The following is a 72,089-nucleotide window of genomic DNA, read 5'->3' on the forward strand; positions in this document are numbered from 1 at the left end:
GAGTCTTACTTAAGTCCTGTGGAGAAGGGTGGTTCTTTGCAGTGAGCCCTTGTCCAGGACACAAAATGGTGGGGAGGAGTCCTTTAATCACCAGTTTTTCAGGAGCGCACAAACTTTTCAGCTATAATTCAACATTGTCAAATCCCTTGCCTTAGCCAACAGTGTGTGCAAACTGCTCCACACCTGCCCTCTGTGTCTAAGATTTACTCTCTCTTGAGAAGTTGAACTAGAAACGGTTTGGATTTGAAGGCACCAGTCACAACTGAGGACAGGAATGAGATGTCCTGGTGAAAACAGGGTCATGAAATGAGATCTGTAATAGAATGGTGAGAACTCATCCCTCCCCCACAGCTCCCTTCCATATGTCATCTGAAAACCTATAAAATGGTTTCTAACTGACCCAGGAGCATAGGCCTACAAATACTGCCGTTTACAGAGCCCTTGATGAATTTACTGGAATCATTACCTACCAATTTGTAAAGATCAGTATTTTTTAAGCCCCATTCATGCACAAAGTATATGCAATCAGCATATTTATATCTCACTTAAAAAAGATTTATTTCAAAAAGAGAGGATTCACATGCCAGTGGAGGGAGAGGTAGAGGGAGAGAGAGAGAGAGAGAGAGAGAGAGAGAGAGAGAGAGAGGATCTCCAGCAGACTCCACGTTGAGCATGAAGCCAGGGGCAGGGCTCGATCGCATGACCCTGAGCTCATCACCTGAGCTGAAATCAAGAGAAGGTTGCTTAACTGACTGAGCACCCCCAGGCATCCCAGTTAGTAAAATTCTGAGGCTGATTCTGCAGGAAAGTTCCAAAAACACAGCTGTAAGCAGGCTGAGAGGATAATAGTCCAGTTTGGAGACGGAAGATGGACTGTTGAAGGAGAGACAAATTCAAGAAAATTGCGAACCTGCTGGAATACCGGGTGTGTCTGAAGGCTTGATTGGAGGTTAAGAATTCTCTTGAAAAGATTGGAGAAGAGTTAATGAGGAGATATTTAAGTAAACATTTGATTGTATCGCATAATGAGTCTGATCTTATAATCCAGTTCTACACTAAATGCTTTGGAATTTATTGGAGAAAACAATTCTGCCTGTGGAACAATTTGCAAAGAGAATGTAACCATTCATGCAATCACTTATTCAACAAATTCTGGTTAGGGTCTAACATGTAACAGGTGTTATGGAAGGTGCCGGGGATACAGCAGAGGACAACACAGACAAAAATCCATCATTCCCTATGGAGCTACATTCCAGTGTGGGAGAAGGAAGAAAATTAACACAATGAATAAACAGAGTTGTGATGGATGATGAGAAATGCTAAGAAGAAAAATAAAGCATCATTTAGGATCTGGAAGTGGCAAAACAGTGTGAAGCAGGGGAGGCAAGAAGGGGACTCAGTGGAGCAGCCATTGATGGATACGGGAACCTGCTCGGCTGAAAAGGGAATTCATTGTTTGAGAAGAGCCTGCCAATTGCAGAACTATCAATCACGCTGTTCCATGGATGATTCCAGCCACTTGTTCTGCGATCTGAGAAAGCCTAGCAGTCCTATAATTGATTGAATGGCAGTCTTTTCATCATCCTAGATGATCGATAAACATCAACTCCAGACATTTATTTGACTCTTTCTTAGAAACAAGCCTTTTGGGTAGGTCTCAGATCATAGAATCAACTTGGATGTATTTGATTGAAGCATTATCTTGAATTGGTCATAGTTTGGTATGAAGATTTTTCAAACAGACTTTGTAGTCAACAGAGAGGAATTTTATTTTTTCCTTTTTTTATAAATTTATTTTTTATTGGTGTTCAATTTGCCAACATATAGAATAACACCCAGTGCTCATCCCATCAAGTGCCCCCCTCAGTGCCCGTCACCCAGTCACCCCCAACCCCCGCCCACCCCCCTTCCACCACCCCTAGTTCGTTTCCCAGAGTTAGGAGTCTCTCATGTTCTGTCAGAGAGGAATTTAAAGCCTAGCTCTGCTGTTTATGCTCTTAGTGATTCTGGACGAGGATCATGGACTGGGTTCCCCAAGTTGCAGAACCTGATGTTGAGTTTGGCAGGCAGGATGTTTAGTAAGGAGTACCCTAGGGATCAATATCTGGGGAAGGGAGGGACAAGTCAAGCTTTAGTTGGGACTCCAGCCATTCCCACGGGGAGCCTGGGCATGGGGAAAACCCTTTAGAAATGTCCAAGATTAGGTCAAGGTAGGTATTTTTTTTTAAGATTTTATTTATTCATGAGACACACACACACACACACACAGAGGCAGAGACACAGGCAGAGGGAGAAGCAGGCTCTATGCAGGGAGCCCGACGTGGGACTTGATCCCAGGTCTCCAGGATCAGGCCCTGGGCTGCAGGCGGCGCTAAACCGCTGAGCCACCCGGGCTGCCCCCAAGGTAGGTATTTGGTATGTAATTTCTTTCATTTATTTCAAAGGAGATTTATCGACCACAAAAATTCCATTTGATTGATAGAATATGGATTATGTTATCATACAGATATAACCTCACTGACATGGATTGAATGATTCTGAGCACAAAGATAGCACAAATAAGAAAATAACCTTCTACAGAAGGGGAGATTTTCTACCTGGGAATTTTATTTCAAGATGAGAAACTTAGCCGCAGGCTAGCATTTAAAGGCTACCCTGAGTGCATTTAGATATTTGAAACTATTTTTAGTCCACATTGTCACCCTGACAATGTTCTGCTATTTTGAGGTCATAGGAAAATTGGAAACCATCCTGGTTGCATTTTAGCTTGCAGCTTATAGAATACCCATTTCTAGATCAAGGCTTTCTAGTCAACATCCAGTTTTAAAATATGGCTTTGGTTTTAGAGGAGGACAAGCTGTAACTACATTAATTATTCAGTCTGTCAAATTATAAAAATGATATTTTCTTCATTTTTTTCTTCCATGACTCTTAAGTTGATAGAAGACTAATCTTTCAAAGAAATGAACTCTAATCTGCAGTTGTTTTTGTAGATTTACAGAAATGAAAACTTCTCAACTCCATATATCAAGAATTGACAAAATGAGGGGCACCTGGGTGGCTCAGTCCATTAAGTGTCTGCCTTCGGCTCAAGTCATGATCCCAGGGTCCTGGGATCAAGTCCCACATCGGACTCCCTGCGGGGGAGTCTGCTTATCTCTCTGCACCCCCCTTCCTTCATCCCCCTCCCCCCTGCTCCTGCTCTCTCTCTCTCTTACTCTCACTTGCTCTCTGTCAAATAAATAAAATCTTTAAAAAACTGACAAAATTAAACCTATGTACTAATATTAATTGATAAACTCCTACATCTTCTACACCGCTTTGAGTACCATTCACTTTGATGAAATTCGCCTTAAAAATAACAGTTTGGGACACCTGAATGGCTTAGCAGTTGAATGCCTGCCTTTGGCTCAGGGTGTGATCCTGGGTCCCACATGGAGTCCCACATCGGCCTCCCTGCAGGGAGCCTGCTTCTCCCTCTGCCTGTGTCTTTGCCTCTCTCTGTGTCTCTCATGAATAAATAAATTTTAAAAATCTTAAAAAAATTTCGTATAAAAAAAATAATGTAGTTTCTGCCCTTTTGTTGCTTATTACCTATTCAAGACCCAAAGAATCTGAGGAGTATAATTCAAAGCTGATACATAATGACCAGGGTTTTATGTTGCAAACTGAAACTTTCACTTAAGTGGAAGGTAAATGTATGGCAAGGCTTACCTATAAGCTCACAGAACTGACAGGATGGCTGAAGAACCAGGCTCCAAAGATGCAAACACAAGAATGCTTGTATAAGAACAAAATACTAGCTTTCTTCACTGCTGGTGAACTCAGCTGTTTGTGCCAGAGGCTTCCATAGCTGTACATCTAATTATTCATCTCTTTACCTTTGTGACACTCTCTCAAAATTCAGGCTCCCTCACCACAAAGTTAATTTGTGTTGGGTTGTTGGCCAGTGGCAGAGAAAGGGAGAATCTCCTTTTTTCGGACTTTCCAGTGGGAGTCTGGGACTTGTCCTTCACAAAGATTCCCATTAGGGAGGATTAAAGAGATTAGGGTGCTGGGAAGTCAAAAAATGACACATTTGCTACAATATGAACACTTTGGAGTTTGTTGAAGTCCAGTGGACAAGGGCAGATAAAGATGGAATAGTCAGAGAAGAGCTTTGTGGAGAATGAATGAACTAAGATGCATTGGCCCAGTGTTAGACAGACATCACCTGGGCAGATAGAGGTTTTTTATTTTCTTTTTTATTTTTTTTAAATCTTAATTTTTTTAATGTTTATTTATTTATGATAATCACAGAGAGAGAGAGAGGCAGAGACACAGGCAGAGGGAGAAGCAGGCTCCATGCATCGGGAGCCCGATGTGGGACTCCATCCCAGGTCTCCAGGATCGCGCCCTGGGCCAAAGGCAGGTGCCAAACCGCTGCGCCACCCAGGGATCCCGGTTTTTTATTTTCTAAAGGAGAAATCTGAGGCCCAGAGAGAGAGTTTGTTACCTAAAACTGATCAGTCAGCAGTAGGATCAGAATCAGAGGGGACGTCTGGGTGGCTCAGTGGTTGAGCGCCTGACTTTGGCCCAGGGCGTGGTCCTGGAGACCCGGAATCGAGTCCCGTGTCAGGCTTCCTACATGGGGTCCGCTTCTCCCTCTGCCTGTGTCTGTGCCCCTCTATTTCTCTCTCTCTCTCTCTCTCTCTCTCTGTCTCTCATGAATAAATAAATAAAATCTTAAAAAAAAAAAAAAGAATCAGAACCCGGCAACTTGGGTCCCAGGCAGAGCTCAGTCTACTAAATATATTCAGTCTGTCACATTCTCGCCACACTGAAGGCCATCGCATTGCTTTGTTTAGGCCCTCACTTGGGCTGTTGCCTTGGCCTCCTGAGCTCTCTGCCCACCTTGGGCCATTCCAGCTTTCTCCTGATGTCAGATTTATCTTTCAAAGTGGAAGAACTACAGTGATTTCTCAGATGAGTGAAGTTTAGACCCCTGAGCCTAATTTCTGAGGCCCCTTGGGCCTGGTTACCTGCAACTCCCCAATTTGACTCTGAGCATCAAGTCCTCATTGGGCTCCTTTCATTATTTGTAGTTGTATATGCTCTGCCCCCTTCCTGTAATTCCCCCATCCCTTTCTTTCCTGCAAACTCCTTTACATTTCAAATCAACTCAACTATAATTTTCCCAAAGAAGATGTTGCTGGAATCTCAGAAAAGCATTGCCATGTCCTTTGCTGTGGTCCTGTAGCATCCTCATACACACAGCCATTGCATCCCCAACTGAGTGGATTTGTTTAAATGTTTGTCTTCCTCTCAATATTGAAAATGTCTAGGATACATCTTGTATCCTCATGGCCAAGTCAATTTTTGAAAAATGCTAGATATTCAGTGAGAAATTCTGTGCAAGAAATTTTGTCAATCCACCTTGTATAACTTCTCAAAGCTTATTCTATGGGCCCAGGAGCATAAACTGGGAGAACATTTTCTGTGTTTTGACCTAAATCTCTCCTGCAGTGATTAAAGACCATTTATACTTTGGCGTTCTAAAACTCACTTGTAACATCTTTAGCCTTTTTACAAATCAAAGAGTAAAGGTTTCTACAAATATAACTTTGTCATCATTTTCATTTTGAGAATGGACCCAATTTTGTACATTTTTATGAAAAGATGGTTTTCCAAACTGAATTGATGCAGTAATCTATTAAGATTCTGAACCATAGGGGCAGGCTGGGTGGTTCAGCGGTTTAGTGCCACCGTCAGCTCAGGGCATGATCCTGGAGACCAGGGATCGAGTCCCATATCAGGTTCCTTGCACGGAGCCTGCTTCGCCCTCTGCCTGTGTCTCTGCCTCTCTCTCTGTCTCTGTGTCTCTCATGGATAAATAAATAAAAATCTAAAAAAAATAGATTCTGAACCATATCATGGAAAGTAGTTTTTTTTTTTAAGATTTATTTATTCAAGCAGCGGGGAGGGGGTGGCAGCACAGAGGGAGAGGGAAAGAATCTCCAGCAGACTCCTGTTGAGCAAGGAGCCTGATGGGGAAGGCTTGAACCCATGACCCTGAGATCATGACCTGAGCCAAAACTAAGAGTTAGATGCTTAACTGACTGAGTCACCCTGGTGCTTATTTTATTTTTAAAATAAAACTTGCACTCCTTAAAACTAACTAGTGTAAGAATTTGGAGGTTTTAATATAAATTCTAGAGGCTCGGGGCCCCATTCCAATTCTAATCTATTAGTGTTCTCTGTGCTAAACCAAGTTTTATATGGTAACTGTTCGAGAGTTGTCAGTAAGAACTATACCATTTTATCTTCTTTCTTCATTTCTTTACTTCTTAACATAACTTAAGGAAATAAATAAGAGATGAAGAAAAAAGGGAGAGGAAGAGTAAAGAACAGTGGGAAATTACTCTGGCAGAGTGAGCACCTGGGATAATTCAGTGTCTCAGCCAGAATATGCAGATTTCAGCAGGATATAGACTTGGAAAAATAAAGATTTTATGGGAGAAATGCCCAGATTCTTGAAGAGCAAAACTGAACTCTTACTTTCTAGCCTTGTAATAAGTGGCATATGTTGCCCCATCAGAATCTAGGTTATAAAATGACTAAGACCAGTTACAACACTAAATACCACAATGCCATGAAAACCACATTGACAGGTTTATGAGAGCTTTTAAAGGACAGCTGTGCCTCCCTGCCACCTTTCCATGGAATGCAAATCAATAGAAAATGACATTTCAGCATTGCACTCTAGTGAATATTAAATATCAAATGCTTCGCGATGCTGGCAGTAAGTGGGCTACATTGATTTTTTTTTACCCCCCGACTCCACTGGCATCCTGCTAATGAAGCCTGCCGCTGTGGGCTTTTACTGTATATGCTAATATGCACCATGGGAAGAATGCATCATATCAGAACCCTCAGCCCCATGAGAGCAGTTTGTGGATAAAGAACATTTGCTCTTAGAACCACAGCTCATATTAAAACATCTAATTTAGGAAAGTATCGAGCCTGCCACAAATTCATATCTTATCAATGTGAGTTTGCATCTTTGGAGGTCTACATTATGTCAAGATCTATGTTCCTTATAGAGACCTAAATTGTATCAATAAGAGATCTTGAAGGGAGACTTTGCCACCAGGTTGCAAACTATTGTGTAAAGCCCTGTTTCTCAAACTTGGCTGCACATTGGAATCACCTGGGGAGTTTATAAAAAGGGATGGCTGACTGGACCCAACCCTCAGTGATTCTGATTTAATGGTATGGATTGTGGTTTTAGCATCCAGATTTTTCACTGCTTTCTGAGTGATTCTAATGGGCAGTCAGGGTTGAATACTACTGATGTAAATACGTGCTGCAGTTCACACTCATTCTTCCACTGAATTGTCACTGATTGGGATTATATTTGTTTCTGCCCTGGTTCACTCACACTCACATTCTTGTGCCTGATGTGCTTTCCCAGCTTCTAGTAATGATTGTGTTTGGGGGTAGGAGTACGGTGCACATTACCAGAATTCGGGAAGGAGATGGTCACTTACAGTATTTGGTTTTGTTCATACTTAACTCACTGCTATTCTTCTGCATAAGAAGAATAAAATGAGCATAGCATTTTTCAGATAATGTTGGCAACAGATGGTCATCTCCTTGGACTCTTTATTGCTATAAACCTAAAATTGATTGTCAGCTTGAACCCATAAGTAGACTCGTTATTTAGCATAAATGGTTTGGGAGAGCATAAAGTGTTTGATCTGCTTCCTGCAGTTCACAATGTGGGTGCTCAGCAGACCACGGGCGAAGATGGCCTTGAAGGGTAGAAAGATGCTTTCTACCTATTTCCAGTACTGTCTGGCCTGCTTTTTCCAGAATCAAAATATATGCTGACCTAGATGAGGGCCAAAGAAAGTCACAACTGAATCAAATGATTCTTCCAACACCAAATGGGTTGGGGTAGGGTGCGGGTGGGGAAAGAATGCAGCAGTCTAGGGACACTCCTTGTACTGCACAAACCCACCATGCTGCTGGAGCCATTGTGAGCCATGGGTGGAGGATGGCAGTGGAAGGCTAGGGTCCTCCAAGGACACTCCTTAGGCCTTCTTGAGCATATCAGGTCCTTCTTGATGCTTCTCATGCACTCATCCTGTTTCCTTTCCCATCTCCTCTCATTTACAAATTGGCTCCCTGTGCTTTTACTTGGCCCCATTTTCCACGCTATCCCCTCTGCTTAAGGAAATCAGCTTGGCCCTTTAAGACTTGGAAATGTAGCAGTTTGGTTTTAATGGATGTAGACAGCATCTGATCTACCCAGTTACTGCTTGTTCTGCCCAAAAGGGTAGTGGTGAGACTTTGCTTTGATCCCAATAATGGGTTTGGAACAGTGAAAGGCTTCCACTCTGTTTCTTATTCTTAAAATGTGTCTAAAATTATTTATGTCTCAACTTGTAGGAGACAATTTCCTTTCAAATATTCCCAACTGGGCCACAAAAGAAATTTGTCTTCCTTATGTACTTTGACTTTGACCTGATTTCTGACAAAATAGTATCTTCTTATATTAAGAGAGTTTCTCCCCTTCTACTGACCTGGTGATGTTATAAACCTTCTTGGATTAACATTAATAAAGGGCATCCTGCCGAGATTGCTTCACTCTGGCCCTATATCCAGCATGTCTAAAGAGGCAGAGGAATCTCAGTTCACCCCACTATACTACATTATCAGCATAGGCCAATATTTCTTAGCACTGATGTTTACTTAAAGGTGGAGAGTTCAGGCAGAAAAAGAGGATGATAAAGTACAACTTTCTACTATTCAAAACAATTATTATCTATCTACCCAGTAAATATAAGTGCATAAAGCCAAAGACTCACTTGCAATTTTAACAAGACTGGTTGGTTCCACGACTACCTCCCTACCTATGCTTTTATGGCTAATAATGATGATAAGTCTCTCTTGGTACACTTTTGTAGGAAATAAAAAGCCAGTAATTACCCTGTCAACACACAGAGTAAAGGGATTATCACTTAGCATAGGGTCTTCTGTCGAATTGCCGTTCAAGAAATACTTGTTGAATGTATTAAAATCAGACTATTTTGCTGAAGTAATTATGACTTCAGTTTTATTCAGTCCTGAAAGTACTACATCCAATGAACAGAGTCAGATACTGAGGATATTGACAAGTTGAAGACATTCATGACCCACCTTCATGTAATTAAACCACAGAATGAATTGCTTAGAATCTCACATGTGTATAGAATGTGAAAAGTGGAGAAAATACTGCATGTATTAAAGCTATTCAGAGTGAAAGACATGAATAATCTTGCTCAAAATAGAAAAATTATGGGGAAAACCCATTGACTTAAAAGAAGGCAGTTGTCATTTTTCTTAGCTATATTACATACAGTATATACTAAAGCCTTCTGTATGGAAAAGAAATAGATGTAAGACTGTTAGTGATTTTCTAGGGTTAGTAGATAATGAAAAAAATAGAAGAGTAGAGCACATACCAAGCCATCCATATATGAACAGGAAGCCTCAATTTGTAAGTCAGTCTTAAGGAAAAGAGGTTTGACTGAGCTTACTCCTTCTCAAAATGACTCAGGGAACAGGTAGTTCTGTAACCAACATCTGCTGCTACAACCCCTGCTTTATATGTTATTTGCAACACATAGCCAGATATAACCTTTTTTTTTTTTTTAAAAAAAGTGTTTCAATTTACCTTTGTTGAAATCAAGGAAATTGCCAAAAGGAAATCAATCTGATTTGTGATTGCTGCAACTCACCATATCAACATAAATCATACCCCCAGCACACAGATAATTTAGGCTGAAATATGAGCAAAAACTATTAAGGATGCTGTTTTATAAACAACAGAAACTTATTTCCCACAGTTCTGGAGACTAGGAAGTAAAAGTCAAAGCGCTGGCAGATTCCATGTCTAGTGAGGGCCACTTCTGGGTGGTAGATGGCTGTCTTCTTACTGTAACCTTACATGTCAGAAGGGGTAAAGGAGCTCTCTAAAGTCTCTTTTATGAGGGTACCAATTCCATTCATGAGGGTTCCACCTTATGAACTCATCACCTCCCAAAAGCCCCACCTCCTAATACTATCACATTGAGCTTTAGGATCTAACATGGGAATTTTGAGTGGACACAAGTATTTAATCTATAGCAGATGCCCTGACATAGATTATTGACCATTAAGAATCGCTGGTTTCTCAACTTATGTTCTACTGGAGGAGTCAGTTCCAATAAACAATTGGTGCTGGATTTCAAAGTTGGCCGATTTGTTCAGCCTCAGTTGAGGAGTTACATTATATAAAAAATAATTTTCAGAAAACAAGTCTTTAAATTATCTTCTCCTCTCAATTACATCATGGGAATTAAATCTTTAGGAGCCATGAATCTAGAGAAGGTGGTTCCTGACTTACTAATTTTGGGGTGTTGGTGGGGAGTGAGCTGCAGGGAACATATGGAGAAAGGAGTATTTTGGGGAACTTGCCATGCCCAGGGTGATGTTAGCTAGTAGTGTGATGAATGTGTCAAACATAAATGGTCAGATGAAGCATGCATAGAGAAAAGTCACTGTCAAACCCAGGAAATCTGGGAGCATATATCTCAAGAGAAACAGACAAAAAAAAAAAAAGATAAAATGAAACACAATGAGGTTGTTAAACAAGAGAGGTTAAAAAAAAAAAGAAAGAAAGGAGAGATGGGAGAGAGGTGGGATCAGATAAGAAAATAGTTTATTCATTTTTTCCTTGAATTGCAGCCCTGTGTCAAGCTCCATATTAGATGTTCAGTGAAGTTAATGGACTCAAAGTTATGGTCTCTGTCCACAAATCTTTGGGTGAGTCTTTTATTTGGGATCTGGCTTAGATCATCTCTTAAATGCCAGCTTCAGCAATGTATTAAGGTCACAAGGCCTGTTTCTTTCAAGACACACAGTGCCTATAGGTCACCATCCAAGTATTCTTTAAAGGTGACTTGATAGCAGTGGTTGTATTAGTGACATTGTTTCTGGAGTCATTAGTCTTCTCTTTTGTTGTAAGTGTTTATTTTTATACCCCTTGAGGACTCATCAGGTAAGGAATTAGAAGAAAATATTTTTTTCTCCAGTACGGTACAGCACTAGTGGGAATTCTCATACAGCTCTAAGATAGTCTTGCAAAAAGAATCTCCTTAGTTGGAAAAAAAATTGTACCAAATAAGAGAAAATATACATACATTCAAGATTAGAGCTTTCAGATCTTTCTGGAAAGTTTGATCCTCTTGAGGTCCCACTGCTGCTGACTTGAGTAATTCTAGGAAGTTGGGAGGCTAGTCAGAGACATGTAGTAAAAAACAAATAGTGCACTTTACAGTCTTGCCCTTTCTTCCATTCTTTTATTTTTTTTCTTCTCCAAGCAAATCAGAATGGTACTCTGTATAAAAATAAATTAGCATGTCGAAGAGTAGTTCTTGGAAAAATTCAGTAAATCCAGAGAATTGGTGGTGTTATCTAGGCAGTTGGCCAGTCACCCTTATGTTATCTAGACTTACATTGCATGCAGTAATAACACCAGATGGCCCATTTTCCCATCTGTCTAGAGCCACTCAAATTCTTTCCAAAGAGAAACATTTGGGGATTCCCAAGCTTGATATGCCAAATGACAAAATGTGAAATGCAAATGGAAAACAGGAAGAAAGAAAAGTTCCCGTAAGGGTGCATTTTTTTTAAGTCATCAAAAATTAATGAGAGTTTGCATTGTGAGTTAACTGCTAGCATGCATTTGGTTATCAGTGACTATTGACCCATCCTCATTCTATTCACTATGTGCTCCTCAGTTTCATAGTGAGTGTCGATCCCTGTCTTACCACAGCTTCACTCAGCTGCACACACTGAAGATGCTCAAACTCTACGCTCAGTCACTTCTAGCTTCTGATCTTGATTAGCTCTTGACCAAAGCTGGTGACATATTACCTCTTTAATCCTTGTATCTGATGTGTCAAGTGGGCCCTAAGCCGCAGGCTCCCTACATTGGAGTTTCCCATGCATAGAGTAGCTTCTCTTCTGGTTTTCTATTTTGCATGCTAGCTTTATTTTGTTTTGTTTTTGTTTTTTTAAATAAGGTTAGTTTGCCTTTTTTCAGTTAAGCTCTAATGAACCTTGGCTCTAACCTTTCACAGCTGTTCAGCTCTCTGCTCCGCTTTCCACCCTGCTTACCTCAGTCATTAGGGAAGGGATGCTCAGGCCATTCTGGACTCCTGTAGTTCTTTTGCAATGTCCCATGGGTGTTAGTTTATAAACAGCAGACTTCTGGTGGGCAAATCTGAAGAAGCACTGACGTAGAAGCTCTTCACGGGATTGCCAAATGAATGGATAGCGCCTTTATCATCCCACCCTCTGTTTCTAAAGCACACAGGGCAGTATACAGGATTGAAGATTTTCTTCATTGTGTACACTATGCTGCGTTTCCCTTTTTGCTGCTTCTTCCTGCCTCTGCTTAACTGTGTAAGGATGCATTCTGGAATTTTACTCCTAGACTTCTACACTATTCTCCTGATTCTCCAATTTTGGCTCATTTCTTCTGGAACAGCACTTCAAGAATTAAAACAACTAGTAGTGACCTCCTGTTTGGCAAGCCCTACTTCCTCCTCTTATTCTTCTCCTCAAAGGTAGCCTCCTTCATAGGATCCCTGGTCAGCAACCTGTGGGCACAGACACGATTGTACTGGTTGAAGAAAAATTAACATTGAATGGAGCAAGCTAAATGGAAAAAATTGTAAAAAGTTAAGGGTTAAGCCACCATTAATTTCCCCAAAGTGTTCTAGAGTCTATAATTCTAAGTACAAAACTGTATTCTTGGGGCACCCGAGTAGCTCAGCCGGTTAAGCATCTGACTCTTGATTTCGGCCTAGGTCATGATCTCAGGGTCCTGGGATCGAGTCCTATGTCTGGCTCTGTACTTAGTGGGGAGTTGACTTGAGGATTTTCTTTCCTTCTCCCTCTGCCTGCTCACACACTCTTTCTGAAATAAATAAAATCTTAAAAAATATACTGTATCCTATCTGTGGCAGTTATTAGTGAATATTTTAAAGCCTACATTCTGCTAATGGTAGCTCTCTTTGCATAGCTTAAACTATTTCCTTACAAGAACCTTTGGGTAAATGAAAATGTTAGGCTCCTAAAAGGTGAGAAAAGCTTCCCTCAGTGGTCAAAATGAACATAATTTAATAAGGAAACAGTTTTCATAGGCTTGGAGAGGTCTAGTGAACCAGCAAACAATCATAAAGTCTCCAAATTCTAATCTCAGTTGAGAGACATTACCACTTGGGCCTGAGATAGCACACAGAAGAAATGGTATTAGGAGAGTCTGGTAAGACCTGGCCATGCAGACTAGAGGTGGCTGGAGATGATCTGTGGCCTTAGAGGGATGCAGCTGCAGCCCAAACCCTGATGAAGTAAAGAAGAATCTGGGGATGGGAAGGAAAATAAATATTCCATCTTTCCTTCCTTTGGTCTCAGGCTGGTTCCCCTCACTGGTCAAAATCAATACAGGACAATGACGCTCTCAAGACACAGTCCATAGAGGTCAGCCTCCCAGGGCACAGAACAGGGCCGAAAGGTAGAAGGATTAGAGTGCGTGCATTTTTAAAAACTAATCTTGACTTACCTTATACTATTCACACTAGTACTTTCAGATTTCAATAAATATTGGTTAATTGGTTAAAATCCATCTCTCTTTCTCAATTCCCATTGCTATTTCTCTATTTCAGGCTCTTATTACTTCATTGGGATAGTCATCTAACTTATTCACCTCATTAACTGCCTCTGGCCCAGTTCTAATCATGCCCCTCCCTTGCTGTGAGTGTGTCCTCATTGCCTACTCTCTAATGGCCCAAATCATACAGACTTCCTATGAACTGTATGCTATGTTTTATATCCAGAGACTGTGTGTCTAGAGAGAATATTTTATTGAATAGAACTAATCCATGCATATTGTAATCCTTTAGTGAGGGAGCCATATTTTCTGCAGGAAGGAGATTTCCCTTAAACAACATCCGGTAGGCTTCTGGGTGGTGTAAAATCATTTGGATCACTTCTCCTCCAAGCTTCTTGGTTCAGTGGGAAATATATTCTATTAGAACCACTCACTCATTCATTCACCCATTTGTTCATTCATTCAATAAGGATTCATCCAATACTATTTGTCAGATATTGCTAAGTACTAAGTGTATAAATTGCCTATCAACTAGCTTATCCTGCAGCAAGAGTTAGAGTTTAGTGAATCAATGGCTGCAGCACAGGGTACTGGGTGCTAAGGAAGGCTTATCCTCAGGGTGAATATTAGTGCATGAAAATGGCTGTTCCACTTGAAAAGGGGAAAGCATAGAGATGTAAAGATGCCCAACCTCATATTTAAAAAATAAGTACACTGAAAATCAACTGCTGCAGAAGAACTTGATAATGTATATGATTCAGGGTGATAGAGTATGCCACAATGAGGAATCACAGGTGTTTAGCATAGATACAGAGAGCAAAGATCAAATATAACAAGCCCACAGCTAATATTACACTCAATGGTGAAAACCTGAAAGCTTTTCCTCTAAGATCAGGAACAAGACAGGGAAGTTTATTCTCATTACTTTCATTTGACATTATACTGGAAGTCCTGGGCAGAGCAATTAGACAAGAAAAATAAATGAAACCTATCTAAATCAGAAATGAAGTAAAATTGTGTCTTTTTGCAGATGATATTTATAGAAACTCTAAGGACTCCACCAAAAACCTGTTAGAACTAATAAATGAATTCAGTACTGTTGTAGGATACAAAATCTGCATACAAAAATTAGTTGTGTTTCTATACACTAATTTCTCTATTAGAGAAATGAGGAAAAACAATCCTACTTACAATATCATGAAAAATATTTCAGAACAACATGATACATCACATTAATAAAAAAGGGTAAAAATTATATTATCGTTTCAATAGTTGCAGAAAAAGCATTTGCAAAGTGCAACATGCATTCATAATAAAAACCAACAAAGTAGGTTTAGAGGGAACATATCTCAATGTAATAAAGGCCATGTAGGAAAAGCCCACAACTAATATCATCTTCAATGGAGGAAAAACTGAGAGCATTTCTTCTACGGTCAGGAACAAGACAGGGACATCCACTTTCACCACTGTTATTCATAGTACTAGAAGTCCTAGCCGTGACAATCAGAAAACAAAAAGAAAGAAAAGGCATCTGAATCAGCAAGGAAGAAGTCCAAAGATTCACTATTTATAGATGACATTATGCTATGCATAGAAAATCTCAGAAACTCCACCAAAAAGCTGCTAGAACTGATAAATTCAGTAAAGTCATAGAATACAAAATCAATATACAAAACTTTGTTGCATTTCTATACACCAATAATGAAGCAGCAGAAAGAGAAATTAAGGAATCAATCCCATTTACATTTGTACCAGAAACAATAAGATACCTAGGAATAAACCTAACCAGAGAGGTGAAAGACCTGCAATCAAAATATTATAAAGCACTGATGAAAGAAATGAAGATGACACAAAGAAATGAAAAGACATTCTGTGCTCATAGATTGGAAGAACAAATATTGTTAAAATGTCTATACTATCCAGAGCAATATACACATTTAATACAATTGCTATCAAAATACCAACAACATTTTTCACAGAACTGGAACAAACAATCCTAAAATTTGTATGGAACCATAAAAGACCTTGAATAGCTAAAGCAACCTTGAAGAAAGAAAAGCAAAGCTGAAGCCATCATCACAATTCAAGATTTCAAGTTATATTACAGAGCTGTAGTTATCAAAGCAGTATGGTACTGGCACAAAAATAGACACATAAATCAATGGAACAGAATAGAACCCATAAATGAACCCACAACTGTATGGTTGATTAATCTTTGGCAGAGCAAGAAAGAGTATCCATGGGAGAATGACTATCTTTTCAACAAATGGTATTGGAAAAACTGGACAGCAACATGCAAAAGAATGAAACTGGACCACTTTCTTACACAAATCACAAAAATAAATTCAAAGTGGATGAAAGACCTAAATATGAGACCTAAAACCATAAAAATCTTAGAAAAGAACACTGGCGGTAACATTGACCATAGCAACTTCTTTCTAGGTATGTTTCCTGAGGCAAGAGAAACAAAAACAAAAATAAACTATTGAGATTACATCAAAATAAAAAGCTTCTGCACAGCAAAGGAAATAATCAACAAAACTGAAAGGCAAACTACAGAATGGGAGAAGATATTTGCAAATGACATATCTAATAAAGGGTTAGTATCCAGAATATATAAAGAACTACAAAGATTAACACCTAAAAAGCAAATAATCCAATTAAAAATGGGCATAAGACATGAATAGACCCTTTTCCATAGATAATATCCAGATGGCCAACAGACACATGAAAAAATACTCAGCTTCACTGATTAGAGAAATGCAAATCAGGAGCAAATGAGATATCACCTCACATGTGTCAGAATGGCTAAAATCAATAGCACAAGAAACAGCAGATATTCACAGGATGTAGAGAAAAGGGAACCCTTTTGCACTGTTGATGGCAATGCAAACTGGTGTAGCCATTCTGGAAAAGTGTATGGAAGTTCCTCAAAAAAGTTAAAAGTCGAACTGCCCTACAATCTAGCAATTGATACTACTAGATATTTACCCCAAAGTGTATAAAGATACTAACTCAAAGGTATACATGTATCCTGATATTTATAGCAGGATTATCAATAATAGCTAAATTATTAAAACAGCCCAAGTATCCATCGACTGATGAATAGATAAAGATGTGGTAAAAATATACAATGGGATATTATTCAGCCATAAGAAGTAAAGAAATCTTGCCATTTGTAATGACATAGATCAAGCTAGAGAGTATTGTGCTCAGCAAAATAAGTCAGTCAGGGAAAGACAAATACCATATTATTTCACTCATGTGAAATTTAAGAAACAAAAGAGCAAAAGAAAAAAGAGAAGCAAACCAAGAAACAGACTCTTAACTGCAGAGAACAAACTGATGGTTACCAGAGAGGAAGTGGATGGGGGACTGGGTTAAATAGGTGATGAGGATTAAGAAAAAAAAAAATATATATATATATATATATTTAGGAATAAATTTAAGCATTAAAAGATCTGCACATTGAAAACTATAGGACATTGATGAAAAAAACTGAAGCCACAAATAAATGGAAAGATATTTCAAGCTGATGGTTTGGAAGAATATTGTTAAAATTTCTATACTGCCCAAAGCCATGTACATATTCAATATGATCCCTATCAAAGTTCCAAAGGAATTCATCACAGAAATAGGAAAAAACAATCCTAAAATTCTTATGGAATCACAAGAGAGCCAATATAGTGAAAGCAATTTTGAAAAAGAAGAACAAAGCTGGATGCCTCACACTTCTAATTTCAAACTATATTACAAAGCTACAGTAATTAAAGAAGTATGGCTTTGGTATAAAAATAGGCACACAGATCAATGGAACTGAATAGAGAGTGCAGAAATAAACCCTCATATATGGTCAATTAACATAACAAAAAAGCCCAGAATATACATTGGGGAAATGAAAGTCTCTTCAATAAATAATGTTGGGAAAACTTGATAGTTGCATGTGGAAGAATGAAACAGTATGCCATCTCACACAATACACAGAAATCAACTCAAAATGAAGTAAAAAACTTTAGATTTGAAACTGTAAAATCCCTAGAAAAGAACATAGGAGTAAGTGCCATGACATGGGTCTTGGCAATGTTTTTTTGTTTGTTTGTTTTTATGTTTGTTGTTGATTTTTTTTGGATTTGACACCAAAAGCAAAGGCATCAGAGGCAAAAACAGATAAGTGGGACCACATCAAACTAAAAGGCTTCTGCTCAGCAAAGGAAACCATTAACAAAATCAAAATACAGACTTACAAAATGAGAAAATGTTTGCATGTCATATATCTGATAAAAGGTTAATATCCAAAACATATGCAGCACAAAAAATAATCCAATCAAAATGGGCAGAGGAACCGAAAAACATTTTTCCATAGAAAACTTACAAATGGCCAATAGGTGCATGAAGAGGTGCTCAACCTCACCTTTGATGTTACCCTTTAACATCATTAATCATCAGGGAAATGCAGATCAAAACCACAATGAGATATCACCTCACCCTTGTTAGAATGGTTATCATCAAAAAGAGTTAACAAGTATTGGTGAGGATGTGGAGGAAAGGGAGCCTTTGTGCACATTGGTGGGGATGTATATTTGGACGCCACTATGGAAAACAGAATGGGAGTTTTTAAAAAAAATTAAAAATACAACTACCATATGATCCAGCAATCCCAGTTCTGAAGATATATCCAAAGGAAATGAAATCCCTATCTTGAGGAGAGGTATCTGCATTCCATGTTCACTGCAGCGTTATTCACAATAGCCAAAATATGGAAACAACCTAGGTCTCTATCAATGATGAATGAATAAAAAAGATATGGTATATATAGATAGTGGAATATTAAGTGGTATATATATTATAGTGGAATATTATTCAGAAAGAAGGCAACACGGATAGACCTTGAGGTCATTATGCTAAGTGAGATAAGTCAGAGAAAAAGAAATACTGTATGATATTACTCATCTGTGGAATTTAAAGGAGCAAAACTCATAGAAACAGAGACTGGAATGGTAGTTACAAGAGCCTGGAGGATGGGAGAAATGAGAAGATGGTGATCAAAGAGTACAAATTTCCAGTTAAAAAATGAATAAGTTCTGGAGATCTAAAGTGCAGCCTTGTGATTATAGTTAACAATACTGTATTATATACTTGAAACTTGCTAAGAGGGAACGTCTTAAATGTTCTCATCACAAAAAAAGAAATTATAATTAGGTGACATGAAAGAGGTTTTAGCTGACACTGTAGTAGTAGTCTTTGTAATATATAAGTGTATCAAATCAACACATTGTCCACCTTAAACTTACACAAAGTTATATGTCAATTATATCTCAACAAGGCTGAGGAAAAAATAATGTGAATAATAAATTAAGTTCCTCAGTTACACTATATACAGATACACACGAATGCAATTATAGATGCTCAGATTTAAACACAATGAAAGAAATACAAAACTAAAATACAGAAGATAGACAAAAATAGATGATGTTTGATAAAATCCAGATTTGATTAGAGATGTATAGACAAGAGCAGATTTTGAATCAAGCATGGTAAGTGGGGCGCCTGGGTGGCTCAGTGGTTGAGCATCTGCCTTTTGCTCAGGTTGTGATCCCTAGGTCCTGAGATCGAGTCCTGAATCAGGCTCCTTGCAGGAAGCCTGCTTTCCCTTCTATGTCTCTGCCTATCTCTCTATGTCTCTCATGAGTAAATAAGTAAAATCTTTTTTTTAAAAAAAGCATGGTAAATGTCAGGGCTTTTTATTGAGAGGTTTCATTGGTGAGAAGACACAGAAAAATCATAGAATCTGTCAAAATATCCATATGGTGGCAAGGGTAAATTACCCAACTTACCCTTCTGACTGGTTTGAAAGTAGTTTTGGAATGCTAGTCTTGTTTTGTATCGGTCACATCCATGAATCACTTGTCTAACACACACACACACACACACACACACACACAGACGAGTGCACACACACATGCATGTGCATTTAAGGCAGCTTTGAGTGGTTAAGCAGTTAGCTCTGGAGCCATATCTCCTGGGCGCAAACCCTGGCTGTATCTTTAACTATGTGACCTTAGCCATATACCTAATTGTTCAGGGCCTCTGTTGCCCCACTTGTAAAATGGAGATAATGATATATATACACATGGGATTTGGGGAAGAGTAAGTTAGTTGATACATATAATACTTAAAGCTGGTCTGGCACAAAGAAAATTCTTAACCAACTATTATTACCATCATCATTAGTTCTATAATTAAAAGGTTAAAATGCATAAAAATATTAACATTGATAGCTATGGATAATGGAGTGATGAGGTTATAGTTTCATCCTTTAAGTTTATTTTTACTCTTCTACCTTATTGAAGTTCCCTAATAATATTGTTAATATAATCATGAAAAATCAGTAAGTGTTATCTTTTTAAGCTACTAACAATTCTGAGGAGTGACTCATTAAATGGTGAGCCTTCCTTGGATCCAAAGACAATTGGGTCAACTAAACACCTAAAAGATCCTGAATGATCATTTTTAAAGTATTTAATATGTGAATAATTTCCACATTGTGGGATGTGTAGAACAGCACAAAGAAAATGGCAAAAATCACAAAATCCAAAGGCACCACTACATCTTTGTTGTCATATAATTGGAAAAGGCTCCTTGAGGGCCATGCACACCTGGGTTAAGTGTGGTAGTGACTACATGGAGGCAGTCCTGCCACCTCAGGACTTTTCCTGCCCCATCTTCCAGGAATTTCTCATATAAGACTTTACAGCAACACTGTGATAGACTCTCCAGGCCAAAGAGGGAGATTATTTCAGGCTGCCCCTCACTCAGACTTTTCTTCTAATCACTCTCTCCTAATTCCACTCTCCTTTCCTCTTTCCCTACCCCCTTTCTTTCTTTTCCTCCCAATTAAGGCTAAAGAAATAAGAACTAATTACTAAGTAACTGAAGCTTCCCTTCTGCATATTATTTAAATTTGGGAAGTTTCTATAACACAGCATATACAGGTGTGTGTGTGTGTGTGTGTGTGTGTGTGTGTGAGAGAGAGAGAGAGAGAGAGAGAAAGAGAGAGAGAGAGAGAGAATGAATTTATGTTGGGGGAGTTTTAGGGAAAAACTATTGCTTTTGGTTGGAAAGACTGGGGAAAAAGAAAAATAAAGACTGGGGTAAGAGTTCAGAAGATTAATGCTGCTTGAGTACAGATTTCTCAGTTCAGATACTTTAAAAAAATCATCCTCCATTGTGGTGAATTAAAATCGTACCCTCAAAGTGTTGGAATTTAAAATGCTTTAAAAAATAAATTGAATGCTTTTTAAAAACTGGGATAAGGGGTTAAGTTGTTACAGATAAATTCAGAGAAGGTACTACACACACTATATACTATATGTATTTAATTAATAGGTATAATATATGTACTGATATGCTACACTTTTAATGAACCTCGGGAGAGTGTCCTCATTCTGAAGCCAGAGTCACAGCTTCTTTCTACCAACAGTAAAATGTGTGTTATAAGAATTCACATTTACAAAGAGGAAGAAGGGAAAATGCATTAGTACTCTGCTGTTTCAAAAGGCATTTGATCAGATGATTGATTCTCCTCTGTCACGAAAAGCTTTCTTATAGAGAAAAAAAGAATCTCACTATGTTTCTAATAGTAAAATGGCCGATTCTCATTTCCTGCCTAATGAATTATTTACATACTCCACCCAAGGCCATTTATACTCCATCTACTTTTAGGCTGTGCTCCAGAAGATGGTGCACTCATTTGTGAGAGAATCTCCTCTGAATTCAATATATTCTCTTCATTTGGTCTGTGAAAATGTTGGTGTGCTCCGCCTCAGACATGAATGAAGATCCAGGTTGTGATACATCTGTCCTACTAACATCACAGAGCAGTGGGGGCATGAATTTTCCATTGATTAATGGAAATAGACAAAATAGGTCACTCAGAACCAAGTTAGAAAGACCTGTTGTTACTCTAAGGCATGGACAAGCCCCTTATCCAGTGTATCTTTGAGTCCTGTTGCCATTTCCTGACTCTCCCCCACATTCCTACTCTGACCACCTCCTCCAGGTGCAAGCACTTCTTATCTTAGTACATGTTCAGGGCAATTTGCAGGAGGTGACATCCTTAAAACTGAGAATAGTGCTTTAAATATCTTGGGAAACTTTCCAAGTGACCAATTGGTGATAATTTTTAGGCTTCCTTCTTTTCAAAGACATGTATTGACAATACCGAGCTCATTCATATATAAAGTAGCAGGTTTTCCCATCACAGAAAAGGCCTGTTGTTGCTCCACATTGCATGTAAGAAGAAAAATGTATCTTGAAGGCTCTGCAGATTCCTCCAGTGCTCTGCTCTTTATTATAGAGATAGACTGGGAGCCTTACAATTAGAGTAGTGGTGGCTCCTGGTCTTCGGCCAGAGGTCCCAGTAGAACAAGCGTAAATCTAAGTGAAATGGAGACTAGCTGACTTTCAGGTTGTTCAAAATGCATTGTTTCCTATTTCATGTCACTGGCAGAGTTAATTTCCCCATTAACACATCAGCTGGAGTAATCATTTATGATGACTTTCTTGATTTTACAGCAACATGTCACATCTAGTTATCAATCTGATACTAGCTTTGAAATAAAATGCATCTTTACGTAGAACATAGACATGATGATGAAAGTAGCAGAGAAATGGGCAACAGCATGAATGCTTTGGTGGCTTAACGCATTGCAACAAGGAGTTCTAGGTGTGATTCATTAAAATTTGCTACAAGTCTTTCCTTTTCTTGAGTGGTAAATTTGGCCACATTTTAATTTGGCTTGGAATGGCTGAGTCTCCTAAGGAATTCATCTAAAAATTTAGCATTTGTTGTAAAAAAAAAAAAAACCCTTTAAATTATTAATCCAGTAGCTTTATATCACTGAATATTTTCTGAATTTTAATTATCCAAGTGCCATGACCATAGCTATAAAGTTCTGCTCTTTATTATCAATAAATTTAAAAGTTACAAAATTCTTAATTTGGAGCTTCATGGAATTTATAAGATACCTTAGAGGTAAATTATTTGTTCTTATTTTTAAATTATTATGCAGTACAATTGCATATCTTTGTTATACAGTTCTATGAGTCTTACCTCATGTGTCAATTCGCATAACTACCATCAGAATCAGAATCAAAAACAACCCTAACATCACAGAAAACTCCTTCATGCAGCCAATTGGAGTCATGTACTCCTGTACCCAAACCCCTGGCAACCATTGATCTGTTCCCCATCCTTGTAGCTTTGCCTTTTTCTGAAGGCCACATGTGATATATATATATATATAAAATGTTATACATTATATATAATATACTATGCCATTTGATTAAAAGGCTATATATTACGTAATTATATATTTTGTATATTGTATGCCTATATGTACATATAATATATAACCCTTTAATAATATATAGCATATAGGGATCCCTGGGTGGCGCAGCGGTTTGGCGCCTGCCTTTGGCCCAGGGCGCGATCCTGGAGACCAGGGATCGAATCCCACGTCAGGCTCCCGGTGCATGGAGCCTGCTTCTCCCTCTGCCTGTGTCTCTGCCTCTCTCTCTCTCTCTCTCTCTCTATGTGACTATCATAAATAAAAAAAAATAATATATAGCATATAGTAATATACAATGGGTAATCATTATATATAGAGAGAGTCATACAGTCAATAACCAGCTTCTTTCGGCACTTATCCAAGTTGTGTGTTTCAGTAGTTCTTCCACATTACTGTTAAGTTAGTAACTTGTGTGGATGGATAACCATACTAAATTAAGGCTCATATTGATGGACATTTGAATTGTTTCCCTTTTTTTTTGCTATAATAAATGAAGCTGCTGCAGTAGACAGACTAACACCATGATACCTAATGAGTCTGCCCAGGCTTCTGTAACAGATTACCACTGACTAGGTAGTTGAAACAACAGAAACTGACAATTCTGGAGGCTAGAAATCCAAGATCAGCATGCCACCAGAGTTGCTTTCTAGTGGGGCATCTCTTCCTGCTTGCACACCTTCTCGCTGTGGTTGCCTCATGTCCTTTTTCCTCTGACTTACACTCTTCTAATAGCTCTTCCTCTTCTTAGAAGGGCACAAATTCTATTGGATGAAGACCCCACTCTTAGGAATCATTTAACTTTAATCACTGCCTTAAAGGCTTTATTTCTAAGTAAGTCACATTTATTTCTAAGTAAGTCACATTGGGAATTAGAGCTTCAACATATGAATGGGGGGTCACAATTCAGTTCATAACTGGGTCTGACCAAATTAATTGAACCCTTAAAAAGGAATGGGGCTCTTCCTGGTAAACGAGATTCAAAACGTGGGAGTGACTTAATGTAAGGGAGATTCTCAGTTGCTGGCTTTGAAGATGGAGGGGAAACACACAAGGAATGTAGGCAGTCTCTAGAAGCTGAGGATGGCCACCAGCTGACAGCCAGCAAGGATACAGTCTCAGTCTTAAACTGCAAGAAACTGACTTCTACCACAACCTGGTAAACTGAGAAGATTATCCTGTCCCCCCAGATAAGAACACAGCCCGACCAACATCTTGATTTTAGTCTCATGTAATTGTGAGCAGAGAACCCAGCCATACAGAGCCTGAACTTAGGACCAGCAGAATATGAGCTAACAAATGGGTGTTGTTTTAAGCTGTTAAGTTTGCAGTAACTTTTTGTACAGAAATTAAAAATTAATATATATATATATTGGTACCTGGAAATGATTCACAGATCTGTGCTTTTGCCAATAATACTTTGCCTTGATTACTGTAGCTTAACACTGTATCAGAGATTGAGAGTCCTCTAGCTTTGTTCTTACTTTTCAGAGTTTTTTTTTTTTTTTTTTTTTTTTTTTTGTCTATTCTGGTTCTTTTGTCTTCTCCTATAAATTTCAGAATCAGTTTATGGACTTCTTTTTATAAGAGAAGCCTACTGAGATTTGTATTGGGACTGCATTAAATCTTTAGATTGCATTAGAATAAATTCATTTTAGCTATATTAAGTCTTCCTTCTTGGGTATAGATTGTTTCTCTAATTATTTGTATCACCTTTGGTTTCTTTCATCAGTGTTTTGCAGTTTTCACATACAGATCCTGCACATGTTTCATTAGATTTGTACTCAAGAACTTCATTTTTTGGTGTTGTTATCCATTTCTTAATTTAAAAATCAAATTGTTTTATTGCCAGCATGTAAGAAAGCAATTGACTATTGTACATTGACCTTGTTTCTGAGACCTTGCTAAATTTGCTTATAGTTCCCAAAGTTGTGTCATTTTTCATGTTTTATGTGTAGACAATCATGTCACTTGCAAATAGAGATATTTTTCTTTCTTTCCAAACAGTAAACTTTTATTTCTTTTTCTTGCCTTATTGAACTAGCTAGGGTTTATGGAACAATATTGAATAGGAGTAGTGAGAAAGGATATCCATGTCTTGCTTCTAATTTTTATTTTTTAATCCATGATTCCAAATTAAGCCAGCAACATTCTTGAGGAGTCCATTCCTCCCTGCTCATCAGCAAATATTTCTTATCTCCCTTTTTTTTTCATATATTGAATGACCATATATGACTTGGTCTGTTTCTATGTTTTCTATTCAATTCTATTGGTCTACTTTCTATCCAAGCACCAATCCCACATATTCTTAATTATCATAGCTTTAGAATAAGCCTCAATATCTAATCAGGCAATTTCTATTTTTTTTTTTTGAGGTTTTATTTATTTATGAGAGAGAGAAAGAGAGAGAGAGAGAGAGGCAGAGACACAGGCAGAGGAAGAAGCAGGCTCCATGCAGGGAGTCTGACGTGGGACTCCATCCTGGGTCTCCAGGATCGGGCCCTGAGCTGAAGGCAGAGCTAAACTGCTGAGCCACCCGGGCTGGGCTGCCCTAATCAGGAAATTTCAGTATCTTGTTCTTTTCTAGGAAAGTTTTGACTTTCCTTACTATTTTTCCCCATATGAATTTTCGTTTATTCACATATTTGGGTGCTCCCAAGTTGATACCAAGACCCACCACTCTCAGCGGCTTCCCTGCTCCTATACCTGGGAACAGTGCAGCACATTGGTGCCATCTGTTCTTCTTGCAACCCAGGGGATCCTCAGACCACCTGTCATTCCTGGGGTTCTGCCGTGCTTTGCCACCTGAGGACCTTTAAGCCAGGCACATCCCGCATGGTAGTGGACTTCTAGAAATTCAGATTTTGCATTCCATTGTCTCTAATACTTAGCAGTAACTTCTATAAGTAGGTTCCCTCCCCACCGCCTTACCCATGGCTCCATCTCTTCCAAGTCAACTCCCTGCATCTCCTACCTTCCAGGAGGTGGTTGCTTTTCTACTTGTAGACTTGCAGTTTTTGTTCTCTCAGACTTCCAGTTGATTTCTTGGGTGTTCAGAATGATTCGATAACTATCTAGCTGTGTTCTAGGGATGAGACAAACATAGGGTCCCCCCACTCCTCTGCCATTTTAGCTCCTTGCCTCTCCATATCAGTTTTAGAATCAACTTCTCATATTTCCCCAAAATGCTTTTGGAATTTTGACTGGGATTCCATTGACTCTATAAAATCATTTGGGTAGAATTGCTATATAGACAATGTTGAAGTTTTTAATTCCCCAGAATGCATATCTGTCCATTTATTGGTTTTCCTAAATTTCTTACCTTAAGGCTTTATTGTGAAGGTGAGGACTAGCAATGCAATGTTGAGTCACTATGCAGAGCATCATCATTTCAAATGGAAGTCTTTCAAAATATCACTGTTCGGCAGATTAAAGAGTTTCCTTTCTACTCCTTGGTTTGCTAACAGGATGGCCTTCTTTTGTTTTAATTTTATTGTGTAAAGAATACTTAACATGAGATCTACCCTTTAACAAAAATTTAAGTAGAGAGTATTTTCCCCTTTTTTAAAACTCCTGTATATATGTTAAATTTTATCAAATGTTTTCTTTTTTAAAATGACTCTATGAACTTTCTGTCTTACAATCCTGTAATAATTTACATTAGCTGACTTTCGAAAGGTGAATTCACTTGCTCCAGGTGTACTATTCTTTTTATGTATTGCAGATTAAGTGAACTGTTATCATGTCTGTTTTTGCATGTATGTTCATCAGTGAAATTGATCTTTAAGTTGGCCTTCTTGTACTTTTCTCCTCAGGTTTCTGTATCAGGGGTCTGGTAGCTGAACACTGAGTTTGGAAGTGTTCCTTTTTTCTGTCCTCTGGAAAAGTGTGTGTTAAATTTGGATCTTTCCTTCCTGAATATCTGAGAGCATTAGAAGCCATGTTCTGCTCATCATCCAGGTAGCAGCTTTCCTTGCAGTTCCTGAGGGTGGGTACAGTACAGTCAATTTTAGCCCATTTTCACTCAGCCTGACAACGACATAGCCCATGTCCTACCAGATTTGTGAGGAGAAGATTCCTATTAGTCTATAGCCTCTGGCAGGCCTACACTTTGCCCTTTGTATCCTAAACCAAGATTCTGAAAACTTAACGTCAAATTCAATTGATACCCTCAAGGAAAAAACTGGCTTGATGCTTAGCTTAATTATCTGGTTCTAGCCTTCCCTTTACATCAGCCGGATCATTCTTTCCTATTTTATCAGCTTGGCGATGTTTTTAAGAAGGTTACTTTTTTATATTTCATCTGGCAGTTTTGGTTGTGTTTGGCAAGAGACTCAGCCTCAACACCTGGCCAGCTTTGGTACCAAAATAGAAGTTAGATTTGCACTAAGATTTCTATGAACTTTGATCAGTCTTTTTCTCTCTAGAAAAGGAATTCGGTTTGGATTGAGAAGAATTTCAATTTGCTTCAGTCCCCCTTATATGTCAGCTATGGTGTTGGGATGTAGATGATACATTTATGAATAAGATCTTCAGAAATTTCCATTCCAACAAATATAACAAATATTAAGGATGAGCAAGAACTTCAGTTCTTTTGTACTACTTCTTTTAAGACTATTTTTTAGAGCAGTTTTAGGTTTATAGCAAAATTGAGAGGATGTTACATTGTGCAGAACATGCTCGGCAGCATTTACTGTTGTTAGTGTTCTAGATTGTGGCTATTTTGATAGGTGTGTGGTGGGATCTCACTGTTGTTTTCATTTGTATTTCGCTAATGACATATGGTACGGAGCATCTTTTCATATCCTTATTTGCGGCCAGTATATCTTCTTTGGTGAGGTGTCTGTTAAAGTTTATGGCCCATTGTTTAATTGGGTTGTTTGTTTTATTATTAGGGAGTTTTAAGAGGTCTTTGTATTGGGGGTAACAATCTTTAATCAGATGTATCTTTTGCAAATATCTTCTCCCACTCTGTGGCTTTGCTTGTAATGCTCTTGATATTGTCTTTGGCAGAGCAGAAGGTTTTTTTTTTTCCATTTTAAGGAAGTCAGGCTTATCAATTTTTATGACTTTTTAATTTAGACCTCCCTTGTATTGCCATGCTTTCATTTTATTCTTTATAATTGATTCACTATACGTAATTCCAGTGTGACCTCCTGCTCTTGGATGCAAGACTCAGACTAAAGTCTGAGATCCAAATTTCTGATTCACAGTGACTCGTCTGAATTGTGCTATCATTACAGAAATAACCAGAGGGATACCTTGTAACCACAGAGAAAGCAGGAGGATATAAGGAGAAAATTCACAGCAATATTGTGCCAAACTGTCAGGAGTGTGATAGCGTTCAGGCTGGTTTGAATCTTGGGTAATGAAGATTTAGGAAGTGTGAATGTTTCAGGGTTATCTCCCTGGTGAAATGTACTCCTGACACTGGTTTGTAGGAAGAAAGAGAGGTGGGCTGACTATAATGTAACTTTCAAGCTTCAAAACTGCAGGGAAAGTCCATAGAAGTGGGATTTGGGGAAAAGCCAAGGTATTTCTTGTAAAAAGGGTCTTTCTATACCTAATAAACAGAGTTTAAAAAAATATAAGTCTGTGTGGACTTAAGCTGAGTCCCTATAGATTGATGAATTCTTACAACTGGTAGAGTGAATTCCTTTAAAGTTTCTCAAATTTTGTACCTTCAAACAGGCCAGATTTTAAAGTTTCCTACTGCTAAAATAAACCAGTCTCTATTGGCTTGCAATAATTGGTCTTTTATAAGTTTTGGGGGCAGTGGAATGTTTATCTTTCCATTTCCTTATGATTCACTATTGAGCACATGCAAGTAATATAAATATTAGTCTCTAAAGATCTATCAACATATCATTTATTTTTGGCAGCTGTTTATACAAAAGACTGTCAAAAGCTGATTAAGAAGTAGTTACATATTCTTATGGGGTATTTTCCTAGCTTTGGGCAAATAAAAGCTTATATCTGGAAAGTTTAAAAGGATTTTTCTTGTATATCATCTTTATATTCAGTGAGGATTGGAAGCACAAACACACATTTATCCATTTTATCCAGCTAGCTAAAGTGAATATCTTAGTATTTTTAAATGGGATCTCATTTTGAAAATCTGGATCACACTTGAGAAAATAAAAATCTAAAATTCACAGAAGCAAGCCCACTTGACATCTGGAAACTTCACACATACAAAGAAAGGAGACATGTTCTTCACTTAAAGCAGTTTGGGCTCAGCACCTACTAGGTGTAGGTAAATTGACATAAGAGCAAGTGGGAGTCCAAGAATTGGAGGTCTAAGAACCAAGTAATAGGAAAAAGTGAGGAAACATTTCTCTTTATAGCACTCCTAAAGTAGCACATTTTCTATAAGCCAATGAATAGATGTAAACTAAGATTGATTAAAGCCCACTTTCTGAGCTTTACTCTGTGTCAGGCAAATTTTCTATATTAGTCCTAACCTTTAACACAACCAGGAAAAATAGGCATTAGTATTACTCCCATTTTACAGAGAAACTGAGTCATAGACAGGTTGTCCTAAGTTATATAACTAGTAATGGTAAAACTAGAAGCTGAAATTATTTCTAACTCCAAATCTTGAATGATTTCCACTACACTGTCCGCTTAATATTTAATGTTGTGATCAAAGAAAATGTGCCTAGTTTCACTTGACATATATTTAAGAGTTCATTGAGAGTCACACATTGAGAGTAACCCACCTTTGGTATAGTTTTACCTAAATTGTATTTCCAGTGATTGTTCTTTCTATGATATCTGTGCCTTTCAGTGTTAACAATTCTATGCAAAATTAAGTGCAGTTTAATCTTCTTTTTCCCATAAATATTTAAAGTCTTAGATCCTACTTGATGTACCTTTCCCTGAGTCCTTTTCTTGCTCTCTTCTGAATACCCACCGTTAGAAAGAAATGCCTCAAAATGCTAAAGCAGAGAGGAAATAAAATATTTGCAACTTATCACTGTAGTCATTTTGTCAACAGGCACAACATATATTTGATCTTTTTCTGTTCTACAGAAAGACAAGAAATGAGATAGAAAAGTATTCAGGAAGAAAAGAGCATAGAAAAGAGAAGCGAGAGATACTGAGACTAAATATAATGGCTTCCCCTTGGACCTCAATGCTCACTCATGGATGAGGGAATTTTGGCAATCCTGGTAACATGAATTTACTATTATTTCCAAAATCATTCACATGTCATTTTTACCAATGGGGAGAGATTTCTGGACTAGCGATTGTAGACAGACTTGATGACAGAAGAGAATGGACTTAAGTGTGATGATGTATGTAAACATTCATGCCATCCAACAACGACCTAATTAACAAATATTTATATTTCTTTATATTAAAAAATTTATTTTCTCTAGACGCTCTGATCTTGTACAGAAAGCACTATCTTGGATGTTAGACAATTTGTTCTCATATCCTGATTCTATTTTTTCATAGCTGAATGATAAATGGTGAGATACTTGTACAAGCCTCAGTTTCTTCATCTGAAAAATGGATTCATGGAATTATTATGAGACCTACATATGACACTGTATTTGGGGAAAATACATCCTGAAATGTCTGTGATGGGATTACAATTATTCAATGGCACACCTGTCAATAGGAAAATAGATTTCCAAGACACAATATATGTTAAGCTGTTTATGTAGGTTTCCATAAGGTTGCAGGAAAGATTCAGGATCTCATGAAAGACCCTGAACCAGCCAGGGGTACCCAGCTAAGCCACTCTCAAATTTCTAACCCACAGACACTGTGAGATAATAAATGGTTGTCGCTTTAAGTCACTTGATTTTGGGGTAATTTGTTACACAGCACTATATAACTAACACAGATCTCTTAAAGGCTATACATAATATTTCTGAATGACTACAATTTGTGGATATGTTAAAGTTATCAGTGAAAGAATGAAAGGACTAGATAATTGAGTGATGGAGGACCCTGAGAGCTTGACCTGAGCTGAAGGCAGATGCTTAACCAACTGAGCCACCCAGGCACCTGGGCAAGACCATTTTCAAAAATCTGGATTAAACTTCTTGCGATTGTGTGTTGTATTTTAGTAGTCAAAGACAGCTAGGAACATACCTGTAGTCAAACAAAGTCAGGTTTACTTAGTAGACTGCAGCAAATGAGAACATACCCACATGGAACCTCAGTAAGGAGACATAAAGGGAGCTGTTTAGAGTCCTGAGCTTGTGCTTCATATTCCTAAGGGAGATTATAGAATCTTGTCCTGGACTGGATCTTGTCAAGAAGGAGCAGTTGAGCAATTAGATTCTCAGTAATCTTCATTCACCAGTAGGATAATAATGCTAGCCTGGGAACATCATTGATAAGAAAGCAAATATCACTCAGAAAAAGAGGTCATTAGTCCTATTTTTAGTTGTAATGTGGCCTTATGATAAACACTGTTCATATGACCTTGTCCATGTCTCATTGGAAACTACTTACCAGTAGTACTGGTTTTCACTTTCTCAAGAGTATATTATGACACAATCATGAAAAGCTGTAAGAGCCAACATAGGCCCCTGGGTTAGTGCATGCATTTATCTGACTTCTGATCAGTTGACAAATAATTGGAATAGTAAAGCAGGAGAAGACCTTAGAACTTGTCATTTTATGAATGGGGAGCCTGGAGATTAGGGAAATGGTGATTGGCTCAGGATCACCAAGGTAGTTTGTGCCAGAGGGAGGATTAGAGCCTAGATCTCTGAAAGTTAGCCCAGGACCCTTTCAAATGAAACCAGGACCATTTATAGGAAACCATTCCACCTTTGCACTCACAGCGACTGGAGCAACAGGACCAGGTGTGAAGTGTTTGCAAATGATTTGTTACTGATCTGAAGTGGTGCTCCGTACCCATTTTCACACTGAAAAAAATTACAAACACACATTTAAAATGATCTGACTTCAATCCCCTCTCTCATTTCTACCACCATATAAATCTATCATGAGTTCATTCTATATGGGTATACATGTGTATTTGACTGTTCTACAAATGTAATAGCATAATGGCACATAATCATTTTGTAATTTTCTTTCCCCCTGATTAATGATACATCTTAGAGATTGTTCTATATCAGTATGCATCAAGTCTGGATACACAGATGGCATTATTTTATCAATCTACAGAGTGAAGATGTCCTTCATTGTAGTCTGCATACTTTTCTACATCTCCAGACTTGATGTACACTCTATAGATTTACCCCTTTTCCTCATGCTAAAAAACAGCTAGGTAGCTAGCCATTTAACTAAAACTCATGTATTTTCATTCAGAAATTATCCTGAGTAGTGAAGGTATTGAGATACAAAGTCAATGTACTAGGTATTGTTGATGAGAATTTGTAGGCTATTTCTTCCCTGGGTCATGAGAAATAGAAAAAAAAAACACGTAGTTTGAATACTGCTTGCCTTTGTCTGTTTGGGCTGCTATTACAAAATAATACAGACCTGATAGCTTATGAACAACAGTAACTTATTTCTCACAGTTCTGAAGGCTGGGAAGTATAAGGTCAGGGTGCCAGCATGTCTGTCTGAGAGCCTTCTTCCAGGCAGCAGATTTCTGGTTGTATCCTCACATGGTGGAATGGGCCTGGGCCCTTGGTGGAGTCACTTTGGTAAGCATTAATCCCATTCACAAGCCCCTCCACCCCCATGGCCTAATTATCTCTTAAAGGCACCACCTCCTGATACTGTCATACCATAGGATTTCAACATAGGAATTTTGGGGAACACAAACATTCAGACCACTGCCCTGCTACAGCATATCTTTCTGCCTCTTAGAAACTTACCTCTGCATTTCCAGTTCTTGATGTTCAAGGTACAGTTTACAAAATCCTGCTGATTCTAAAGAAATATGATGATAAAATATCAAGTAGCAGATTGAGAAAGATACATAAAACATGATACCCTAGTCTTTCCTAAGGCTTAAATGTTCCAATATTGAACACAGGACCAGTGAGAGATTTTCCATTTGTCCCTTGAGACTTTGTTATATCATTGTTGTGCTATGTTTGAGTGATGCAGTCTCTTAACCTGATCCAACCTACCATGGAATCATTTTACAGCTTTCTAGGCCTATTTTATTTTATTTACATTCCTCTTTCCAACCCAGAAATAAGAGAAAAGCCTGCACAACCAAGTCTGTAACTTTGGAATCCAACTTTATGTCTTTATCTAATTTTTCTTGGTCTACCCTCATAGAATTTGTTCTAAGGCCAAAATAATTTGCCCTTCCATATGTTTCTCTATTTCTTCCAGGATGAGGGTCTCATAGAAAGAAATTCTTGGGCACCTGGGTGGCTGAGTGTGTTAAGCGTCTGCCTTTGGTTCTGGTCACGATCCCAGGGTCCTGGGATCAAGCCTGGCACCAGGCTTCCTGCTGAGCAGGGAGTCTGCTTCTCCTTCTACTCTTACCCCCCTGCTCATGCTCTCTCTCTCTCTCTCTCTCTCTCTCTCTCTCTCTCTCAAATAAATGAATTAAAAAAAAAAGAGGTGCCTGGGTGGCTAAGAGGCTAAAGCATCTGCCTTGGGCACAGGTTATGATCCCAGCGTTCTGGGATTGAGTCCCGCATCATGCTCCTGCTCTGCCCAGAGCCTGCTTCTCCCTCTGCACCACCCCTCTCCCCTGCCCCATGAATAAATAAATAAAATCTTTTTTAAAAAAAGAAAAAAAAACTATTTTTATAGTTTTGTGGAATTAATTCCATCATGGAATTCTAATACTTCTTTCTTTGCTCCCATATTTGGCTCTATGTTATGCTTCATTGTAAAGCAATTAAACTTTAAAATGGATAAAACACAGTAGATAGCAGAGTATCACTTCATTTAATTCAAGGTGTTTTAATGGCACCCCAAGCATGGGCAATTCACTGTGACCACAATATGTGTTAAGTAAAAATTTGAAGTAGGAAGTTTTTGGTAAATATAACAAATGAACTTCTAATCACAGCTACTTTTAATGTGTTCACTGTTCTATAAAACTGTAACATGGCAACTGTGATTGGAAAGCTGCTCTATTAAGAACAGTAAATTAAGAGTATTAAATTAGTTTCTCTTGGTTACCAAGATTAAGAGAAAAAGTCAAAAGTGCATACTGCTCATATAGCTTTTTAATTAAACTGTCTCCAATTATTGCGTGTCATAAAATGGTACGTGACAGGCTTTAATGTGCCCACGCCACTCTACGCAAAAGAAATGGCTATTGTATTTGCTTTCACTAGGTAATCTCTATTCTCTGTTCCACATTTTTAAAAGAGTATGTTCTGGAGTAGCAAGCAGGTCACTGAATGTCAGGTTATAAAGGCTGTGTGTCCATGCAGGAATAGTCTACCCTAATGACCATTGGTTGCTCATAGACCAGTACCTAACTGGTGGACATTAAGTGATCTAAGTCATTTCACATGGAAGTAAAATGCATTGATTATTAAAACATGATCTGACATACTGTAGAGGAAGATAAAATTAATAGCTTATTGAATTTCAGAGATGCATAAGAACTTTAGATCTGGGTTTCTCAATCTCAGCACCATTGATATTTGGGGCCAAGTCATTTTTTGTCATGGGGGGGGGGGTGGTCTGAGGCCTTGTAGGTTGTCTAGCAGCATTCCTGGCTTCTACCTACTAAAATCACTGTCTGCACTCCTCCTCAGTTTTGACAACCTGTAAGTTTCCAGATTTTATCAAATGTCTTCTGGGGGACATGACTGCCTCCTTTTGAGATCCATTAGCCTATAGACTGCCTGATCAGTAGTCTCATTAATCAAGAGAAACTTGAAAGCCGGGTAGATACAATTACTTGGCAGAGAACACTAAAAGAATTATGTGGATATCCTCTTCTATTAATATTCTAACTGAATAATAATTTAACAGTATTACTTCCAATTCCAATTTCATAATATATTTTATAAAGCTCATATAATAAGCATATTCACTTGATTTGGGGCTAAGTATCTAGACTGTGAATTTGAACTAAGTATATCTCACAGTGTGGGTTTCATAGGTCACCATCTCCCAGATAAACCAAGGCTGCAGATGCAAGTGTTTTATTAAGGATTTGCTTCCAAGAGAAACTATTAAGGCAGTGAAGGAGGCAGGACAGAAAAGGGGCAGAAGCCAAGGAAGTGCATAATTTTGGGTGAGTTCTCTGATGTAACTTAATCTTACAGGAAGCTCTGGAGCATAAAGTAGACCTCAGAAGTGTTTTGGCTTTGAGGCAGAGAAACTGTCCTGTTGTTGGCCATGGGCCATTCTGGGATGGGATGCAGGGATGTAAAATTCCTATTCCAATTTCAATTCTCCATACTGGGAAGGAGGCCATGGATTACCTGGGGATTTAGAGGGGCTGGAAGGAATATAAAATTGCTAGACATTTCTGACTCTCTATGTGAGCAAGGAGACTCTAATGCCCAAAGATCATCCTCTGAGGGTTACATGTATGACACCTCAGCAGCAGAGCATGCCTGGTAAGTGATGTACAGGGTTGGTCAGAGATATCTAAAGGATATATGGGCAGCACACTAGCAGAGTCTACTCCAGTGATACTGTGGAAAAAACAGGGACTTGAGAGACAGAGAAATATATATTCAAGTTCTGGCCTTGCTACTCACTGTGTGACCTTGGGTAAATGATTTGAATTTACAGAGCCACGGTTTCATGAAGTTTAAGGCAGTAACACTTAACCCATCTCCTATGATGTAAAAATTAAAAATATAATAAGTGCAGGCGAGATCATATAACAAGGTTGTTACTATGCTTTTTAATTCCTGACAAGCATATCTTCCCATTTGTTGAAGTCTTTTAAAGTTTCCCTCGTTAAGGCTACAGTATTTCTTTGGAAAGTTCATACACATGTTGCGTTAGATGCATTCCTAGGTATTTAGCATGTTTAATTCTATTGCAGATCGTATGTCTGAATTTCACATTTCAGCTTTTTTTCCTAATAGGCAGAAACACAATCAATTTTTTACAAAGAATTAATAACCAGAAAACTATTATTTCTCATGTATTTTCCTTAGATAATGTTGGATTACTCACATACATAATCATGTCATTTATGAATAATGACAATCTTACTTCATCCTGTATGATTTCAATATATTTTGTTTATACTGTCGGCCTTAATGTGGAGGTGAGGATCTGCAATACAATGTTGAATTGCCATGTAGAGCATCATCATCTCAAATGAAAATCTTTCAGGATTTCACCAATGACTGATCATCTTGAGCAGATTAAAAACTCCCTTCTGTTACTAGGCTGCCAAGAGGATTTTTCCTTTTTTTTTTAAATCCTGAAGGTATGTTCAAATTTTTTTTTTTTTGGTATGTTCAAATTTATCAAGCACTGTTTTTCATTAAATCAATTATATGAATTTTCTCTTACAGAAAGCAATAATTTACATTAAGTGACTTTATAATGACAAATTAGCTTGCTCCAAGTACATTATTCTTTTTATCTATTGCAGATTAAGTAAACTATTATCATGTCTAGAATTTTTGCATCCATGTTCATGAGTGAGGTTGACCTATAGGTTGGCCCTATTGTACCTTTCTCCTCAGGTTTCTGTATCAGTGTGTGTGATTTCAGAATAATTTATTCTTGAACATTTGCAAGTGCTAGAAGCCTCTTTCTTGTTCATCACCCAGGCAGGGTTCCTTGCAATTCCTGAGGGTCGGTACAGTATGGAAAATGTTGACTTCTGATTTTCCCTTACCTAGGGCTGCAAGATTTAGCAATAAAAATGTAGGGCACCTAGTTAAATTTGAATTATTTTAATTTTCTGTATTAGTCTGCTACGGCTCCCATTAAAAGTACCACAGACTGGGTAGTTTAAACAACAGAGATTTATTTTCTTACAATTCCAGAGGCTGGAAGTTCAAGATCAACATATCAGCAAGGGATGATTTCTTCTTAGGCCTCTTTCTTTGGCTGTAGATGGCATTCTTTTCCTTGTGTCTTCCAATCATCTTCCCTCTGGATTTAGGTATCCCAATCTCTTCTTGTAAGGACATCTGTTACTGTGAATTAGGGTCCACTCTAGTGATTTCACTTTAACTTAATTGCTTCTTTAAAGACCTTTTCTCCAAATACGGTTGTATTCTGAGGTACTGGGGTTATGACTTCACCATAGAAATTTTGAGGAAACACCAAAATTAAATACCTCTTTCTTTAGCTATATTCCCCTGATGATTTATCTCTGATAGTTTCCAATTTTATAGAATTTGCTTAAAAAATCTTGGCAGTTTCAGTCTGTTTTCCATTTACATTATAGCATAACTTACAGTGGTTACCTTTTACTTATTTCATTATTTTGTCCTTTGAATCAAAATTAATAAAAACATATGCTCGGGGATCCCTGGGTGGCTCAGCCGTTTAGCGCCTGCCATTGGCTCAGGGCGTGATCCTGGAGTACCGAGATCGAGTCCCGCATCAGGTTCCCTGCATAGAGCCTGCTTCTCCCTCTGCCTGTATCTCTGCCTCTCTCTCTCTTTCTCTGTGTGTCTCTCATGAATGAATGAATGAATACATAAAATCTTTTTAAAAATAAGAACATATGTTCAATATTAGCATTATGAGTAGGTATACTGAACATGGACTGGCATAGTTAATAGTTCTGAGAATTGCTCTTCAAATTGGCTTTATAGAATCATGTAATACCATTTTTCATTGCATCTTTCCCTTTTTGATTCTTCAGGATTTCGTTGCATCTCTTTTTTTTTTAAGATTTTATTTATTTATTCATGAGTCATGAATTAAACCGCTGAGCCACCCGGGCTGCCCAACATCTCTTAACTTAAAAAAAAAAAAAAATGTCATGCCCCAGGGGTGCCTGAGTGGCCTGGTTGGTTAAGCGGCTGCCTCCAGCTCAGGTCATGATCACAGGGTCCTGGGATTGAGAATCCTGTTGAGCCCTGCATAAGGCCCCCTACTGACCAAAAAGAGCATCGTCAGCAATTGTTATTCTTTTCTTCCTGTTCCCTACCTGGAATAATATTCAGGAACATTCATGTTACTAAATCAAATTTTTCAAGTGATGAAATCCATTCCAAATTATAGTCTTGACAAATTCCATAATAATTAACCACTTCAAGTCAGAGTTTATTTTCCTGTTCATAAGTAATGTTGTTCATTTTAAGAACAGCCTTAACACATAAAGGGGAACATTTTTCATCTATTTTTTCTCTAACGCATTCAACAAATTCCTTTAATCAATGGCGTACTTTAATAACACTGTTTGCTCTTCTTTCAGTGTACATAATCTTCTTGCTAGAGGAATATTGAAAACTATGAGCAAGAAATAAGCAGACTTTGCTCAGGGGCTTATTTAAAAAGTCAACAAGAGTTTGGGAGGAGCTTCTCTTCAAAATTAAAATATGATATCAGTGCTTCAAATAAACTGAAGATTCTTTCACAACTGCATTTGTTAGAGATCCGATGGAGTTTTGAATGAGAATCAAAGACTTCCGAATGCTAACAAAATCCCCCAAGTTCTTGGTAATTTAATAAGTTTAACAACTCTGTGCAAAGAATTTAAATGTTGAAATAAGAATAATTGTATGACTATTCCTTCAATTTCTTCTTTAAAAAGATTTTACTTATTTAGAGACAGAAAAGGAGAGAGCTCAAGCAGGAGGAGGGGCAGAGAGAGGGAGAAAGAATCTCAAGCAGATTCTGAGCTCTGTGCAGAGCCAGACATGGGGCTCAATCTCCACCCTGAGATCATGACTTAAGTCGAAACCAGTCAGTCACTTATCCAACTAAGCCACCCAGGCACCCCCTTCAATTTCAATAAAAAGAACATCAGATGCTATTTGAGTTACATTATGCTGAATATGGGCAATACAACCAACATCTACCATAGAATCATACACGTTTTTCATTTACATCAACCTCTTTAATTAACTCCTAAGTTAAAAAAAAAAAAAAAAAGGAAGCCTCTGCAAAAAATTGGTGTTGTTTCTGAAGTCACGTTTTCAAATGAATTAACTCACAATAATGGCCTTATAAGAAAGCCTTTTTTTTTTTTCAATTTTCACTTATTTATGATAGAGAGAGAGAGAGAGGCAGAGACACAGGCAGAGGGAGAAGCAGGCTCCATGCACCGGGATGCCCGATGTGGGATTCGATCCCGGGTCTCCAGGATCGCGCCCTGGGCCAAAGGCAGGCGCCAAACCGCTGCGCCACCCAGGGATCCCAGAAAGCCTTTTTTCATGAGAAAACTTTCACAAGCCTAGGGAAATGTATTCTGTAATTGTCATTACATGCATTTGTGGCTATGCTATAAAAAAAAAAGGTGAAGCATTTAGATCTTTGATAATCTCTGTAATAGTAAATTAAGCTATTATATTTTTTATTATTGTAGTAGATTTGGTCCTGGCACCTGGAAATTTGTTTCCAACTTGAGGTGAAAGATTGATGATGATAGTGCAGAAGGCCATTACAACTTCTGTAATTATTTTATCTTTTTGATCTGAATGTCTCTTAAAGAAAAAAATGCATTTTTTTCAATGTCTCTGGTACCAGTGAAGGAAATCCTGCATCTCTCATGCTCAGCTGTTAGTATATACTGATTTATATTTGATTTTCCATCATTTTCTATATTGAATGAACAGTTGCATATTCACAAGAAGCTTTGAAAGGACTTGTTCCTCTTTTAAGAAATGTCCACCATTCATAAAATTTGTCACAACTCTTAGACTTGTGTTGGGCATTTTGAAGTTCTCATATACACAAATAAAGACAGATGAAAGCAAGCACTGCAAGAACTGAAAAGACTGATTTGCAAATCACTCGGCCATGACACTCAGTGTGTCTGCCATGAGCAAGTCTGAACAGGTCACTAAACAGGGTTTGAATGGTCAAAAGTGTTGTGAACTTGTGAACTAAAAATGACTTGAATTCACTATTTGATCTGAAAAAGATGAACTCCCCATTTGCCTGAAGGCAGAACTGTGCTTGTAAGGTGCAGGCTTTCTAAACAAAGCCACAGGTGACCCTAAATGAGGTTTGGCTATGTTGGGAATTCAAGGAGTGGCTGACATTCAGGAGCAGAGTGTTTAGGGACAGACATTCAGGGGTGTTCCTGTGGTGACTGGAGTAAGGCTGCAGCCAATCCCCTGTCGTTGAAAAGCCTGGCCCCTGACTGGATGCCATCTGAAGTGTGAGGCTGTCGCTGATTGGCTGACTTTCAGGGTGGGAGTATCGCTGATGGGCTGAATTCAGAAGCCAGGAGCTGACATTGACATGCTGTGTTGTAGAGGGTTAGTTACCAGGGAGAGGCAGTCATCGACAGTCTGGTTATACAGGTCAGAAGTTACAAGTACGCACAAACCACATCTTCTTTATGCATTCATCTTTCGATGGACACCAAGGCTCCTTCCACAGTTTGGCTATTGTGGCCATTGCTGCTAGAAACATCGGGGTGCAGGTGTCCCTGAGTTTCATTGCATCTGCATCTTTGGGGTAAATCCCCAACAGTGCAATTGCTGGGTCGTAGGGCAGGTCCAACATTTGTGGTTTCCTGCCTTGTTAATTTTCCCCATTCTCACTGATGTGAGGTGGTATCTCATTGTGGTTTTGATTTGTATTTCCCTGATGGCAAGTGATGCAGAGCATTTTCTCATGTGCTTGTTGGCCATGTCTATGTCTTCCTCTGTGAGATTTCTCTTCATGTCTTTTGCCCATTTCATGATTGGATTGTTTGTTTCTTTGCTGTTGAGTTTAATAAGTTCTTTATAGATCTTGGACACTAGCCCTTTATCTGATATGTTATTTGCAAATATCTTCTCCCATTCTGTAGGTTGTCTTTTAGTTTTGTTGACTGTATCCTTTGCTGTGCAAAAGCTTCTTATCTTGATGAAGTCCCAATGGTTCATTTTTGCTTTTGTTTCTTTTGCCTTCGTGGATGTATCTTGCAAGAAGTACTGTGGCTGAGTTCAAAAAGGGTGTTGCCAGTGTTCTGTATACAATGGAATATTACTGAGCCATTAGAAATGACAAATACCCACCATTTGCTTCAACGTGGATGGAACTGGAGGGCATTATGCTGAGTGAAGTAAGTCAATCGGAGAAGGACAAACATTATATGTTCTCATTCATTTGGGGAATATAAATAATAGTGAAAGGGAATATAAGGGAAGGGAGAAGAAATGTGTGGGAAATATCAGAAAGGGAGACAGAACATAAAGACTCCTAACTCTGGGAAACAAACTAGGGGTGGTGGAAGGGGAGGAGGGCGGGGGGTGGGGGTGAATGGGTGACGGGCACTGAGGGGGGCACTTGACGGGATGAGCACTGGGTGTTATTCTGTATGTTGGTAAATTGAACACCAATAAAAAATAAATTTATTATAAAAAAATTTAAAACGCTTTAAAAATAAACAAACAAACAAATAACAAAAAAAGAAGTTACAAATACGTAATGATGGTTACTCGTTCATGACTTGGGACTATGGCCCAAAATATTCTTTAATTATTTTCTTTCTTTAATTATAAGTACCCCCTTTTGCTCTTCTATCAGCCAAACCTCTGGAGAGACCAGATCTTTATTTGTGGAGTATGATTTTCAGCTAGTGTTGCCTTAGCTGATTTAATTGCCAATTACTATGGTTGAAAAGTAGTTCTAACTCCTAAATTTTTATAGCTTATTGAAAAAAAGCTGAATACAGAATGTTTAAGGTGCCCTGATAAAGTCAAGATAGAATGCAGGACAAAATCACAAAGACGACATGTCCTATGTGTTCAGGACAGCTATCAGTCCGAGATGAAATCCATGTCTGAGGCAGGGTCATGTAGCACCCAGTTTTTCCAGCACTGCTCACAGGGCATCCAAGAGTTCTGTGGATGTCAGGGCTCAGTGCCCTTCAGAAAGAAGAAGGAGCTAAGTGGACAGGACTCTGGACCTGCGGTCCCCATTTTACCCAAACTGCTCAGCCTTCCTTATGTGCATGGATCAGATTTCTGGGGCAAGCTCCAACTAGAATAAGCAGTTACAAGTCTCCAATTTTGACAATCACTGTCCCCCAATTAAATAAAGAGTGTGTCAGGAAGTTTGGACCTCCAGGGACCTGGACGCAAGATTGCCTCCAGCTCCTTGCTCTGTATGTCATGAGAAACAAGTTACTGCAGAGTTGCCAGCTGTCCAGAACAGACACATTAGTTAGAGCAGATACGTGTCTGTGTATTGTGGGTGTAAGCTCAGCCTTGGACAAAGGCTGTCAAGAATCGAGTCCTGAAAGGGACCCCAGATAGCAGATTTGAGGTTGAAAAATCATGATCTACAACCTCACATATACTATAGGCCACAAATACACAGGCATAGGCAATGCAAAGACAAAGACACAGACACATGCTTAGAAATATAAGGACACACAGGAAAGCTTTCTCTAGTTAGATTTATGGGTGAGGGCTCTCTCCTTTTAAACTCTTTTCTGGATTTATTAAGTTTTATGTAATTTTGGTTTCCAATAGTGTTTGCAGGGGCAGAGACAGAATATAGGCCACTGTATGCACAACACTTGCTTCTCCTCCACCTAAATGGCCTCACATGACTTCTCCTGATGCAACCAAACCACACTGGCAGCCGGGGACCCTCTCCTGATAGCCACAGCTATGTTTCTTCTTCCACTCACTGGACATCTCCACCTGGACAGCTGGCAAAAGCTTACCATCTACATGGCACACATTGATTATCCACTGCACCTTCCCCATCTCTACCTCTAACTGAAATCACCACTAGCTCTTCCTCCTCAAAATTTATCCTCAATTGGGATGCCTGGGTGGCTCAGTGGTTTAGTGCCTGCCTTCAGCCCAGGGTGTGATCTGGAGTCCCGGAATCGAGTCCCATGTCAGGCTCCCTGCATGGAGTCTGCTTCTCCCTCTGCCTGTGTCTCTGCTTTTCTCCTTCTGTGTCTCTCTTGAATAAATAAATAAAATCTTTTTTTTTAATTTTTTATTTATGATAGTCACACACAGAGAGAGAAAGAGGCAGAGACACAGGCAGAGGGAGAAGCAGGCTCCATGCACCGGGAGCCCGACGTAGGATTTGATCCCGTGTCTCCAGGATCGTGCCAAAGGCAGGCGCTAAACCGCTGTGCCACCCAGGGATCCCAAATAAAATCTTTTAAAAAAATGTATCCTCAATAAGGTGTCCTGATAAGGTTAAAATGGAATGCAGGACAAAATCACAAAGATGCCATGTCCTATGTGTTCAGCTCAATGTCAGCTAAGAATAAGTTCTATCTAGTCACCAATCTTTAGAACTCAGAGTCATAGACTCCCCACTACCCTTTCACATAGTCCTTAACATCCTAAAACTCAAATCTGATTCCTCTTCACTATCCTTGCACCCATGGCCTGAGTAGGTGCCTTGCTATTTCTTTTTGTTTTGTTTACTTAGTGATTGCCCTCAGCATATATTCAATAAGTACTAGTTAGATAAGTGAATGAATGAGTCAACCAATCAGTAAATCAAAGTACCAGTAACATTCACTGATTCAAAATAATCCCTGGTAAGGCCTTTGGCTGCCATGGGAGAAACCTAAAGTATTACAACTCTTACCTAACTTGAGGATTCCCATGGGAAACTATCACTAGGAATGAGATCTTCGATGTCTCTTTCATCGCCCTTAACATCCACATCTTGGAGGTGGGGACGCTGGCCACAGGATGGTACATCATGCTCCTCATTGGACCCCACACATCTCCATCATCCCGTCAGCATAACAAGGAAGTGTGCAATCTCCATCAGCTTACCACACACACTGCAAATATCTGCTTAATCCCCTGTGCCAGGCAGGTATCTCTGGTGGCAACACAGGCCACTAAATGCAGACCCAGGATACTCACTTCTGGTGTGCCAAAAATTCAGGAAGTATGGGAAGGCAGTCTGAATTAGGGACACTATCTGGACTGTTTCTCACACCTAGCCCTTTATAGTCACTGAGCTAATTAGCCCCTAAAACATTTCTCCTCCAATTTTCCTTCCTTGCCACTACATATTCCCTTCTATGCCTCATGGTACTCCTGGCCTGTGTGTCAGCACTCACTAACCCCACCCATTCACATAGCCACAACCTTCATGGAGGGCTCCACCATATACAAAGTAGGAAATAGCTGTCTCTAGGAGACATAAAAATGACTCCCAGCCCTAGTGCATTAATAAGGATACACTGGAACCATCAGGGTCATTAGGAAATGTTGCTCTACTAGAATCCACCAATAAACAACTAGATGGATACAGAAGACACAGCTATACTCTGTCTGACAATATGTAAAGAAGATTCTAAGGTAGGGTGGGATGTCTGATAAGTTTTGTGTTCTTTCATTTGTAGACGTGCCCACTTAGATCACTTGACAATTTCCAGCTGGTACAAGTAAGTCAGAAATTTCCCAACCCTATTTATATAAGTGTCCTTGTATGCCCCTCCCCCACCATCTACCACCTTCTTCCTTTAGGGTTACTTCTCCACATGATGTTGAATCTTCAGATCCTCAACTGCCAGCCTGCCCTATGCTCTTTTGACTTGGTTTTGCTTGTGGTCTTTCTCATGGAATCTGGAAATTGCTCTCCTAGCCATCCTCCTGCCCCTTACTAGCTGAGCATGTCCTGTCTGGCCAAAATCTCTGACACCCAGTTACTCTAACCAAATCCTTGCTTCTCAAAGTAAAGGAAAATATCTTGTTGATATCAGAATTTCAAGGCTTGTTCAGAGGAATCCTGTGACTCAGAACATGGCTGCAGAAATGTAGCTTTATATGGGCAAGAGATTAAGTTCATTTTCTGCTCAACTAAATTAGAAAATAGGGAAATAAAAATATAACTGTGAGACTATTTTTCATGAGTTCAACCAAAAGATAAAGGATCTAAAACACAAAATACGAGAGTATAGGGTAGCTACATACATTACTTTGTAAAATATTAATTGGTAGATATGTGAGATGATATTTTGGCAATATTTATAAAAAGGTACAACTTTCATGCCCTCTCCACTTTGTCCCAATTTTGGTTTGCTATGTCTTTTCTATGTAAATTTGCCCAAGAACTAATGTCTAAAGATGTTGATTCAATTCTATTAAGTATAAAAACTATTGGGAACTACTTAAGTGTCTATCAGGAAGAAAATAGTTAAATTAATTATAGAACATGCATACTTTAGAATCCTAGGGAGTGGTTAAAATAATGAGGTGGATTTATATGTGTTGTCATGGAATGATGATGCTGCATTCACTTTATTAAGTGACAAAGGCAAGTGGGAGAACAATATGTACATCACTACCCAGTGCATTAAAAAATCACAGTATATTTTAATAGCACATCTATGTGTTAAAAAACTTAAAATTATCTTTAAAATAATAGATACCATATTTTTTATTGTAGTTACCTCTGAAGAGAAGGCTGAGTTTTAGAGCAACACAGTTAAGGGAAAGGACAGATTTATGTATGTTGTTAGAAATACTTGCAATGAGAGAATATATGTATTATTAGCTTCGTCATTAACATTTTTAAATAAGCTTAACATAAATAGCACCTGTTTATTAGCTAGATAAAGTAACTGCTAGCTGATACAAAACATAAAATGTAAAATCTGAATGACTTAACATAACAAAGGTTTATTTCTTGTGCACATAAAATTTGATGTGATTTGGCAGGACGTCTTTGCTAACCGGTGACTCAGAGACGTAGGCTGCTTCCATCCTGTACTTTGATGTCTCAACATGAGCTCCGCATCTTTCTACTGAATGGGAGAAAGAAAGTGGAGGGAACATCCTAGATCTCAAATGAATTGGCCCAGGAATGACAACTACTGCTTCTGGCAAGAGTAGTCACATGGCCCTTTTTAACTGCAAGTGGGCTAGGAATGTAGCTTTCCTGTGAACCCAGGAAAGAAGCCAAGAAAGGACGTGGGTGAGTACTTGCAGTCTCTCCCTTTAACTATTACATAGTAGGTGTTCAATAAAGAGCGACTATTACAATTTGTTAGGACAGTAACTCACTTTGTTTCCTGGAGTAGTTTCTGTGAAGCCTGTTATTCGCCTTGCAGTTAGCCACATCTTTGAGGATGCTTTTAAGTACAGGATGATATCTGATCTTTAAAAGAACCTTATAAATCCTTACAGGAAAGGCTCACTCTTCTTCACTCAATAGCGCATTTCTGCACTGCCCTTTGCAAAAACCTCTGTAATTTCAGTAGGTGAGAATTACCTCCTTCTTTTTGCTGCCTGGTCAATATCTTAACTTTGGAGTGTCTCCTGTATACCACCTAACTGAATGCACCTGAACATCTGTACAGTGCTGTTAGGCACAGTGAAAACCAAGATTTTCTACTGGGAAAAGTATACAAGCTAGAGATAACATAAGGCTGGTGAGGTTTTTTTTGTTTCTTTTTTGTTTTGTTTTGTTTTTCGTTTGTTTGTTTTTAAATCAGTCTAGCATATTAGGCCAAGGAACTAGTCCTTGGCATCGCCACTCCTCCTGCCTCCTAGGACTTCCAGGGTTATAGGAAGTCAGACTCAGTATTTATAGATGGTTGCTTGCACGGTGATTTCTATGATCTTGCTCCCTCTGTCTCTTAAGAGTGAGGCTTTGGTTTTTGATCACCTAGTGATCATTGGTTTATCTTTTCAGTGGCTAGTCTCAAATAGGACACCCCATTAAAAGCCTACTGCAAATATCAAGGTGGTTTCAAAAACTTCTCTTATTTCAGGTTTACATCCCAAGAACCAGTATGTTCTGTGCCTACTTAGATTCTACTCACAAGCCCAATTGTAAAACATTTTGAGAGTATGGTGAAGAAGCCCTCCAGGGAATGACCATTTACCTAAACTTCACTGTTTAAAGAGAAGGGGGGTGCAGTGCCGGGGTGACTCATTCAGTTAAACATCTGACTCTTGGTTTTGGCTCAGGTCATGATTTCAGGGCTGTGAGATCAAGCCCCCACATCGGGACTCCACACTCAGCACAGAGTCTGCTTGAGCTCTTTTCCCCTCTGCTCCCCCTGCCCCCCACTCACACTCTCTCAAATCAATCAATCAATCAATCAATCAATCAATCAATCCTTAAACAGAAGGGGTTGTAGCAGAGGGATCCTATGGTGAAGGTCAGCCAAGAGATGATTGCAGAAAATGGAATACTCTGAGTTAGGAGAAGTGTAGGTGATCCTGGAAAATCTCTTCCACTGGAAGCAGGGTACAGTGTCCAGAGGAAGACACGTTGAAAAGATGGTCAGCAGGTCAGCTTTTAGAGTTGGACAGGAAGAAAACTGGGGAAGACTCAGGGGAAGGGCACCGTAATGTGGGGAAGTGTTGGGGTTGCACACACATGTCAGTTACTGAGCAGAGGCAGCTCCCAAGGAGGCCTGGGGTGAGGCAGCAGCACTCTTGGTAAATGAACCCCACAGACAATGTCTAAATTATATATGATTCTCATTTTCATGTTCCTTCATTATATCTATTCATTTTGTGTACTTTGGCTACAATGCCCTTCTTTTTACCCCCTGAGAAGCATTATGGAGTAATAAGAAAAGGAGTGAACAGAAGGTTGTCCATAGGCTGGGAGGAGTAGAATAGCATGGGCTCTGGAAGAATTGAAACAGGAGGTCTAGTTCCAACTCTGTCACATGCTGGGCCTATGAATTTGTGCACATTCACCAACTTTCTAAGATGTTCTTCATCTGTGAAGTGGGCTGGATGAACCTTGTCTTATAGCATGACCATTAAAATGTATGTATTGTATGTAAAGCCCCAGGCATGGTGCATGGTGTGCATTGGATCTTTGATAATTGGCAGTTATTACCATGATTATTTTGACCCCAGACATTAGTGCCTTCCTCTCTGGGACTTGTTCACCCAGGAGATGTTAGAGAATATGCACTGTTCTAGGACATGGCACACCAAACCAGCCCAAATGGCTGCTTCACAAGAAAGCCTTAGCAAGTCTTCCCCAGAGGATATATTATTTAATTTGGGTTTGGGGGAGTATTAGTATTTCTCAATTGAATGCAACTCCAAACCCCTAGAATTTGTATCAAGGACCAACTCTTTCCTTCCCTCTCAGTTGCCCTTCCAATAATCTGTCCCTATTTTTGTTCATTTATTTCCTCCAAAAATCTAGGCCTTGCTTAGAGTTTGCCAAACTATATTAAACATGACCTATTTAATGAATGGTATAGGCTCTGGATCTCTAAGCCCAAGACAGAGTGCCAGCCCAGTGGCTTTTGGGTATCTCACCTCGGGGAAGTATCACCCTTATTTCTCACAAACTCCTTGAAGATGATGTTCATAAAATACCTAATTTGTGCATTCTGTTTAATTGCACTTTGACAAGAATGCAGGATACCTTCCATTCCTGTCCCTACAGCCACTAAGAACAGTGTTTCATTTTCAACTCTGAGACACACCATTTGAGGGTCTGACCCTACTCACCACTCCCATAGCCTTAGCTAGTGTACTATACCTCCTACTGAAGGACTTGTAATTTCCAAGGCCACTGCCTGTCTTTTCTCAGGATATTTATACTTGACTGCCATCACATGGAGCAAGCCCCCCACCCCGCCCCGCCCCTGGCCGCCACAACCTCTTCATTCATTTGGTATTAAAGGATACTCACCATTGTCTTTACATGATTCTTGCTCCTAGAATCTAATACTCTATGGGCAGGTAGTAGTGATTCTTGTTTATCCTAGCATCCCCACTACTAACAGTGCTTTCCAAAAGGCAGTTGCTGAATTAATATTTGGGGAATAAATGAGCCAGTGTACATAGGGTATAATTTATTAAGATTTATTTCTCATATATTTTTAACTAATCTAAGCAAATACATGTATGTTACTTAATTTTACAGAATGGTAGATTAAAAGGGCTAAGGGAGGCTAAAAATTAACTATCTTTTGGTACCTTTTGACCATCTTTAAGGGATTTTTGTTGTTGTTGATCCCAACTATTTTACTGCTGAATTCTTTGATACTTCCAAAGAAACGCCTATTTGAATATCATTTACTTTTTCCAGATAACAAAATAAGATGGTCCGTTTTATAAACAAACTAAACTTGTATTCTTAAATGTCATAAATAGCAATAAATGTATAACCAGTGCCATTCATGAATTTAGATTCGGAAGCTAATAAAATGGTATATTAAAGGGAACAACATTTGAAAACAAACTTCCCCCACCCCCATAAAGAAGATAAACCTCTGTGTTAAACATATAGAAGAGGGACACAGGGATGTTATACATCGTGCTTCCTACAGCCACACCCCAGCCCTCCACTACTTAGAAAGTTGACTGCTAATTGTAAAGACAAAGTGAAGAATCTGTCTCCGACTTCTCTAGGGGTGGGAGCTGCTGAGGGATCTGGACCTGGGATGTGCTCTGCTCATGGCATTAGTGCTGGCCCTGGCTGCAAGTCTAGCTTGGGCTCTCTCTGCTTCATCTCTCAAAGCCTCCTCGTACTGGGACGGGAAGCACCGGGGGTCAGACTCATGGATCTCGGTAAAAAACTCCAGCAATTTCATCTTGCTGGCTTCAGCATGGGCTCTGGGTCCCCACAGGAACTCATAGCATGGAGGATCACTGTTGGCCACCTGCTGGTACTCCAGGTACCTTTCTTGCACCAAATCTTTGGTGATGAACTTCCTGGGCTCCCCAAAAATGAAGTGATTCCTCCCAGAATACAAGTCCATCATATTCAGCACTTTCCAGATCTCCTCCTCAGTGGCACGATTGCCCTTCATGAAGATCACACCCAGGACAATTATCAGGAGGCTGGTCTTGGGCATGCCCTCCTCACCACTGAGTCTCGCATCATAAGTGAGGCCTAGTTTGTTGACAAGGGCGTAAGTGTGTCTGGTGGGGTCCACCTCCTTCACATCAACACCAAAGACCACCTCCATGTGCTTAGAGGCTCTCCTGAGGATCTCAAGGAAGTGATCCTTGCACTCTTTGATAACAACATCAAGCACCTCTGCCTTTGTGATGGGCTCTTTCGTTTGATACTTATGCAGTAAGAACTGCACCAACGAAGTCACCTTTTCATCTAGAGGGTCTACGGGCAAGTTCTCGGTGCCCGACTTTGATAAAGAAGCTGAACTATCTTCCTTTTCTTGGCTGCTGGAGCCCTTATCTGGTTTGCTTGGTGAGATGGCTGTGATTTCATTGTGGGCAGAGTATTGTTCCTGTGTGCAGAATGGAATCTCCTGACCCTGAGACATGCTCACTTCTCTTGGTGGTAGTGGGAAGGAATGTGGGCAGGAGGGTGGGTGACAGAGGACCACAACCTGGGGAGAAAGGGAAGACATGAGTGGCCTCATCTGGTAAACTCAACTGTGACAGCTCTGATGAAGATTGTATCCACCATCTTTTCCTGAGGACAGTAACTCTAGAGCTTCACAGGTCTCCTTTCCTGACCTGTAAGAAGCTGGAGGAGGAAGTGAGAAGGCTGCTCAGAGTATAGCCAGCTGACATAGCCAAGGGAAAGGAAGTAAGAAGGTCATTAGGCCACACCTTCCTAGGCCTCTCAGAGGTGACAGAGGAAGGCAGCTGTCTGTTGGAGGCTCTGTTGTTCTGGCATGTGTGCTCCCCTCAATCTTCACCTGAGGTCATAACTTTGACCTTGATAGAGACTAAGATACTTCTGTTTGCTAATTTGAAACAACAGGCTCCCAAGACAAAAATCAGAAAGTACCGAAGTCTGACAACTATTCCTGGGCCTACCCAGTCTCAGAACAGGAACAGGGCTCTACGACGCTCCCACTATTCTGGAGTGTGTGATTCCCACCAGTCTCCACTCCACATCTTACGTGGATTCCTGGCAGGGCCTGGGATTCCTTTTTCTGCTTACTTGAGGCCGGACCTCTCAAACAATGTCCTCCCGATCCTCACACTCTCTAGGCACAAGTCAAGGGAAGTCACTCCTGGCCATCCCCTCCTCCTCCCAGGGCTGACACCAGTTTTGAGGGGCCTTCTCCATTCTAGTGAAGAGACGTCCTCATTCCTCATGCAGCATCTTACCTTGATTCCTGGCAGGGTCTGGGACTCCTCCCTCTGCTCACTTGATGCAGCCCTCCTCAGAACTGGCCTCCCCTCCTTAGAAACCAAAAGTACAAGTCAGGGGGCAACCCAGCGTGCCAACTCTTCAGGGCCTCCAGAGCTCATAGCAGGGACTGGGCTCATATCTAGGGGCTCCCTCTGTTGCAGGGTAGGTGGTCACATCAGTCCGCACTCAGAGTCTTATGCTGAGGGTTGGCAGGCCTGCCATTTCTCCCTCCGCTCACCTGAGACCTTCCTCAGAACAAAGTACTTACTCACCCTCAGATTCTCCGAGCAGAGTCAAAGGATACTAACTCTAGGCACTGCTGCCCAACACCTCCCAGAGGTGACAGCACAGGTTGGGATCTGTATAGTCCCTTCCAGTGTGGAGTGGATATTCCCTCCATCTTTACTGAGCACCTTACCTTGACTGTGGTAGAAGCTGGGACTCTTCGTCTGTTGACTGGAGTACCCTCAGACTCCTGAGGAAAAGTAAGGGGAAAGCACTTCCAGACACGCCGTCCCCCCTCCCCAGCCCCACCCTGATCCACTCAGGACTGACCGAAGAGCTCTAAGGTCCCCTCAGTCCTCACTTGGTCCTCCCTCTCTGACATCTGGCCACACCCCTCGAATCATGGCCGTCACGGCCTTCGGATTCCTGAGGCCCCAGTCAGTAAATGCCTCAGTCTGACAGTCATTTCAGGGGTTTTCTGGGATAAGAAAAGGGACAGGGCTTTACTCAATGGGGCCTCTATTCGGCGTCTTTGGTTTCCTCATTCAGTCTACTCACTCGGCCGGGCGACCAGTCGTAGGATTTCTTCTGCTGAGAGAGGCCACGCCTTTCCATGCCGGCATTTATCAGACTTCGAAAGCGGAAGTTACGGGATATTCCTTCCGTTCCTGCTCCCAGTCTGCTCCTCCCCGGCTCCCGCCGTGCCCGGGTCCTCCTGGGCCGACAGCAAGAGTAAGGTTCTGTGGGGCTCCTTATATTCTGGGGTAATTAACTTCATTCAGCGTCTGCACCTGGAATCCATTGAGGGCCAGGGCGTCTTCCCTCCGCTGAAGTCAGATTGTGCCCCACACACCAATATCCTCATCATTGTTAGATTCCCAAAAGGCTGGCGTCCGAGAGAGCCTCTTTTTTTTTTTTTTTTTTTTTTTTTAAGATTTTATTTATTTGTTCGTGAGAGAGAGAGAGAGGCAGAGACACAGGCTCCCTGCGTGGAGCCTGACGTGGGACTCAATCCTGGGTTGCCAGGATCACACCCTGGGCTGAGGGCAACGCTAAGCCGCTGAGCCACCCGGGCTGCCCGCGAGAGAGCCTCTTCTAGTTATTTTGGAGTTTCCCATTGCCCACAGTCATGGCAGAACTCTTAGAGCTCCCTCCATTCCGCAGTCAGAGTTACTCTCAGTCTCCACCTGGGACTCCTCCCTGTGCTAACCTGAGACCACACCCCTTTAACTCAACGTCCTCGTTGCCTTTAGACTACTGAGGCCAAAGTCAAGGGAAGCCTCTTCTAGCCACCTCTGCTGATCGTCTCCCAGCGTTGACAATGGGGCAGACCTTTATGGGGTCCTTCTCTTCTGTGGCAAGTGGCTCCTGTAGTCCTCACTGAAGGTCCATACTTTGGTTCCAGTCTTTTTGATACATTACTTCCTAAGCAATGTCATCTCCTTGCCAATCTCTGCATTTCCCCCACCGTGATTCTCACAGAGGTTGAGTCCAGTTCCAGGTTAGACACTGAGTGGTAAAGCTACAGCACAGCATATAAAAAATACATGCCTTCTCATGAGGTCCCTTCTCCAGCCAGTTGGGAGCCTTCTGTTCTAAAAGCCTTACCTTCTACAGGGAAGAGCCTCGTATAGACACATATGGAGCCTAGGGAGGTGTTGAAGTGTTTTGCAATGATTTGTTATTGATGTGTGTTGGATGACTCTGTTCTCACTGCAAACATTTCAAACAATACAGTCAAAACAGAATTCTCTCTTGCCTTTTCAATCCTGTCACCTGCACCACGAAATAACCTTATTATGAATAGTTTTTGTGCATTTGATTTACATAACTCCAGCTTATGTGAATTATACAAATGTAATAATGAAGTTCATATTGTTTTGCTATTTGCTTTTTCATTCAATTAATAATTCATCTTGAGGAGTGTCCCATATCAATCTTCAGAGTGGACCCAACGTTTAGAAAACTAGATAATATTGTTTTATTATTATTTGAAAATTTAAGATGCCCTTGATAGCATTCTATATATTGTCTGTATTTCTAGATTTTATAAGTAGTCTATATATAGAGACCTGCCATTTTTTTATTTGAAAAGTAAAATAGATGGCTACCTTTATAATCAAAACTCTCATGTGTATTTGTCTTCAAATATTTTCGTGAACGAAAAGAATGTCGAAATGTATAGTTAGTGTGCTAGGTATTGCTCATAAAAATTAGTAGGCCATTCTTTCCAGGGGTCATGAGAAATGTGAGAAACAAAGTAAAAGGTTGAGTACTGCTGTATTGTACCTTTTTGATTTTTTATAGACTTGCCTCTACATTTTCATTTTTTGATCTGCAAGGTCATTCTACAAAGCTTAATTTATTGGGACGCCTGGATGGCTCAGCGGTTGAGCTCTGCTTTCAGCTCAGGGCGTGATCCTGGAGACCTGGGATCGAGTCCCACGTCAGGCTTCCTGCGTGGAGCCTGCTTCTCCCTCTGCCTGTGTCTCTGCTTCTCTCTCTCTCCGTGTCTCTCATGAATAAATAAATAATAAAAAAGCTTATCACAGTGATGAAATAGTCAGTAGTGTATTAGAACACGTATGTAGAACAGGATAACTTAATACTGATATCCAAAGGCTCTAACACAGGATCCAGTGAGGAATTTCCCATTTGCTCTTTGAGAGCTTAAGATTTTATTGCTGTGTTGTCTTTGAGTAAAGTAATCTTATCACCTAATCCATTTTGCTACAGAATGGCTATAAAGCCCTATGAATTTGTTTATTTACATTTCTTTTCTGAGATAAATATCTGAGTAAGACGAAATCCACCTTTTGTGCCTTCGTTTCACTCCTTTTATCTGCTCTCATGGACTATATTATTTGCCTACGTTAGATTTAATTTCTCTGTTTCTGACATGTTTGGGGTTTGAAGAAAAAGATTATTCATGGACTATGTGGAATTAATGTCATCTAGAATTTTAATGCTTCCTTCTTCATTTGTTCTAGCATTTGAGTTCATGCTATGTCTCATTTCAAAGTGGCTCTACTTTAAAAGGGGTAGAGTGGTGCCTGGGTGGCTCAGTCGGTGAAGCATCCACCTGTTGGGTTTGGCTCAGGACATGAACTCAGGGTCATGAGATTGAGCCTTGCATCAGGCTCCATGCTCAGCGGGGAGTCTGCCTGAGAGTCTCTCCTTCTCCATCTTTGGCTCCCCCAACTTGCGCTCTCTCTCTCTCTCTCTCTCTCAAGTACATAGATAAATCTTTAAAAAAATAAAATAGATAGAATTCTGAATTATATTGCTTGATATGATGTATTTTAATAGCCTGTTAAATAAAACTGACAATGGCCATGCTATATATTAAGTCAAAGAGCTGAAATAGAAAGGTTTTTTTCTTTAAATGTAACAAATGGATTTGTAATCACAGTTGTTCTAATATGTTCAGTGTTCTGTAAGACTTGACAGTTGTTACTGGAAATCTGCTCTATTGAGGAAAGTAACTTAAAGTATTAAATTACTTTCTCTTAGTTACTGAGATTGATAAACTGTCAAAACGTGGATACTGTTTATAGAGCCTGTTGTTTAAATAGTCTGTGATTGTTTTGTGTCCTAAAATGGCCTGATACATACTATATTCAATATGCACATGCCTCCTGGACAAATAACACTTATCTTTCCAAGGAAAAAGCTGATATCCAAACAGATGGAATGGCTTGGCCAAGGTCACTAAATAAAGTACAGACACATTTAAGTGATTACATAATCTTCTCAAATGATTCATTTTAATTCCATATTCATAGTGTGATCCAAAAATTTCATTTAATAACATATTTTCATTATCCTGTAGTTAGTGTGGTCAAAATCTAGATGAAGATACAGTGAAATAAGAAAAAAAATATGATTTATATCCTAACATAGGTGTCTCAAGTCAGGGTCTCCAAGAAGCAGACCCTGAAAAGAAAATTTGTGTGGTAGTGTGCCCAGGGTAAAACCAGTGAGAAAGTAGAGGCAGCATGATAGAAAAGGAAAAGATGCCAAGCAGAGATATAGTTTTAGATAAGATCTCAGCCTGATCCTGTGGGGAGCTCTAGGGCAGAAGTTAAACTTCAGTTTGCTATGCCTTGTGGCAAAGGAACTGGGCTTTTAAAATCCCACACTGAACAGTCATTGGCTGTGCCTCACTCTGGGATTGTGGGAGGCAGGGGTGAGGGAGCGAGGCATGGGGGCTCCAAGACATTTCTGACTCCCTCTTCAGGCAATGAGGCTCCAATGTCCAAGAGCAATCCTTTCAAGGTCAGTGGTGCAGCATTTCACAGCATAACATGAAGAAGCTAGATTAATGCAGAGAGTCAGGGGAAGGGATCTGAGAAGGATCATGACTGGATGCCAGCAATGCCTGCAACTTGGTATGGCAGGAAAAACAGTAAACTTGAGGGATGGAAAAGCACATGTTCAAGTTCTGGCCTTATGCATCAGGCATAACCTTGGGCAGATTACTTGGATAATCTCTTACACAAATGTCTGTGAGTAAATCCGTTTCATTTTTATTCCCACGCTCTAGCAAGATGCCTGGCACATAGTTGGCATTCAAGAAAAGAAGATTGAACAGATAAAAATCACTAAATGTATTTTTATATAGCCCTGGTGGGATTCAGCTTCCTGGGGTTTATTGTTATTGTTGTTTTTTACTTTTTAATTTTTATTATTCTCCCTTTTTATTGCATAGAACTTCACTACTGCAGTTTTAATTCACATCTTACTGGAATACCAACTACCTATACCTCAGGACTGACTCTGGAATTAATGTCCACATTGTAAATTTAGGATATATATGTGAATTTTAAAAATTGTGTGTGTGTTTGTGTGTGTGTGTATATACACACACGTATAGATTGAGAGGACTTAGCAAGTCCACCACTAGTCAAGAGTGAGCCTAGGGTTTTATCTCCTCTTCTCAGCCAGATCCTAGGAAGTGGATTTGAATGCTAGACTTTGATTAAGTTCCCCATAAAGGTATTATGAAAAAAAAAATTAAAAATAGATTTGATTAGCTAATTATTCTCAAGATAATCAGTGTTGACCTACCAGGTCACACTTAAATGGAGAAGCCAAAGAAAATGGAGATTATGAATTTGTTGCCCATTGCCTAAAAAGACAAGGGAAATTTTAACTTATATTCACTTGGAGAGGCCACAGAAAAGCTTATTATAAAATACTCCAGGGATCCCTGGGTGGCGCAGTGGTTTGGCGCCTGCCTTTGGCCCAGGGCGCGATCCTGGAGACCCGGGATCGAATCCCACATCGGGCTCCCAGTGCATGGAGCCTGCTTCTCCCTCTGCCTGTGTCTCTGCCTCTCTCTCTCTCTCTCTCTCTGTGACTATCATAAATAAATAAAAATTTTAAAAAATAAAATACTCCATTATTAGGTGGCTATAAGATCTATTTTTATCTGATTATTTCTTAAACCTCAAAGGCCACTTGTTTCTCTTTAGATATTGATGATTCCATGATGTGCCTCACACTTATTCCATGCCCCTATTAGGAAAAATCCACAACCTTTTATGTCCAGATATACACAACAGCAAGAAACGATTATTGAGAATGTGTTTGTGCCCAGTGCTGTGATGAAGATGATCTCATCTCATTTCTCATTGAATCCTCGATAAAACCCTGTGAGTTAGGGACTATGATCATCTGGATTTCACAAATACAGAGTTTCTGCTTCAAGATTCTGACCATGGGCTTGTAGCTAGAAAAAGGCAAAAATCAGGATTCACACCCAGACCATCTGAAGCCAGGATTCACACCCAGCCCCAGCTTCCAAAAGGGAGAAAAAAGTTGGAAAGTCTATTAAAACTCAAGATTCTCTTTGGGGAGGCCAGCCTGCTTTAAAACTCCGGAAGATAAAAATACAGAGAAAGGGTGCTGCTCCTCAAATTGATATATCCTGCATCCCCAGCCAGACAAATCAGAACATTCCTTACTCCCCAAAACTTTCTTAAGATATTGTACTGATCTCTTCTTCACTCCTAACTCAAGTGGACCCCACTGCTTATTTGAGAAATACCATCACAAGGGTTTGCACAGTGAAAACACATGAAAGTCCCACTTGAGCTCCTTAATCTCAATAAATAAGAGTTAACTTAATCTCAATAAGTGGTGGGAGGATCAAGGTTCTGATAGTACAACTAAACGTTTTAAGAAAGCTTTTGGTTTACCTTTTAAAAGACAGATTTTAATGATTCTATTTTAGTACGTATGTCTCCTTTGAATAAAAATAGAGTGCTAAACAAGTCCTAATTATGTCATTTGCACTAAAAAAGAAAATTTAATTTCACTGCCAGTAATAGGGGTATGTAATGACTGGATGAGAAACTCCATGAATTCATAAAGGAAGTGTCACCAAGGGCAGGGAGGGCAAAGACATGAGTGGAGCCTCCGGCAACAAAGAGAGGTTGTTGGCCTCATAGATTAGGCATAGCACACATGCAAATTCTCAAATCACACCTGGGTCTCTATGGGCCAAATTAGAGGTTTCAACTAGCTCAGGGCTGGCATGAGGGAAAGGCTTGCTCTTCGCTAGGGAGCTCTTTATTTCATCCAAAATGCCAGGACTATACTGGGAAGGAACATAAATCCTGCACAAAACAGACCTTCACATTGGAAGTGTTAATCTGAGCCAAGTAGGTAGGTTTTTTTTTTTCTTAAGTACCAATTATGGTGATCCTGGGGGGAAATGGATTTGGGGTAAACACCACCTGCTTTGGCAGCTGAGAGAATGTGACAGGAGAGTTTGGCATCTGAACCCCATTATGTATGTTGCATTATGAGTAGAATGTGTGAATTCCATCTGTCCCAAGACTGTGGTTCTTTATTGCTAAAAACCTGTTTTGACAGACCAATTACAGATGGAAAAGACTCACTCATTTATCTAAGCTGGACCTCAATCTGCCCTGTGCTGTATAGCAGGCCATAATTAAGTTGATTGCGCAATCTACTTCCAAATGCTTGACATTCATGCTGTTCCCCGTTTTCGTTCACCATCCTTCTTGCTCTGGGCAGAAAAACAGGGACTAAAACCAGGTGGGCTACAAGTCAAGGTGGAAATCAGTACATTGTTTTTCCACATCAGTTACCTTGTTTTCCACTCTCCTACAAAGCGGGAAGCGGAAACATTATTTTCATGGCCATGCTGGGCTGACTGTCCAGGAGACTTCTGCTAGTCCCGGCAACAAGCTACATGACGAGCAGGGAAAGGAACAGGGCAGAAAACCATATTTCCTACTGAGATTTATGTTGGAAAACTTGCTGCCAGGGCCATGGGTTATACAGAGACATTTCTGAGCTTCCTCTGGGTTTTTGAACAAGACGAGCTTTGCAAAGTCTGAGAGCCAGAGAACTGCTGTTCTGTTTCCTTGGTTAGGAGCAATTAATCATGGTTGTGCGCCCCCAGCAAATGAAAATATTTTTCTTTTAGACAGGCAGGAAAGTTGGAAGGGAAGTCAGGAAGAGTGTTCCACTCTACATACATCTTTATTTATTTTAGAGTCCATGCAGGATGTTTTTATTTTACTAGTACATTTCCAACATTAAGGCTGAAACCCCACCACAAAGCAGGTCTGTCACGCTACAGTCCTGGGGCCCCAATCATGCCCTCTTGCTCACTCAAGGATATCTTTAGTGCATTCTTCTCACCAAAGTATTAGGACAAGCATTGTACTTCCAGGAGAAAGACCCTAGGGTTCTCAGATCTGTGGAATCCGTAGATCTGTGCCTAGGTATCTGACTATACCTGCCTCTTCCCACCTAACATTTTATGCAGACTAGCTGCAGTACTGCTCATGAATTTTCACGAGAGAAGATCGCACATAAACTCGTTCCAGCGTGCTTCAAATGCCTTCTGGCAAATTAGCATGTGACTTCTTTTTTGTTACTGGGAGAAATGAAGTTTCAAGAGTCCAGATTGCACGCCTTCCTGGTCCAACTCTGAGGTTTGGTAAGGAACAGCTTCTTTGGAAAAGGGAGCATACACGGATGCTGTCAGTCATTTTAACTGCCTGGCTTTATCCTGATAGCTTGTGTTGTCCACTCATGGACGCAGCTGGATTGAGATATGTTAGCTGCAAAATTTCCAGTGCCTGCAACTCAAAACAAACAAGAACAACAAGCACACAAACCTTCTGGAAAATATGTCTTCTATGGTGTGTGAAGCAAATATCAACACTGAGAGTGTTTTATGTATCTATTTTTCCAGAATGAGGGAGAAATACTAAATGAGGCCTACAAAAAGTCTATTATTTTTACTATTACTTTTCAAAATTATTTGTTATTTTGTTTTATAGCTCAGGGATTTCACAAAAAGCCCTGTAAACTCAAACTGCTGTGTTTAATATTGCTCTTGCTCTCCTGCAGTTGACAGGAAATTTTCATTTATGTTTGATTTCAATTGTGTAGCATTTATGCTTTAATGAAGGCTGTCTGACCTGTGGTTAAAAGTGAATGGAAATAAAATTTTAAGACCCATTTATTTCACAATTTAAAGTAAAATAATCCTTGGATTCAGTAACTTCCAAGGATTTTTTTCATCTAAGTATGTCCCTTAAACTTTTTTTGCCCCTAACAGCCTTATATCTAACCCGTGATGTTTCATGGAATCAGGTCCCATTGCAGATAAAGTAAATTCTAGTTTTATTTTCTGTTTCAATGTCTTCTGATGAGTGTTTATAACCATTTTGAACAAGTCACGTAATTTTTTCAGGCTTCAGATTCCACATTTCTTTCTTTCTTCCTTTCTTCCTTTCTTTCTTTCTTTCTTTCTTTCTTTCTTCTTTCTTTGCTTCCTTCTTTCTTTTTCTTTCTTTCAGATTTATTTATTTGAGAGAGAGAGAGAGAGGAGAGAATAGGGCATAGGTCAGAGAGAAAGAGAGAGAGAGAGAGAGAGAGAGAATCTTCAAACAGACTCCCTACTGAGCATAGAGCCTGACTTGGGGCTCGATCTCATTACCCATGAGAACACAACCTGAGCCATAACCAAGAGTCAGACATTTAACCAAGTGAGCCACCCAGGCACCACTAGTCTAGTCTAAAGGGTGTTTTGGACTGGAAAATATTTAAGATACTTTGAACTTTAATGTTGCATTTATAATTTTGCTGTTGGATTAGGATCCTTCTAAATACCTAAAAGTGCTGTATATGTAGGAGTAGACACCATTACCAAGTAGAAATATAATGGACTTTGTAGTAAAAAGACCATGTTCAAATCTAAGTTCTGCTCTTCTATGACTTCTGTGAGCCATAGTTTTCTCACCTGGAAAATGGATACACTACTGCTGTTCTCACAATGTCGTCTGGAGAATTAAATTAGAATAAATGACAAAATTTGTAACACACGGTAGCTCAATAAATACTGGCTGATCCCGTTGCCTCAAGTTGCTTCCACTACAAATTATGAGAGAGAATCTGTGCAAAAAAAGAAACATATAGTGATGTAATGTTAGAAAATGCTATATGCATGATGCCTGGCTGGTACAGTCAGTCGAGCCTCCAACTCTTGGTTTCGGCTCAGGTCATGATCTCACAGTTGGGATGGAGCCCCACATTGTGCCCTGTGCTCAATGTGGAGTCTGCTGGAGACTCTCTCTCCCTTGTCCTCTGCCCCTACCCACCCTCCTCTCCACCTTTCTCTCTCTAAAATAAATATATATTTAAAAAAGAAGATGCTGTATGAAATGAACAATTCATACGTAATGGACATCTTAAATACGTTTTATAACTAGGGAGTACAAATGAGGCTTAGCTGTCCCAACCCCACTTAATTCTAAACACAGATTCTTATTTATTCCTGATTATTGCCTTGACTTGACATTTGTCTTTGGTGGTCCTGATTAATCCTTTGTATAGTCATTAATCACGTGAGGTGTGAAGCCATTTCCCCATACTATCAGAGTCAGGCATATTTAGATCAGATGTAGGAGTTATGGCTAGGATGGGGAATATAAGTTCTGAATTGAGAGGCAGATCACCTGCCAAAAGGGAAAAGCTTCGGGCCTGAACACAGACAGAAATTCCCCTTGTTCCCCTTGAGCTTCCTTTATAAATTCATCAATCCCTGCTGCCTTAGGTAGCCTGTTTTCCCACTGGGCCCTGACAATTCATTAGAGATAGAAAAAATAAAAATAAAAAAATAGAAAGTCAGGAGAGCAGAATTCCTTTATCATAACCTTCTAATAGGAATTTAACGTGATGCCCGGGTGGCTCAGCAGTTGAGCATCTGCCTTTGGCTCAGGGCGTGATCCTGGAGTACTGGGATCGAGTCCCATATCAGGCTCCCTGCATGGAGCCTGCTTCTGTATCTGCCTGTGTCTCTGCTTCTCTCTCTGGGTCTCTCATGGATAAATAAAATCTTTTAAAAAAAGGAATTTAACACAGGATTATTGAGGGCTTTCAGATGCTCAGAATAAAAGGTGTTGTAAGCAATACTGACAAAAATCCAGAGTTATCTGTAAATCAAACTATGGCTGGTTCTGCATAATTTTGGAGAGCCTCCACAAATTGCAAAATTAAGACATTTTAAAATAACAGGCAATCCAATCCAGCTACCTGATTTTAAAGATGAAGAAACCAAGGCCACAGAAGTTAAATGACCCACATATGAGCTCATAATTCAGTAGTTAAGAGCAAGGATCCGCTCTGCCACTTCCTACCAGGGTGACTTTGGCAAGTATGCAGCCTTTCTAAGTTTCACGGTACTGACATGTAAAATGGGGCTAGAATAGGAAGTACCCTGTAATAATCCATAGGATGCATATAAAATTGTTAGCAAAATACCCGACATATATTAATTACTATTATTATTATTGGAATGGGAACTAAAATCTGGCATTATAATGATTTATACCTTAGAATAATAAATAGGAGAACTCTACTCCATATATTAAGGTGAAGAACATTTTAGATCGTGTTTATGATCAATCTTTAATCTTGCATGTAGTAGTGATAGCAATACATAATATTTACCCTAACGTTTTCCTCAAAGACAAACGTCTTCATGCTAAAAGCCTCCTATTATGGCAACAGGGAAATTCCCCAATGGACATAATAACTATATAGAAGAAGTGAAATCTGTTTCCCTGTAACTTCAAAATAAATATTTATTTCCCCTGGAAAATCCAGATATACTTAGTGATCTCAGTCCCCTACCTAAAACAGAGAATAAGCCCAATAAGACAAATGAATAACAAAGACTTGAAATATTATTGTTTAATGGTATCGAGGAGTCCTTTGCTGTGATATTTTGTGGTTCTCAAAACCTAGACACATTGAGTTTTATACACAAGGAACTCTTTACTAAATAAGGAATATTATGTCGATCTATCTTACTTAAGTGTTTCTGCTTTCTATTAGTCTTTTTTCAGGTGTTAAGCTATTTCTAAACCCAAATGAAGGCTCATAGGATAAAGGGTAATATTTTAAACACGCCAAATTGCACTCACATCCATCCTAATTCTGAATTGGACTGTTTATGCAGTCTTTTCAGAGAAGACAAAAGAAGAGCTGTGTGATTCCACTTCTCCAATTCTCTCATGCAAATGGAGACAAACCTGGAGGCTCCTCTTGGGTGGGGGCAAACTTGTATCTCTGTTGGGTGGTTGCCAGAAGCCAGGTCAGTGTGGGTGGTCCTATAAGGCTATCGGGTATCATAATGGAACCATGGATGTCAGGATGCTGAAATTAAAGCACAACCCAGGGCACTCAAATGTTGCAAGACTTTTAGTGAATCTATTTGAAATTGTAGCTAGGGTCCTGGATTATGTGTCAGAATAGCAGGCAGTATTATCTGATCCAGCTTTGCATTTGAGAGGGAGGTAGATCTTATCAGAACAATTATCTCATAATGTCATTTGAGTTTTTTTTTTTCTTTTTCCTGATGAGAACCAGGAAAAACAAAAGACTCAATTTTGCCCACTCTCACATGCATCTACCCACCCAATTTGTTTTTTTCCTATCTTGGAGTTAAAGTTGTCCCCACTGAGTAGTAAACTTCATAACCCATAATACACAAGTAACCAGTAGGAGGTGCTTTATGGAGAATGCTACCTTAGTTCTCTAAGTTCTTAGTTTCTATAAAAGGAAGAGAATTCAAATGCTACCCATTATGATCACTGCTCATTTTAATATAACATATTAAATGATATAATTAATATAATAATTAATACAATAATATTAAATATATAATGGTTTATGTCATGGTCTGTAATATCTTAAAAATATTTAGATATTTCCATTCCTTCAAATAAAAATTACACATTTAGTTTTCCATGCAATTAATCCCAAGTGGAATATTTCCAAGAGCCAGTTATGAAAATTACATACACCATATGAAACTCTCATGTAGTGAACAGTATACTCTGCCTGAAAATGTAATTAGGTACATTAGACAAACTAAATCCCACGGAAGGCACATTTGCCTTCATTTCATTTCCCAATTGTAAGACCACAAAATGGCTCATAAAGTTGTTATGCCCATTACTATCAGTGATATTATTCAGGGTGGAACAAATACTCAAGAAGCATTTGTTTTTATGCAAGTGTTTATTTTGTTCCTGACACAGTGATTGTGGAGAAACTCGTTGGTCTGAAAGCCATAAATTAAATATGTTTGAAGAAAAATAAATTGGGAAAAGACTAAACAAGATTGAGTTTAAAAGGTTGATTCTCAATGAAGGGAGGTTTTTGTTAAGGGACAATGTATTACATTATGGAACCAATCAAACTGGCATTCATTCTGTAGTCCCTAGAGACTCTGTGCTCCCATCAAATGGAAGACTGACTTGGTTCTCGGCCTTAGGGGCCGAGTCGTTCTACAGGTTGAACTCCAAGTTGTCTTATTACTTGATTAAAGACATCTGCAATAAGAAGTGATGCACAGTTAAGTCTGTGGTGCTTCTACATAAATAGGTTCAATGTTAAAAGTTATAAATTCTAAAGGACAGAATGCTCGTTCATGCAACCAGGAAATCACTTTTCCTGGTGGGCTTTTAATAACATTGAATTTATCAAGGGTTGACACTTCTACTGTTATTTCCTCTAGGCAAAACAAAAACAAAACCCAAAACCTTAGCTGTTTATCCACAAAAGCCAGGATATTTTTAAAAGAAGACAAAGAGGAGTTGGTGAAAGGAGTACCGCCAGATAGGTGGTTCCCAGAATATCTATCACCTTCCTTCGCTATGTTACTTTATAAGAAGCAACAAATGTGAATGTGAGGACATCAAATGCCAAGGTGATTCCTATGATGAAACTGTGCACTTGGAGACGGAAGGTGCACTGGAAAGTCAGAGGCACTACCAGGATAAGCTTTGGGAAGCTAATTTACATTTCCAGTTCAGGGCCTGGGAGGTTCTCACACTCCTGTGAAAAGGTGATTTTTCGGGGATGTTTTGCTATTGTGGCAACTTTTCACACGGGCAGCTTGATTGATTGTTAAAGTTGATCACCTATTTGAATGTGTTTTAAGACACTTGAGAAAAAAGTACTGCACTGATGAACTTTACTAGATAGTTTTAAGTGTGCAGTTCCGTGGCATTAAGTACATTCGCTATGCTGTGCAGCTACCACTCCTGTCTGTTTCCAAAACTGTTTCCGCGTCCCAAACAGGAACTGTACTCCTTAAGCAATAACTTCCTCCTGCCCCTCTCCTCAGCCCTTCGTGATGTCTAATTTACTCTCTGTCTCTTTGAATTTGCCTATTCGGGATATTTCACGTAAGTGTTATTATACGATATTTGTCATTTTGTGTCTCGACTATTTCTCTTAGCCTAAGGTTTTCGAGGCTCATCCATGCTATGGCATGTATCAAAACTTCATTTCTTTTTGTGACTGAATAATATTTCATTGTACATTTTTACCACATTTTGCTTCTCCACTCATCTGTTGATGGACTTGCATTGTTTCCAGCTTTTGACATGATAAAGGCAAAAGTAGGAAAGATTTCATTAGAATTTAGATAAAAACACTCGGAGGTGGCTTGGTGTTTGTCTTCTAGTAATATAATGCTGAGCTTCTCGTGGCTGAGTTTAATGAATTATACTTAACACATGAGATAGAAAATGCAGACCACTTATGGACTACTGAATATATTGTCACCTTCAGAGTGTATTATTGAATATCTGGATTTTCTGAAAGCAGCCAGTTTCCAAAAATGAATGGTTTCAGCTGAGCCCAAACACCCACTGAGCAAATCTGGCTCAGTATTGTCCCTGCTTGATTTTTCTAGTCTGCATAAACGAACTAATAACAAATCAAAACGACCCCACCAATCACTACTGCTCACCATATTGCCATATCCAATGGCTAGGTATAAGTCAGTCTTCTTTGAAATGTAAGCATATTTTGATACAGCTGATCTCTTCCTTCCCATAAAAATGCCTTCATTTTTTTCAGGATAATCAGAGGCCCCAGGTTCTCATTCTCAAAGGCTACCACTTCTCAGTCCCCTTTGATCATTTGTTCTTCTCTCTTATTTTTATTAACATTAGAGCACCCCAAGGATCAGTTCTGAGGCCTCTTCTATCTCTTCCTCCTTCCCTTTGCTGATATCAATTCAAGCTGGAGTTCTGAATACCGTCTACATGATAACAGCCCCTAATCACATCTCTAGTATGGGTATTTCTCCTGAACTTCGGACTCCTAATGTTCAACTGCCTATTTGATAACTCCCATTTGGATATCTAATAGAACATAACATGTCCAAAATTGAACTTCTAATCTTACTCATACTTTCTCCATCCTTCTGTTTGCTGGGATCAAACTCCTTGATGTCATATTGAGTTCCCCTCTTTCTCTTACCCCCATTCCCAATCTAGTAGGAAATCTGTTAGTTCCACTTTCAAAATATATCCAGAATCTGATGAATTCTTTTTTAAATCCCTTGAGGTCTAATTAACATAAAAGAGCTGTATTAAAAAAAAGAGCTGTATTTAATGAATAACTTAATGAATTTGGGTAAATAGACACTTGTGAAACCATCACCACAATTTGTGCCACAAACATGCTTTTAACACAACCACCGTATTCTCAGTCACTATTGTTTCTCTTCCAGATTGCTATGGTAGCCACTTTCAGGTTTCTCCCTGATTCCACTCTTGTTGCACTACATTCTGGTCTTAACACCTAGAATGATTCTCTTGGAAGCCCATTGGATCATGCCATTTCTCTGCCTAAAATCTGTTCATGGTTCCTCATTTCTCTGAGAGGAAAAGCTCAAACATTTAAAAAGCTTAACAAGGCCCTATTTGATCTGATCCTGTTCTCACCTGATTTCCCATTTCCTCACCACTCTATCCTCTGCTCACTTTGGCCAAGCTATAATGTCCTCTTCAGACACCCCCGGGGAGTTCCTGCATTAGTGATTTGGCACTGGCTATTCCTTCATTCTGAAGTGCTTTTCCTTCAGGTACCCTTGTGACTCATTCTACTTTCTTCTTGGCAGGAATGCTGCCCGTCAGTGTGAAGGTTGTGCTCTAACACGGAGAGGCACCTGGATGAGAGATAAGTGCGTGCAGAACCCATGCTCCTCAGGTAGGCCTTTACACTTGTGGGCCAGCATAGAACTTGCTTCTTTGGAAGATGCATTCTGATCAGCCTCAGAAGTCCTGGTTTTCCTCACTGTATTAGCCATATTTTTTATTTTCTGTATTCTGATGCTTTGCTATCTGGGACTTTGCTGACTTTGGAGGGACCGGCCTTCCCAGAGCCATTTCCTAGGAGTAAAGGATTTGCCCATAAACGTGTCTTTCATATGCAAGCCAATCAATGCAAAGCCCATACCCCCAACTACCTCCTTTATGTAGCTCCTACACTCTGGGCCATTTTCCATCTGCCCTAATTGTTCCACGGCCAAATACCAGACAACTAGGGATAGTTCCTATATCCCAGAGCCTGCTGAAATTACTCAGCAACTAGCCAATCCTAAGCGTGCTTATCCTGCCTTGCCAGAACCTTTTTATGGAAAATGCAGTAAAGACTTTTGCCACAGTTCCCTCTTTCTCCCCTCTTCCTCATGACTGACACTTGGTGTTTCCCCATGTGGTTCCCCATGGCATTACATGCCCACTCCTCTGGGGAACCATAGATAATAAAATATTTCTCAGTGGCAATCATCTGCTGATCTTTTGGCCTTACTATACCTTAAATTTTCTGTTAATACACATTATTTTAAAATACTTAATCTATTCTAATTTTTAAGTAGCTCATATAATTTTCATATATATATATATGTATATAATTCTTTTATTACCCACCCTCCCCACTTGATCAATGAAAGCAGGAATATTTGTCTGTTTTCTTCACTGATATATCTCCCACTTTCTATAATAGTGTGTGGCACAAAGTAGGTGTCCATTAGCAGTTTATAAATGAAATAAATAAATAAACAGTGGTAATCAAGTGTCAATTTACATATATTTCAAAGGCATATATAATGCTTTTCAGTATTTGTTTTTCAATAAACTCTAATTTCATTAAGAAATCAAGGCACCTAAATGAGCAAATTCAAATTTAGAAAAATAGAATGCATATAAATATGGGCATTTTAGTAAGAAGTGAATATTTATGTGATACTCTTTTAACTGAGATACATTTGTCAAGCTGGCTCATAGTAAATATTTACAAAATATATAAATCCATACCTATTATACATATTGTGTATAGCTTAAGCTTATCCTTCCCCTTATTGCCTGTTAAAAGAATATCAGATTATTCAGGTAGCAGGTAGAAAATGGAACTCCCATTTATTCAGGTAGCAGGCAGAGGTCCTTGATTTCAGAAGAGATGGATACCTCCATCATCACCAGATTAGCACTGATGGCGATAGGGGACATTTGATAGAAATGGACTCTGGATAAAATGCCACAGATTATCACTATTCTTACAGAGATACAGTTTTTTTTTTTTAATAAATACTTCTCGATTTGTTATATGCCTTTGCCAATTACCAGCCTTTATTTATATGGCTGTTTTTGAGAAATTTGTCCAATTATTTTATGTTTCTCGAGAGGGGATTTGGGAAGCTCTTGACTCAGTTGTTCCAGAAAGGCACTCCCTGGACTTTGGACTTTTATATATCCATGGCATGGAATGTGAGTGAGCTAGCTCTGTGTAAAGGACAGGTGTTTCAAAGACAGTCCAGATAATGCTAAACTAGAATAGTGCCAGTAGTAACAATATGATATACACTGTAGAATGGCCTTGGCTTGGGCAGCCCAGGTGGCTCAGTGGTTTAGCACCGCCTTCAGCCCAGGGCATGATCCTGGAGATGTGGGATTGAGTCCCACATCAGGCTTCCTGCATGGGGCCTGCTTCTCCCTCTGCCTGTGTCTCTGCCTCTCTCTCTCTCTGTGTCTCTCATGAATAAATAAATAAAATTTTAAGGAAAAAAAATGGAAAGGCCTTGGCTGGTAGAAATGGCAGGACATTTTTAGCTACTGAGTGGATTTGGCAGGTGACAGATAAGGAAGGTTTCACCTTTGTCTCCAAGATTAAGAAATTGAAACAGGCATAGGATTGGGTCTGGATAGGGGAATTAAAGGTTTCATGGCATAGGTAGGTGGATGTGCCCTGCAGACTGTTGAAAATATGTGCATAAAAAGAAAAAAGGAAATATAGTACAATTTCAACATTCCTAAGGAATACAGTGTGAGATTGGAAACTTATTCAAGTCTCTAAACATGTATGTATTGTAGGAATAAGGAGTAACTCTGAGTGACTAGATAAACAATCGTGAATGGAGGACAAAAGAAGACTTGCCTTAAGGTCCATCCACTGGCAGTATCCTGCACTCATTCTCTGGCTGTGTGTCTAGATTCGTGCCTACCGTACTTAGTATTTGTATTCATACTTTAGGAACATCAAAATTACATCATAGACGTATGTCCACCTTAAATAGCTTAACCGTGAGTCTCAGCAGCCATAGCATTTAGTCAATAGGATGCCAAAGGCCTCCCTACAGATTTCCTCTGGTCAAGAGTTCCCTCAGTGTCTCTGGCCTTTGCATAGTCTTCTTCTGTTTTCCTTCCCTATCATCTCTTTGATACCTAGTCTTTTTTTTTATAAATGTTTGAAAATTATAAATAGATAGACATATACTTTAAATATGATAGGAAACAAATACAAAAAGTTTTTTTTTACCTTTATATGAAGAAACCAACTATCATCAGTTCTACTTGATTTTTGTGCCATTTTCTTGTTTTTTATTCTTTCTTGGTGAACATGGCCCCTTAAGTTATCATTATTATATTTTGCAACACAGAAAACTCAAGGGCATATATTTAATGAAGATGTTATTATGGTGATGAATGTTGTTATTAAGATGTCTTGGAAAATGAATTCATAATAGCTAAAATATAAATGAACTTCTCTCTTTTGAAAATATTTTGTTCCTCTTCATTCTAAAGATATTTGTGTAGGATAGCAACTAGTAATACCCATAGCAAGACACTCCTTTTCCAGAACTTTTAATAGTACTATTGTACTTGCCTTGGATGCCATGATCAGGATCACTCCATTCAAATTCATGCAATTTTTGCAGCAATTTCAAATGGTCTATGTACGTGTATACACACACATATATACATATATATGTCTGTGCATTCCTAAAATTTTATATATTATATGCTATTATATGTAACTATAGTGCCACCCAGTTTCTTTTTTTAAAGATTATTTATTTATTTATTCATGAGAGACAGAGAGAGAGAGAGACAGACACAGAGACACAGGCAGAGGGAGAAGCAGGCTCCATGCAGGAAGCCCGACGTGGGACTCGATCCACAGGCAAAGGGAGAAGCAGGCTCCCTGCAGGAAGCCCAACCTGGGACTCAATCCGGGGTCTCCAGGATCACACCCTGGGCTGAAGGCGGCGCTAAACTGCTGAGCCCCCTGGGCTGCCCAGACTCCCAGTTTCAAGCCCAAATTCTGTGTTTAATTCTTCAAGAACTGGATGATATACTTTGGCCCTGGCCACAAGGGTATATGTGTTTCTTATTCTTTATAAAACAGTGCTTGATTTCTTATCAAGATGGTGTGGTGAGTTCACACTTTGACACATGCCTCTGCTCCAAGGAGATAGTAAATGGCAATGCTTAAAACTAGAAAAAATGGTAGAGTTAGGCCAAAAGTATCAAGATGAAAATCATCAAGGACCATAAAGAGGAGAGCAAAATGATTCAGTTTCTAGGTGGTAAATCATACAAGCACTCCTTGTATTTTGGGCAATGGGATTATTTGTCAAATTCCATGCTTGAATTCAGGGACTGAGAGGTAAGACCTCCACTTTTTAAGGAGGCTGAAAACATTGATGTGGAGGAAAACCTCAGGCTGATGCACAGCATGAAGTTTCTAGTGGGCTGAGAGATGGGATTCACAATACTCGCTAGATCACAATGAGGCCAGAAAACAGAGGTAACCATGTCCAGTCTGGTTTGGAGGAGGCAGTGGAAAGGGGGCCTGTCGACCAGGTGGAAACAACTGCACAATCTCTAAATAGGCAAGGAAGACCACACAGAGGACATATTTATTTTCTATTGCTGGCATAGCAAATTACCATAAATTTACCAGCTTAAAACATGTATTTTTGGTAGCTCAGTCAAGCATCTGACTCTTGATTTCAGCTCAGGTCATGATCTCAGGGTCACCATCTCAGAGTCACCATCTCAGGGTCATGTCAGGCTCTGTTCAGCAGGGAATCTGCTTCTCCCTCTGCCCCCCTCTCTAAATTAAATAAATAAAAAATAACTATATTTTAGCTCACGGTTCTATAAATCAGAAGTCCGAGCAAGCTTAACTGAGTTCTCAGTTTAGGGTCTTCTAAGTCCAAAATTAAGGTCTCAGCTGGGTTTGTATCTTATCTGGAGGGTCTAGGGAAGAATCTGCTTCCAAAGCACATTCAGGTTGTCAGGGAAATTATGTTCTGTGTGTTTTTGTAGCACTGGGACCCCCTTGTCCTTGCTGGATGTCAGCTAGGTGTCATTAGCTGATTCCAGGAGCCACCTGCATTACTTGGCTCTGGCCTCTCCATTTTCAAAGCTAGGAATAGTGTGTCGAATCCTTCCCATGCTTGAAATCACTCTGAATTCTCTTGCCTTTCTCTTCTGCCACCAGCTGGAGACAGGTCTCTGCTTTTAGGGGCTCATATGGTCAGATTAGACCCACCTGGATCATCTCTCTTTTAGATGTCAGCTGTGTCACACAAGATAATGCAATCATAGGAGCACTATTTCATAACATTCACTGGCTTCAGGATATATGGCCTGAAGTCCTTGAGCTGTATTAGTTTCCTATAGCTGCTAATAACCACAGGCTGGGTGGTTAAAAACAATAACAATTTACTCTCTCATGGTTCTGGAAGGCAGAAGTCTGAAATCAAGGGGTCAGCAGGACACTTTCTCTGGACATTCTAAGAGAAAATCCATTCCTTGCCTCTTCTAGGTTCTGGAGGCTATTGGGATTCCTTGGCATTCTGGGTACATCTCTGTGCTTCATATTTACATTGCCTTCTCTAATGTGCGTATCTGTCCAACATCCGTTAGCCTTTTTTTTTTATAAGGATACATGATAATGCATTTAGGACTCACTCAGATAATCCAGGATAAGCTGTTCTTGTCAACATCCTTAATTTAATCACATCTTTTGCCATATAAATTAATATACAGGTTCCAGGAATTATGATATGAATATATTTTTTTTTGGTGTAGCCATAAAGCTCACTCTATGGGCCCTTCATAGAAATTCTGCCTACCACA

General features: G+C 39.4%; 1 protein-coding gene across 1 annotated transcript; it reads right to left on the reverse strand.

Moving 5' to 3' along the window:
• Positions 1 to 48,814: 48,814 nt before the first annotated feature.
• Positions 48,815 to 52,011, reverse strand: LOC144307955 (melanoma-associated antigen B16-like). Its single transcript, XM_077888050.1, has 4 exons — positions 51,865 to 52,011; positions 51,500 to 51,556; positions 51,057 to 51,131; positions 48,815 to 50,323 (listed from the first exon to the last, which is right to left on the reverse strand). Exons 1-4 carry the CDS (start codon positions 51,919 to 51,921, stop codon positions 49,376 to 49,378), a joined length of 1,137 nt encoding a protein of 378 aa, XP_077744176.1. The 5' UTR covers positions 51,922 to 52,011; the 3' UTR covers positions 48,815 to 49,375.
• Positions 52,012 to 72,089: the final 20,078 nt, after the last annotated feature.

The sequence above is a fragment of the Canis aureus genome, chromosome X (assembly GCF_053574225.1).
Source record: "Canis aureus isolate CA01 chromosome X, VMU_Caureus_v.1.0, whole genome shotgun sequence".
In the NCBI taxonomy this organism is placed as follows: domain Eukaryota; kingdom Metazoa; phylum Chordata; class Mammalia; order Carnivora; family Canidae; genus Canis; species Canis aureus.

Coding starts and splice junctions, on each gene's coding strand:
- LOC144307955 (XM_077888050.1), bottom strand. CDS start 51,921: ATGGAAAGGCGTGGCCTCTCTCAGCAGAAGAAATCCTACGACTGGTCG. Junction 51,557..51,864: donor ACGACTGGTCGCCCGGCCGA/GTGAGTAGACTG, acceptor ACTTTTCCTCAG/GAGTCTGAGGGTACTCCAGT. Junction 50,324..51,056: donor AGACCCTGCCAGGAATCAAG/GTAAGATGCTGC, acceptor CTTTCTCCCCAG/GTTGTGGTCCTCTGTCACCC.